The 71,590-nt window shown below is 35.0% G+C and overlaps 5 protein-coding genes across 16 annotated transcripts; 4 read left to right on the forward strand and 1 right to left on the reverse strand.

Annotated features, from left to right (window-relative positions):
• The first annotated feature begins 305 nt into the window (after positions 1-305).
• On the forward strand, positions 306-13,864 carry MCA1 (PLAC8 family protein). Of its 4 annotated transcripts, none has more exons than XM_086436196.1 (8): positions 306-856; positions 1,559-2,023; positions 6,049-6,467; positions 6,536-6,645; positions 10,631-10,702; positions 12,819-12,925; positions 13,283-13,376; positions 13,518-13,864. In XM_086436196.1, the coding sequence occupies exons 2-8, from the start codon at positions 1,613-1,615 to the stop codon at positions 13,568-13,570; spliced, it is 1,266 nt and encodes a 421-aa protein (XP_086292322.1). In that variant the 5' UTR covers positions 306-856; positions 1,559-1,612; the 3' UTR covers positions 13,571-13,864. The 4 variants fall into 4 exon arrangements, with proteins under 4 accessions (XP_086292322.1, XP_086292323.1, XP_086292320.1 ...); XM_086436197.1 differs by having other exon boundaries at positions 1,569-2,023; XM_086436194.1 differs by having other exon boundaries at positions 307-856; positions 1,508-2,023.
• A 3,896-nt stretch (positions 13,865-17,760) lies between these two features.
• HPR (hydroxypyruvate reductase) lies at positions 17,761-21,234 on the forward strand. Its single transcript, XM_086436198.1, has 13 exons — positions 17,761-17,997; positions 18,087-18,170; positions 18,258-18,398; positions 19,002-19,123; positions 19,239-19,320; positions 19,492-19,564; positions 19,647-19,738; positions 19,852-19,926; positions 20,023-20,130; positions 20,233-20,310; positions 20,603-20,647; positions 20,783-20,897; positions 20,995-21,234. Exons 1-13 carry the CDS (start codon positions 17,875-17,877, stop codon positions 21,015-21,017), a joined length of 1,161 nt encoding a protein of 386 aa, XP_086292324.1. The 5' UTR covers positions 17,761-17,874; the 3' UTR covers positions 21,018-21,234.
• Positions 21,235-25,724: 4,490 nt separating this feature from the next.
• Positions 25,725-28,546, forward strand: LOC147407563 (SKP1-like protein 1B). The gene is made up of 2 exons (XM_086436209.1): positions 25,725-26,115; positions 28,047-28,546. The coding sequence occupies exons 1-2, from the start codon at positions 25,828-25,830 to the stop codon at positions 28,218-28,220; spliced, it is 462 nt and encodes a 153-aa protein (XP_086292335.1). The 5' UTR covers positions 25,725-25,827; the 3' UTR covers positions 28,221-28,546.
• Positions 28,547-30,929: 2,383 nt separating this feature from the next.
• On the forward strand, positions 30,930-48,858 carry LOC147407564 (uncharacterized). 9 transcript variants are annotated; one of them, XM_086436204.1, is made up of 15 exons: positions 30,932-31,199; positions 32,083-32,323; positions 33,129-33,266; positions 33,400-33,481; positions 36,349-36,425; positions 37,275-37,375; positions 40,764-40,903; positions 42,078-42,181; positions 42,271-42,356; positions 43,399-43,465; positions 45,063-45,141; positions 45,274-45,365; positions 46,472-46,615; positions 48,299-48,359; positions 48,434-48,858. In XM_086436204.1, exons 2-14 carry the CDS (start codon positions 32,216-32,218, stop codon positions 48,332-48,334), a joined length of 1,254 nt encoding a protein of 417 aa, XP_086292330.1. In that variant the 5' UTR covers positions 30,932-31,199; positions 32,083-32,215; the 3' UTR covers positions 48,335-48,359; positions 48,434-48,858. The 9 variants fall into 9 exon arrangements, 8 of the variants coding, with proteins under 8 accessions (XP_086292331.1, XP_086292333.1, XP_086292332.1 ...); XM_086436203.1 differs by having other exon boundaries at positions 40,764-40,896; positions 42,071-42,181; XM_086436200.1 differs by having other exon boundaries at positions 30,933-31,199; positions 40,764-40,896; positions 42,065-42,181; positions 48,594-48,858.
• A 4,368-nt stretch (positions 48,859-53,226) lies between these two features.
• Positions 53,227-54,956, reverse strand: FD (Basic-leucine zipper (bZIP) transcription factor family protein). Its single transcript, XM_086432850.1, has 3 exons — positions 54,206-54,956; positions 54,043-54,119; positions 53,227-53,907 (listed from the first exon to the last, which is right to left on the reverse strand). The coding sequence occupies exons 1-3, from the start codon at positions 54,849-54,851 to the stop codon at positions 53,836-53,838; spliced, it is 795 nt and encodes a 264-aa protein (XP_086288976.1). The 5' UTR covers positions 54,852-54,956; the 3' UTR covers positions 53,227-53,835.
• Positions 54,957-71,590: the final 16,634 nt, after the last annotated feature.

The following is a 71,590-nucleotide window of genomic DNA, read 5'->3' on the forward strand; positions in this document are numbered from 1 at the left end:
CTTCCTCGAGATACGTTTCAGTTAAATTTAGGACTGAGGAGATGACGGACCAACAATATTTTCCTTGGGAGGATACGAAGAAGGAATCTCTCCGATCCTTCCTTTTTCTCCCCTTAACAGCTCAACTGTAAGAATAACAGCTGGTGCGATAAATGATCGACGAGATTTTCCTTAAAAGCCTACGTGTCCATTATGACTCCTGTCGTGATGGGGGGCTATTTTCGTTATTAACCAAACAAAGAAGGGTCATTTGATTTTAGTGTTATGTCCTCTTACTAATACATGCTTATCTGGCACGTTGTGTGTACTGTGTACTTGTAGCCAAGAGAAAGGACTAGGGAGGGAGAGAGAGAGAGCGCTCTGCAACACACAGCCAGAGATACACAAACAGCCAACTTGACACAAATCTCTCCCCTTAATCTCTCTTTCTCTCTCTAAGAAGCTCTTTTGCGCAAAGCAATGTCTGTGACTCACAGAAATCAAAGCTTTCTCTGTTCTTCACTGACGTTTCAAACATAAAAAATTCTCGAAGGAAAAAGCTTCTGCGGAAGAAGAGAGAAAATTGTATAAATTCCCTAAAAAAGAGAAAAATCTGCAGAAAGAGAGATCTTGATGAATCTTTCATCTTTTATTGGCTGATCTCTTATCTTCTTGTCGAGTTCGCAAGCTTTGATACCTCTCCAACGTTTTCGATGACTGTAACTGAAGTTTTTTCTGGAAAAAGGGGTTTTTGAGTATTATAGTTGGATAGACCGGTCAATCTTACAAACAACGAGGGGATTCTTGGAAGAACGGTTTGATTTCTGCGAAATGGTGGCAGATTAAGCGTTTCTTTAGTAAATATGTTGAATTTGAGGTAAATCTTCCTTACTTTTTCTTTCTTCTTGTTGAAGACTCACGCAGACCTTTCTTTTTCTTTTCTTTTTTAAATATATTTTAATAGAAAGCGAGGGAAGAAGCGTAGTGGACACATTTTTAGATTTTTTCCGATTATTTTGCTTTATTTCGCTGAAGGTGAAGTGAATGCCGGCATGTTTTCGGCTTCTCTTGCTGAAGATCTGGTATGAAAAATCCATTTCTGGAAAGATTCTTGACAAAGAACATTTGATTCAACTGGAATTTCGAGATTGGGTTGAAAACGATTTGATCTGTCTAAGTTATAGTTTTTCTGGATTATTTAGAATTTAGTTGTTAAATCCTTGGCCCCTCTTTGAAATTCAAATTCTTTTGATGAAAATAATCTGAAGATCATTATTATTATTACCATTTGGGAAATTCGAATATAAGAAGATTGATGGAGGGTTCAAGTTTCTGTAATGTTGTACGATTGAGTTTGGAGAGGTAAAGGAGGCTTATTTTCCTTTAATTTTGAAGAATTAAGACATTAGTTGTTATTTAGGTGGGATTTTATTTTATTTTATATATATATATATAAGTGGGTGGGAAAAATTCTCTTTGTTCTTGTTTGGTTGATTAAAGTTGTGAAATAATTTTGTGAAAATTTCAGTCTTGAATGCTTTGTGAGGACCATCCTGAAAAATGCCTCCATTTGGAATAGTGGATCATAGGTTTTGCTCAGATGCATAGGATATAGATTAATAGAAAGGTGAAGATGGCAACTTCGTGGGAACATTGTGGGGAGCTCGCGAATGTAGCTCAACTCACAGGTTTGGATGCAGTGCGTCTAATTGGGATGATTGTGAAGGCTGCAAGCACAGCCCGTATGCATAAGAAAAATTGCAAGCAGTTTGCACTACATCTGAAGCTGATCGGGAACTTGCTTGAGCAGCTCAAAATTTCTGAGCTGAAGAGGTATCCGGAAACTCGGGAACCATTGGAGCAGCTTGAGGATGCCTTGAGAAGGTCTTATATCCTGGTGAATAGTTGCCAAGATCGGAGCTATCTCTATCTGCTGGCCATGGGATGGAACATTGTATATCAGTTCAGGAAGGCTCAAGGAGAAATTGATCGGTACTTACGGCTCGTCCCCCTTATCACTCTTGTGGATAATTCTAGAGTCAAGGTATAGTTCCTTTTCTAGTCATCAGTTTAACTTCTATTAAATCTATGTTCGATGTAGAAATTACGGTTTCGTTCATGAATAGGGCTTTCATTATTGCTGAATCTGATTAGCTGGAACTGAAGGGTGACATTTGTATTTTACTGTTGGTGATATTATGTAATATGGGAAATTCATGTATTCGTTATTTACAAGAAATCCTGTATTTCATTGTTTTTTTTATCATTTCTCCGAAGCTATGCCATTAACCAGGAACCTGACATAGGGTGGAGAGACATGGAGGTTGAAGTAGATTAGATTATCCAGGAAATTTACAATTAAGCTTTCTTATTGTAGTGTTATGACTTAAACAGAGTAATACTGTTCCAGGTTCCCCTTTATGCCAATTTGAATAGATTTTAAACGTAAAATAATAAAAACTATGTATCATGCTAGATTAAATTTTTGGCCTTAAATGAACAACAAAAGTGGGAATGATTAGTTAGTTTATTTTCGACATACAACGTACTTGACAATGATAAAGCATGAGGAAGTGGCACATTGTAATGAAGCTTGAAGTACAGAGTTTTGAACTCCGTAATGAACCTCAAATTTTTTTTGAGGATTGTAAATAATGATGAAAATATGTAAATAAACATTAATCAGTTAGAAGTGCTGACATAAATCTATAAAACTTAAGGAGAATAAGTGGGTATAGTCCATAGGCTCAAGTCCAATGGTGCATGGAAGAAGGATGCATTACTCACAGATGATAGATGGCCTACAAAATTCTGGGATGATAACTCTAATAAATTTCATAAATAAGCTTGCCTTCAAGAAGTATATTGGGTTTCTGATGTTGTACACTTGATATCAGTTCCACCAATTGAAAAACCTCATTTGGATCTAATTCTGAGTGTGATTGACTGTATGGTGCTAGTGGGCAAGCTGGTTAGGAATGCAAATGAGTTGGCACGTGACAAGCATCGGTATGAATGGGTTTTGTGTCAGACCTGTTACCCTACATTTCAACTACCTGTGAGGAAAATGGCTATTGAGTGCAGAAAGTATTGATTGAGGGGCACATAGCCAAGGACAAGGGCAGATTGCAAAACATGGCTTGATTTTGTGGGGGGCAGTTAAGAATAGAAAGATGATGCATAGAGTACACATTCCAAGGGGAAAGAGTGTAAGACCTAGATACGTCTACCAATGCATCTAGTAGTGGCGAACCACACAAATCTATGTCTTGTGTATTTTTTTACAGTTTTCTTTTATTTCTTTGTGATTGTCATTGTTGTGGGTGCCAATTTCTTGCTACCCATTTTGATTGTCTATTCGATTTGAGTTCCAAGATGTTGGGTTTCAACTATCAAAATCCATCTAGCTTGGGCAATTGCTTGCCCATAAGACAAACAGCTCAGGCAGCTAATGGTCGCCTTGTCACTGAAAATGATGATTTTTCAATGTTGAAAAACATGCAAAAAGCAGAAAAAAACGCGTTTTATGTTTTAAACACTTTTAAAAAAAAATAAAATAAAATAAAAATAAAAATTTAAACATTTTTTTGGGGACTTGTGGTTAATTTTTGTGGCCGTGTGGTTGTTTATGATTTGGTTCTTGAATGTTTAATGTAATGTTTGATACATAATATGCATTTGGTGATTCAGGGATGTTGTTTAATGTAAAATTTGATGAGCATGTCTTGATGTTATTATTGTTAATTTTTTCAATAGTGTGTTGTTTTGCTCATAAGATATGTTGATGGTTAGATGTTTAGCATCATAACATGTATAATTATGTGTGGAAACTTGTTCTCATGCATATGTATTCAATAGTATATATTTTTTTTTTTGCTAAAAAATATATTGAGAACTTAGAATAAATGTCTAATTATGTGTGTGTGTATGCCTGTATGTAAAATGAGTTGGAAGGCTTTTCCATGAGAGGGCCAGAATGGAAGAGCAGAAATCCTGGGGAACAACTACGGGATAACGGAGTAAAACTCTTATCTGCTGAAATCTTCCGCTCTATCTATATCGTTTGGACATCTCTCTGACTAAAGGAATGCTAAAGAAGCTTGAATTTTCTCCTAATATATATACTCACCTATTCTTCATAATTTTTTTATGTATTTTTATTTTTTAACTTTTACCATTTTCTTCTCCTTTTTTCCCGTATTTTTCCGATATTTTCCCTCATTTTAAACCTGTAATCCCATTTGGGGACTATGATGACCACAAGTAGCTCAGCCAAGCTACTTGCCCATGGAACAAGTATCTTGGCTGGCCACTTGGACAATAATAGTCCAAGTACGCTACGTCCATGACTACAAGTTGCCTTGGCCAATAAGAGATTCGCGCTAAACAAGTAGCACAGATCATCCTGATACATAAAAACCAACTCATCGCCCTGCCACATGTCACAATGGTTGGAATGTTTTTATAGTTACGTTTCAAGCCACTAAGTGATAGTGGGCATGATTGGAGGGCTATTACTGATTAAGGAGTAACGTCCCGCTAACTACATAATTGTCCTCACCTCTACAAAGCAGGGAGATCCTTACCAAAGAGGGATCAATTCCTAGCTCCCAAACTCGCACACTAAAACCTGCTCTGCAACCTTTCTTCCTATTCAACAACTGACATGATTGTCAGAGAGATTTTGGCAGGCACCACACTGTTGTTGGAGCAACATCAATGGACTGGAGAAGACAAAGGAATAATAATTGAGGAAGACCAGATTTCCAAGGATCTATCTCATCAGAGACGTGTATCTCGGGGATTGTGAAAAAAAAAATGCTCTACAATTGTGATCAAATTCTCAGTTTCCTCATCATGAAATACAATAAGCATAATGGGCTAACAAGAATTCTTACATTAATATAGAATTGTGGAAATGTTAGAAGACTCTGAACTCTTACATTAATATAGGCATGTGACTTATGCTCTCTTGGCAGTTTTCTTCAGACAACTGATGTGGGACTAACATCAGAGAACAATAGTTTAGTAAAAGACATGCACATAACAAACAAACCTAAGAGAATGTTACGTTTTTTTTTTTTCCTTCTTTGACAATGAATATCACACACTTGAATGCTGAGATGAACCCTAGACACATGCTTGCATCGGTTATGCCAATTGCATCCATGTCCTTTGACGTGTAATACCATAGGCAGACACTTGGAACAATTTGGTGGATCAGGATAAGTAGAGCCTGAAACACAATCATGCACAGCAAATATTTGACGCACTGTTTCGTTCATTATGATTGTTTTATTTTATTTTTAAAATCCATGAGTAACATTGAGATTTGCCATCCCTGGCTTGCGAGTGAGGATATATTGTGAACAATGTTGTTAAATAGCATATGCGATTTCGCACATCGCATATGCTGCAAGAAAAAAAAAATTGCAGAGAAATTTGCCATCGCACAATTTGCATATGTCATCTCACACATCGCATATGCCATTGCACACAAAAATATGTCATCACATATTGGCTGATAGCATAATTTGGGGTATGCAACTATAGCATATGTGATTTTCACTTTGAAAATAGCATATGCAAATGTGCAACCGCATTTGACAACTCTGGTTATCAATTCTCATCCCAAGTGGTGGTGACTAGAATATTACTGTTTTTATGTGTAGGTTTACTCTTTTTCCTAGAGACAGTTCATATAACTGATTCAAAATGGCCGTTCATATTTTAGGTTCAACTGTTTGCTATATAGTAGCTAATATCCCCAAACATCCCCATTCCCTTTACTGTACTGTTCCTGGTTGTTTCCTTTTCTTTTTTCCTTTGTTACTGTGCTTATTTAAATTTTCAATAGCGTGCGCTAGTATTTTGTCTATTAAGTACTTGTTGTTTTATTTACTCTGTTGTTGATGCTGAATTTGGAAGAACTCTTCACATCTTCACATAAATAGGGTGAAGCAGAGAGGATGTCTTATCCACTTCACTCTATTTAATCTAACATCCATAATATGACATACTTTTTATCCTTTGTAATATGATTTTATTTTCTCTTTCTCTAATTGACAGGAAAGGCTGGAAGATATTGAAAGAGATCAACGTGAATACACCTTAGATGAAGAGGACAGAAAGGTGCAAACCGTAATTCTAAATCCAGATCCCTCAAAAAATGACACGGTAGTGTTGAAAAAGAGTCTTTCTCGTCCTTATCCACACCTGTGTTTTGATGAAGCCCTCCAAAAAGAAAATGAAAAGCTCCAAGTAGAACTACAACTATCACAAGCTAACATGGACGTTGGCCAATGTGAAGTGATCCAACGTTTGCTTGAAGTTACAGAATCTGCAGCAAATTCCCTACCAGAGAAGGGTTCACCCCTCAAAGGTTCGAAGAAGGTGGAGCTCAATTATATGGACACTGATAATGAAAAAGGACATACCTTTGATGAAAACTACCATAGGCAAAGCAATACTCGCGCACCACCTTCAAGGTTGGTTTCCATTTAGTTCCATTATAGTAAGCCTAGTGGGTTTCTGATGCCACATTAATTTTGTGCAGAAGTACTTCTTCAGTTTCATCAGGACATGATCTGCTATCAACTAGAGGATCACACCGGCATGAAGAATGGCATTCAGACTTGCTTGGCTGTTGTTCAGAACCTTCTTTGTGTATGTTCTCATATATCACCTAATATTCAGTTCCATTACATTGGAGTTATCATAAAACATGGAAGTAAAGTGTCGTTGATTCCTTCCATATTCTCTTCTAGTTGCAAGTTAGATTCACTGGTTTTGGAATTTGATTATCTATTTTCTCTGTTCATTCTTCTCACATCCAGTGCTATCAGACTCAAATTGGATTGTAAAATAATAATGAGTGGGACTCTACAGAATCAGGATTCATATTGTTGGATTGTAAGATGACAATATTTCTCTTTGCCATAATAAATAATAAAAAATAGAAATAAATATGTAATTTTTTTTTATAAGTCTAAAAAATATGTAATATGCTTAGTTTATTTATTTATTTTTAACACATAATAAACAAGCACTGAAGCAGTCTAAGAAGGAAGAAAGAAAAACAAACAATTAGGAAAACCTTGTCCTCAGTTGCACAACCTCATTGTCAAATTAAGCAAGCTTCCCTATCTAATCAATACTCTTAATTCTCAGCCTTTCTAATTGCATGGAAGGACATTAAGAAGTGGCACTTAGCCAAGTGGTAAGACTTGTGGAGATTGTTCCCAGGTCCTAGGTTCAAACCCCTTGAACCCATACTTCTTATGCTAACTATTAACAATTAACAATTAACAATATTCATGTACTAACCAATCATTTACCTATCAAAAAAAAAAAAAATGCATGGAAGGACATGCATTTATTACCATTTGTGTCAGGTATTTAGTAAAAACACTGTTATTTTTCTTTTAAGGTTTAGAACTAACAAATTACACATGAAGTTGTGGTTTTCACCTAAACTTAACTCATATTGTTATTCAAATCCTAAGGTGAATAATGAATTGCACTTGAATGCTAAGATCCACAAATAAATCATAGATTTTTATCTGGACTGAGACATAAGATTCAAATCGTTTCGGTTTAGATTTGATTCCAATCTGGGATTCAATATTAAGTCATAGGATTTTGAAACTGCTCAAGGAGGTATATCTCTTAGCGTAGCACATACATTCTGTTTGCTATAAGAATCTAAGAGAAGTGGTTTTGTTGCTCCTACAATTTGTGTGATAGCAAGAAGAATGTTACTTGAGGTGAAAATTTACAATGTGTTGATAATGCCAGACATGCTATACGAAGCTAAATATTGGGTTTTCAAGGAACAAGTAGTTTGTAGAATGTGTTAGAAAGATTTAGATGTTGTGTGATGATTGAGTGCCAAGACTTATTATTATCGGAGCCCTATCCTAAAGATTTGGGATTGGCTGAACAAATCTTGTTCCTCCATTCATTTCTGTTGAGAGGATCAAGATTCATGTTAGGAGGCTGCAAAATTTTCCTTTGGCAGCCAACTAGAAGCGACCCTCCTTTATCCTCGCTTGGACCAGAATGTATGGTAAAAGAAACACTAGAGGCGGAGTTAATGTTAAGACTAGGAAGGTATGATCTTAACTTGTGCAAGCAAAAAGAGGAGTCTGTGAATCATCTTATGATCCATTGCGGGGTGGCTAGGGAGGTATGGTCTCACTTCCTCCTTTTGTTTGGAGTGTTGGGTCGTATACCTCTTTCTGTTAGAGATGTTTTTGAGTGTTGGAACCAGTGGGGATCTTCCTTCAACAATTCTAAGAGGTGGTTATGGGGGCTAACTCTGTTCTCTATCTTTTGGGAATTTGGAAGGAACGTGATACAAGAGTTTTTGAAGAAAAAGAGCTTGATGTTAGCCATTTAAGCTTATCGACTTTGGGTTTGTTGTTCTATTGGAGTAAGGCTTTCGCTGACTTTGAGGGAGTCTATTTTATGGATTTTGTGTTTCATCGGGACAGGGCTTCTAATATTTCCAGGGGTGATTGCTTTGTTCTCTATTTCCCTTGGGCTTCTCTTTCTTTTTGTATTTCTGTTGGCTGTTATTCCTGCTGGTTATCTGAACCAGTAGTTTTATTTTAATACAATGTCCTATTACTTATAAAAAAAATCTTAACACTAGGAATAACTAAATAAAAAATGGGTATAAAGAAAAGCTCCAATTGAAGATAGGATAAAGGAAAGTTATTTGAGATGGTTTGGGAGTATACAAAGAAGACCAATACTAGCTAGTACTAGCATGAAGGATTGTTTTGGTACAGTTGGAGGCTCTTAAAGAGCAAGAGGATGCCAAAGATGATGTGGATGGACGTTGATAGACAAAGATATGAAGGCACACGCATTTGCTGAAGATTTGTTTCATGATAGAGTTGAACAGAGATGGTGAAAGCATGTATGAACGTATTCTCAATAACAAAATACTTGGCTATAGACAGAGTGGAATGGAAGATCAAGATTTGTTTAGCCAACCCCAAATCTTTGGGATAAGGAGTAGACAATGGTTATGATGAAGGATATGTAGTTGTGTCTTTCTTTTTCTTATTTTTTTTTCTGCTGAGAAGGATATGTTGGTTCTTATGGGTCTGTAATATCATGTAAAAGTAACCGGTGTTATATGTCTTAACATGGAAAGTCCTCACATGGCATTACCAGTCAAGGTGGTCAATCGATAATCAATATAGGTATGATCCTTTCCATATCTCACATAGATATAGTGTATTAGATTTTGAGGTACGAGGGGAATTGTGAACGTGAAATCCTTAGATCAAATCACAAAAGCAATAAAAGATAAAAATAAAAGAAGATAAAAAACAACAAGATCCATGTGGTTCGGCGGTGCTGTGTCCATGGATAGGATGAGAGTTCTTCACTATGTTTGAGATAGAAATAGTAACCTAGATTTCTCCCAATACTTGTCTCAAACGTCCCAACCTGAAACACTAGTTTACTTGTTGATTCCACTCTCCCTTATCCTTGTTTGTAACCTTGTTTATATATATAAACCAAGAGTCTAATGCCAAAACTCTAATCCCGTAATTTCTTTTATTTCCCCATATAATTTCCCAAAAAGCCACTTTTTAATGAGTATAGTTTATAAAGCATCCCCAAGGGTATACCAACACTTAGGCTTGTACTCAATGTATGCAATACAAGTTATATGATGATTAGGAGTCCTAGAATAATCCTGGTTTTGCTTTCACATTCTAACAAGGTTTTCTTGGTAATCAATCTCCAACTGGATTCAAGACATTTGTCTCAACAGGAATCTTTAGGAAGAGGACCTGATATGCCTGTTAATCTATATAGCATCATCATCATCATCATCATGGCCATGGCTACATGAATCTTTTTCTGCCATTCCACTCCATCTAGGACCATCTAGTCTTTCCCTTTCTCTTGTCAGAAGCTATAGTGTTTTAAATAGCTACCTTAACTTTTAAGTTGTTTTAGCATTCACATGCAGCTTATTGGTGAGCTTAAGGCATAAGGAACTTGTGCTGCCAATCTTCATGCACATGGTATTCCTAGGGTTCTAGCATAAGGGAACACAGCATGAGGCACATAAACATGTAAGCCTAGAATACCCATAAACATGCACATTGGCAACACATGATGGAAACAGTGATGGAAAAATGCCCTAAAGCAACTTCAACTCATATAAGATGGCAACTTACACGACACAAGTTGTATGGGGATTCAGTCCAGGGCAACCCATTACAGGGACATTATAAGGCACACTTGCTTGCTCATGCTAGGCTACACTCATACGCATCCTACGGCACTCGGTATATTTTGTGGTTTAGAACCTATTTGTAGACTGCTTGAGACTCTTGCTCATGATTGCTGGGTCTTCTTCCTGAGAATATGTTATATTCTGAAATTATCATATTATGTAGGTGACAGTGCATCAAGCTTCCTGTTTTGCACTTAAGGTTAGAGCTGAATATGCATCATCTGCTTGCTATGTTTCTAACTGATGATCTTAATACTATGACTGAGAATCTCATTTTTCTTCTCGGAGGAAACATGCTCCTTATGCACTTAACATTAAGCAGATACCTGACTGTAGTCATATTTGTATTTCAACATTTTATGACCGGCTTTTAACATTTTTCAGGTTTCAAGACTTTCTTCTACCCTTGTGGCACATTTTCAAAGATTGCAACTGTGGCCACTAACAGACACATGTGTAAGTAACTTTAAGTGTGGTCAGTCAATCTCTATGGTCTATTTGATTGCCTTTAACCATGAGTTACAAATATGGTTATTCGATAAGAGTGTAAGACCTTAATTGCTAAAACTGCATTTGTTTTTGCTACTATTGTCCATGTTAAACAGGGATAGAGTCTAGCCTTTTAAGAATTTCTTTTAATTTTAAGTTCTTCCTTGTTTTGTGATAATTTCGATGTGAAATGTCAATCTGCTCTAGCCTCTAAGTTTGGAGTGTCTACTGCCATAAGATGAATGCTAATGAAGCAGCAGCAGCCGTCATATAGCAACTTTAGGCAGCACTAAAAGGCGGAATGATGGTCATGTGCCTTTAAATCTGTAGATGGTTTTCAAACTTGAGAATTTCTTGGGAGGTTTTCTTTTTCTTCAATGTGTAAGAGACCTCTATGTTAATTCATTTCAAGATAAGAGGAGTTGATAGGGTCATATCCTTAATCAATGACCTCAACGAGTTCATATTAAGTTTCATGCTTGGAATTTTTGGTTGATTTCAGATGATTCAGCCATAATTTGAAATCAACTAGGCCGGCTAAACTTTTTATGACCAAATTAGCATGGAATCTTAACTTGTTTGTAAGAATCCAAAGGAGTTTATGAAGCATGGACAATGTGGAGAGAATGAACATGGTACTATGATATTAGAAAAAGAGGATTAAGATGTACATGAACTATTTTTTTTCCTACTAAAAATATAGGTCAAACTGAGTCACTGGACCAGACTTGAGCCTTACAACCTTTATGACCTGCGTTGTGCTAGTGAGAATCAAGAAAATCTCTCCATGTGGTAATCATGGTGATATTACCTAATAGTAACTCAACAATTTCATTTTATTTTTTTGCTAGGCAAGCAAGGGGTTAGTGGTCAACAGGGATGAAGGTGGGTTCTAAGTTGGCATCTACCAAAGAACATTATTGATTTTAAAACCCATTTCTTGCATGAGAGAGAACAAGCTCTCTCTTACTGAGAAGAAAGAGAAAGGGTTTTAGGGTCTCATTGTATGCCATAGCAACTCAACTTAAAAGTAGTTCTACAACAGAAAATTACTTGGTTTAACAAATGCATAAGGGAGAAAAAGCCTAGAGCGGGAAGACCTGAAAATTGAGGATGTAACATAACACATATGTGGGTTTCTTCGAAGTAAATTTTTAATAATTTTCTCTATGTTTTCCTGAGCCATACAGACCCAGGCATTTGATAAACATTTTGATCTGCTGCAAAGACATGGTGTTCTTAAACTTGATATATCATGATAGAAGAAACAATACTGTTATGTTTGTGCTTAGTATTCTGTTGGTGGTATTATATTAGCAATAGGGACCGTACACCAAGGAACGACTTTGGGTTGACTTCATCTTTGTTAGGGCTATTCACTAATAGCAAATTCGTTTTAGGGTTTCTACGATAGATTCAGTTTTTCTTTGAGGAAGTGAGATTGAGGGATTGTAACCCTGGTTTTCATGGAACTAGTGAAACGATCTTATCATCACCCGTGGACGTAGGCAATCTTACTGAAATGTTGTCGTGTTTACTCTTTATTACTGATTTACTTATTTATTTGATTGTTATCATTATTTCTCACAAACTATTTTCTAAAAATAAATTGATAGAAAGGGCAAAAATGACTATGCAATTTCTGATTGTAATTTTTGTGTGAAATGGTGGAAACTAAATTATTTATTGAGTCATGCTGGAGTGACTGCGAAATTCACTGTGTTTCACACTGTACTGACATGGAGGTGTGCATAGACAGAACCATAGATGCTTTTCACTTGTATCTTGATGAAAATCATCTATGGTTCCGTATCTGTACACACGTTCACGTCAGCAGTGTGAAACGCAATGAATTTCGCCGTTACTTCAGCATTTTCCCTTCCCCCCCGGCGGAAATTCTGTTTTAGGGAGGCTCTCTTTTCATTTGAAGACCAGAATTTTTCTTATTCATCTCAACTTGAATGACAACATTTATAGCAATGGGCATGCATGTTTTCCAACGATTACCTAAGAAGCTATGGATATGCTTGATTCTAATTGTAGTAACATACTGATAGAAGTATTTGGTGTGTTTGCTCATCAGCTTCAGCAGAAGCATGTAATGATCTGATGGCTTATTCGTTGATATTGGCCTGCTGTTGCTATACTTGCTGTGTTAGGAGAAAGCTTCGCAAGACGCTTAACATCACAGTAACTCCTCTTACCTGGCCCTTTGTTTTATTGAGGTGAAATTGCATGAGAGCCTTGTTATAAACAACTGTGTCACATGGTTGATTGGTATCCATTAAATAGGTAGACAAGGCCTAAAATCTCATCTCAAGGCAATGCTTTAGTCAGGAGAAAAACCAAGATGGTCTCGACCGAACATTCCAAAACATTTCGAGACAATTTGAAAATTCCCGGAAACATGGAGTGTTTCAGGGTTGATGTTTTTTCCGGTCTTGGCTGAAACCGGAGTGTTCCACCAAAGCATTTGGAAACAAAACAAAACTTTTACATTGGAGTTCTTCTCTGATATTGATTCCTTGATACTGCTTTATTTTGCAGGGAGGCTTGTGCGATGACTTCCTCTCACATTTGATGTGTTGCTGCTGTGCCTTAGTCCAAGAATGGCGGGAAGTGGAGTTCCGTGGGGTTTATGGTACAATATTTTCCACATTAAGCTTTAATTCGTTTTAGCTGAACCCTAAATCTCAGTTTTTGGGTCACTGAACCCAACTGTTCCACCTCACCTTGTGAAAGATTAAATAGGACAATTGTATGACGAGGATCCAACTTGCAGGTCCTGAGAAGACAAAAACAAGCCCACCAACGTCTCAGTACATGGAATCCTAAGTATTTCAGGAAAGAATAATTCATTTGGTGTGTCTAGAATTCAAATTCCTAAAAATGCCCCCGCTGCCGAGGAAACAGCTAGTTGTTCAGTTGGTGCTTTGAGGATTCAGATGGCTTAAAATGCCTGCTGTGGAGGGAACAGCTAGTTGTGTCTATTACTTGTAATTCTGATTTCATTTGTTCCATCAGTGCAGGTATGTAAATTTTGGGTTTTTATTTTATGTACTTTTTGAGGTTTCAACATATGTATCATACACTAATATTCTTAAATGGGTTAGGATTTGATTAATTTTATACTTTTGTGTGAATTATAGAACTACAGTAATCATATTGCTTCAAAGATGGATGGGATGTTTTATACTTACAAGCCTTAAAAGGGATGGATCATGGGACATATGTAAAAACAATGTAATAATAATAATAATTCAAAATATGGGTTATAGATGTTTTGGATTGATTTGATTTTTTGTGAGGATGATCTCTATGATAAGAAGATCATCCTAAAAAAAAATCAGTCCAATCTGAAACTTCTAACTCCATCAAAAGTGATTTAGAATGTGGACTGTCGATTTTTTACCAATAATTTGTAAACCACTTTTGATGGACTTACAAGTTTCAGATTGAGCTGATTTTCTGCGAGGATGATCTTCTCATCATAGAGAACATCCTCACAAAAAATCAGCTCAATCCAAAACCTCTAACCCGTATTTTAAGCAACCATTGTTTTTACATATGTCCCTTGATCTGCCCCAAGCCTTAAATTGTTATTTATCATATATACAAGTATTGGAGTGTCCGAATCAGCCCTACATCTGTCAAGAATATCTGGTGTAAGCACTTCAGAAAAACTGTATGAGGGTGGTACTAGGAGGTCCAGGACCAATAGGAGAACTAACCCCAATTGATGGCAAGTGTCGAGGTGACATACATCATTGTCATCACGATGTATGTCACCTCAATCTATACCTTGTCCCAAATATTTATCAATATCAAGAATTCAATTGTCATTCAACTTTGCGAGATATGCAAATTCATATATTTTCTTCATTCATGCTATTTTTATTTTTATTTTATATGAATGCACAGCCCATACACCAAAAATAGTTAGGTGTTGTGGTGGCATATCTCTTTGGGGTCATAACATTTTTTTTTTTTGTATTTTAGATCAGGTAATAAATGTTGGACCACCGCACATATACCTTATCCAATGAAAAATGGAACGAAAAGTCCATGTAATTTTAAATTTTGTTGGTGCAAAAGATTGGAAATAGGAGTCAATTATGTTTCCTACAATGCACCCCGTTGGAGGGCCGTTTGTCTTTTGTTTATAAGGTCGTTATCTTTTGATTCTCTTGATACTATTGGCCGAAAAACCATCGCAGGGATGGTTGAGTGGTAGACTTGGGCATCAATAGGTTTGCTCCCTAGTTGGTCTCAAGTTTGAATCCCACCAACTATATTCCTGTGGTGGCCACACACTGGCTTGGATTAAGCACCTGGGTGCAGGGCGAAGGGACTAGTCAGGATGCGAGCAAGCTGGCCCGGATACCCTTTGTTATCAAAAATAAATAAATAAATACTATTGGCCGAAAGATTTTCTGCAATCTTCTGATTCTTTTCATGCAGGTGCCCTTCAAATTGACCAAGACTAGAGAGTATGGTATGAAGTCTAAGAAGACTTCATGGTAAATTGTAATGGTTTTATATCTTTAAAAAAAATTTCACACTACTAAAATATGCTGATTGCTTGATCCCTTGTACCTGTGCAAACCAGCCGCTCATCAGACTGGACTTGTGAGATTGGTGGGCATTTTTACAGGATGCCTGAATGAATGTACATACTTATTTAGGGTCTCTATTCAAAATGGATGGGAAAAAGCGATTTTCAAGCCTATGATTATACATTTTCTCTGGTATCCAATTTCCCATTCAAATGATTTTCTATCCTCTGCGAAAAAATGATTCTCAATGAAAAGCATCTATGGTTCCTACACACTTTCGTGCTGCCAGGATGAGCGATATGAGATACAACCTTGAGGTCACTTCAGCATTATGCAATCGACTCTCATATAATATGCTTATCGAGTGAGACTAATCATGGTCACACGCACTGCTCTCAAAGAAAGTCTTACAACTGGTTGAGTCAGGGGTCAACCAGACCTTAGAGGGTGGCCTCAAGGAGTTCAATGTTTCGTGGGGCTTCGAACACTTGACCTACCCTTCTTGAAGAGCTTATCAAGACTCGGCTTTCCACTAGGCTAATCCCCTTGGTGTTACACAAACCCTTAGTATATTTATAAGATAAGAGTTATTATAAAATCTGTGCAAGGTTGATCTTAAGCCAATCTGACATTGAACTAGATTGGATCGGTATTCTGCCATGCCAGGTGATTGAATCATGAACTTTGGATCCAATCTACCATGGATAAAAGAGTCGTGCTGGAAGTGATAGACTGGAAATACTGCTTAGAATGTCAACCTGGAGTCCGACTTTGAAGAAACCCTCTTTGTTACAACACAGGTAGCATTTATAATTTATTTCATGCCCCTACATTTCCACCAAAATTTGAAATAACTCCTTAAAATACCACGTAATCCAATGAAAAGGGTTCTTCAAAATTTTAAAGCAGGCTGCCTTCTTCAAAGTTTTTTCCATCAACTTGACAGAGAGAGTCATGTTCTTTGATACGTTCACACGTGCATTTCTAACAAGAGACGAGATAACCTGCCACCCCCACTTGGCATACTGAAAATACACTCTTCACGTGGTATGTGTTAGAATTATAGACTTTATGCCTCAAGATGACACAACTGCATATCCGCATGATCTGTGCAATTGTGTATCTCGGTGAAAGAACATCTATGATGACACATGCCACATCAGTAGAGTAATTTGAATATGCCATGTGGGAGTGTCAGATTTGTTATAGGATTCATAGTTAATATTATTTGTTGGATTTTGTTACGAGGGGTGAGATTTGAACTCAAGAACTTCTTTTCTCTTGAGTGTGGTTGGTGTAAGTTTTTTCATTTTTTGTGAAATCTTAGTTAAAAAAATATTTATCTTATTTGTGATAGTTGAAAATCTAAGATTCTCTGATTTACTTTCTCTTAAGAGTAATATAAATAATTTTTTAAATCTTTAGTCCTACATTAGGTAAATATAAGACTTGTACAGACGGGTGGCGCCAGGATTTTCTTGTAATGGGGGCAAATTATCATTAGTTGTATAGATGAAGAACTTGAATGGGGGGAGGTGGGTGTGGGGGGCAAATGAGAAGAGAGGTGAGGGAGTGAGGACAAATGGGCATGTAATTAGTAGAATATAAAGGGGTGTCTCAAAGTTCTGTGGGAGCAATTACCCCCACCAACTCCGTACTAACTCCGCCTTTACTTGTACTCAATTTATAAATGTTCTCACTCTCCTATTTATTTGAGTGTGAGTGAGAAAGAGAATGAGACTTAGTATGTGTGCTGATACAAATCTTAGATTTAAGGACATCGACTTCTCCATACCTCACTCACTCAATCAAAAGATAATTTCTATTTAGGTCCAACAAGATTATGATTACTCATCTAACAATAATATCCAATTCTTTGAGGAAAATTTGAGTGTTGAATGACTATTGAATCATCGGTTGTGATGAGATTATATTTCCTAGGACTTGCGGAAACTGAATCTTTCGAAACTAATTGAATTTGATTTGTAATTTTAAACATTTGCCTTGGTGGGCTTTAGAAATCACCAATCAAATAACATTTAATGTGTAAATCAACCAAAACGTGGCGTGAACAATCATGGCCACGTGTATGCAAAAGAGACTAATTATGCGGGTTTCTTTGAAGAAATTTTATTTTTTCGTGATAAGGACAGGTAAAGGTCTCAACCTCAACAAGTTCTTATCTTCGTTATCTATTCTAGCAAACGAGAGGTCCTAACGCAATTGCCACACAACAAACACAAATTTATCATCCTTAAATATTAAAAAAATTAATAAGAAGATATCTTGTATTTCGCGAACTAGCATATTAAATAGTCTCACAGGTTCTGAAATTTTGAATCTAAATGAAAACAAGCAAAAGTTGGAAAGAAAAAAAAAACTATATTTTATAAAGAACAAAAATCCAAATCAAAATGTTTGACAATTTGACGATGATGGAAACTAGAAGGCCATTTAATATGGTAGTTCGTATGGTATGATATCGAGATTATAAGAAACGAAACAATTAAAACCGCCGTTCCAGGTAACAGCCTCTTCAGTCTTCTCCCACTAACTCAACTGCAAGCAAGCAAGTAAGCTTTCATGGCGAAACCAGTTTCAATCGAAGTGTGGAACCCAAATGGAAAATACAGAGTCATTAGCACCAAACCCATGCCTGGAACTCGGTGGATTCATCTCTTGACCGATCAAGATTGCCGAGTTGAAGTAAGTAATCTTCCTCTCTTAGTAGAAAATTTTCAACTTAAACGTGTACCACCCATTGCCATTCAATCTTCTTCTTTTTTCATGTTTAGATTTGCACCCAGAAGAAAACCATCTTATCTGTGGAGGATATTATTGCTCTAATTGGCGAAAAGTGCGATGGAGTGATTGGACAGGTTGTAATTTTGTTACTATCAACTTGAATTTCTGATTTGTAGATTTGGGTTTTGTTAATCAATAATTTTGTTTTTTTTGAGTTACAGTTGACAGAGGATTGGGGAGAGGTGTTGTTCTCTGCTCTAAGCAAAGCAGGAGGAAGAGCTTTCAGTAACATGGCTGTTGGGTACAATAATGTAGATGTTAATGCAGCCACTAAGTATGGAGTTGCTGTTGGAAACACTCCTGTAAGTTATTACATATATGTTATATGACATATGAATTTGTATGGACATGTATGTGTGCATCATGATTCATGGGGACATACATACATCAACTTTGTACTTGGTTGTGGTCATAGGAGTTCATTGAATCATCCTCAACATTAGTAACATGCACATCTATCTATCTATCTATCTATCTATACATACATAATGTATATACATGCTCATATAAGAGCAGACCACAAATAAAGAACCATATTGATACAAGGGTTAATCTCCTAACCCTGTTGGGATACATGGATTTTGGTTCCATGCTTGACCCATTAGAACCCTATTTAATTTGGACCTTAAACAATTTTTGACATTGCAAATTTGTCCATAGATTAGATTTGACTCAACTCATGCCAGATCTGATATAACCCAATTTAGATTTGGATTTAGACCGATTTCGTCCCGCTGAACCTGATTCTTCCCTATCCATAATCAGACCCTTAGGATCACTTGGTGTGCTAGGTGCTTCTTTGAACTTGTTTCAGAGATTAAATTTTTTCTAAAGTGTTAGTTTTGAATAATAATTATATTGAAAAAATAAACTGAACTTGAGATAATCTCATGTTGACTTGGTAGGGTGTACTTACGGAGACAACAGCAGAATTGGCAGCTTCACTTTCAGTAAGTGCTGCCAGAAGAATTGTTGAAGCAGATGAGTTCATGAGGGCTGGTTTATATGATGGATGGCTTCCTCATCTGTATGACAATACACCACCTTCACACCTCCACTCTTTATTCTTTTATCAAAGATAATAGAGTTCAAATACAGAACACAAGAACAAATATATAATTTGATTCCCATGTTTCTGATAGGTTTGTGGGGAATTTGCTTAAGGGGCAGACAGTAGGAGTGATTGGAGCCGGTCGTATTGGATCTGCCTATGCAAGAATGATGGTAATTCTTCCAACTTAATAACTTCTCTTATCTTTCAAAGTTGTAACTAATTTCGTCGGGTTAGAAACCTTACCTCTCTCGATTCTCTTAATTTGAACTTTCTAATATATCCCCACAACCATTCTCTTAATAGATTGTATGTTTAAATATGTTTTTGTTCTTCTTTTATAGATTGAAGGATTCAAAATGAACCTAATATACTATGATTTGTACCAAGCAACTCGACTAGAAAAGTTTGTTACAGGTTTGTCAGAGTTGAACGACTAAGTTCCTAAGCTTTTCTAACATTTCTTAATCATTAGTACTTACTTTTTCTTCCCTTGCAGCTTATGGGCAGTTCCTGAAATCCAACGGTGAACAACCTGTCACTTGGAAAAGAGCAGCAACAATGGAAGAAGTGCTCCGAGAAGCTGATTTGGTGAGATACTTTGTGCTTAATCTGTGACGTTCTCATTAGAACATTTAGTATACTTGAGTTGAATAATTTGGTTTAAAATGAATTTGGTGGTTTTGATTGATGCTTCCTTGAAGATAAGTCTTCATCCGATCTTGGATAAAACCACTTATCATTTGATCAACAAAGATAGGCTCTCCATCATGAAGAAGGTGAGGTTCTATTTAAGTTTGTAATATTGTTCTTCATGATTCAAGCATGGAAACATGAGCGTCATAGATTAAAATAGAAGATATCTTCAATTATAGGAAGCGATCCTTGTAAACTGTAGTAGGGGACCCGTGGTTGATGAAGCAGCTTTGGTAGAACATCTGAAAGAAAACCCTATGTTTCGAGTTGGTCTTGATGTTTTCGAGGTATGTGTTCCTACCTTAACTATCCATGAGTTTGAATCTCGGACAGCCAAATTTATTTCCAAGTTTTTTACTAATCTGTTCATTCATGGTCTGTTTTAACAGGATGAGCCTTACATGAAACCTGGACTTGCCGACATGAAAAACGCCATTGTTGTACCACATATTGCTTCTGCTTCTAAGGTAACAATGAGCTTATAAGAAAAATGAGGTCCACAACAATCTTTGCACATTGTTTTTTCTTGATTGGCCAACATTCAGCTCTACAAAGCTTAGCAGCATAACATTTACCTTTTCATTCAATTGGGATGCATTGATCACATACACTTCATAAGCACACCCCAATTTGATCATCCAACTCTAATTATACAGACATCCTTAATTTTTTCCACTTTAGGTTATAATAGATCCTGTACAAATGAAATCCCTCTTTCATTGATTATGAATATAATTATATTCTTTATTGTTCACATAGTGGACTCGTGAAGGAATGGCAACACTAGCTGCTCTGAATGTCCTGGTACGCTAAAAAAATTTGAATTCTATTTTTTATTTTAGTTAGGGCTGCGGCAATCTGATATTTTCTTAAGTCGGTGGTGCAACAAATAATTCGAAAAACTCAAAATACTCTTCACTTGTCCATTGAACATAACAGGGGAAGATTAAAGGATACCCAGTTTGGTCTAATCCGAACAATGTAGAACCGTTCATGAACGAGAACTCCCCACCTCCAGCCGCTTGTCCAAGTATTGTGAATGCAAAATCCTTAGGTACAACTTTCATGTCTTCAACTCAGCAACATTATCTATCTTTCAGTTTTTCTCTAATCTGCCATTAATTTTGTTGTTGCTGTTGCTGTTGTTGTAGGCCTAACTGCTTCAAAGCTTTGAGCAGGAGAGTGTGATCATAATTAGGCTTCTGATGAAAATTAGAATGTTGATGGCATGGACTCTAGGCGGTGTTGGAGTTATTGGAAGTAAAACTTATAGAAAAATATATTTTGTTGGTATCTTAGTACATAAAATCCTTATCAACATCTTTATCATCATTGAACCCTTATCCCAGAAGCTGGGGTCGGCTAAACGAATCTTGTTCCTCTCTTCTTTATTTCAGCTTGAGATCGACAATGTGTTACATAAAAGAAATATTACATAAGTGGAATTTACCTCACAAATGACACTATGCCACCAGTGGGTGCTGCAAAAGATTTTTCCATATAATTCCTCAATTAGGACCCAAGGTACTTATTCAGTTTAATTGAATTATTTTGTCATGTTTGGACACATTATCTATAATGTTATAATAAGTATTGTTCAACCAAATTCATATTAAAAAATACTTTAAATTTTAGAGAAAAAAAATCCGTGAGTGTATTCATTATTGCTTTTGAAATAGAATACCTTCGATAATACAAAATAAAATGAATTTTTATGTTTTAAAATTTATTTGACGAGTAACAAAATGTGCAATGACAAGAATTCATATGTTTGATGTGTCTTACCTTATCATCACGGCATTGCATGTGTACCTTCCCTATGTATTATGTTATTAGCTGGATTAATTGGTTATCGATCATAAATATAAAAGTATTTAAATGATCAAAAGTTAATTATTTTATACAAAACTTATAAAACCAGTGGACTCCGCTGAGATTTTCAAAATATCAAACGAATCATGTCGTATCTCAATTGAGTCAATCCTAAGGATAATTCACATTTACTTCATCAATAAGATTGCTTCGTAGACTAACATGACTCACTCGATTTAATCTCGATCTCCAACAAGTTTTAAAATCATGTTCCCAACCAAACCAAACAAGTTTTCACCTTTATATAATGTTTCACGTTTTTCTAAAATGAAAAAGGTTGTTTTCAGATTAGTGATTAAAGGACTTATGATAGCTTCTACCAATATTGCAAGATGAGACCTTTAGAACGGTTGGTGTAGCAATCAAGTTATACCACTACTACAAATTTTGACTTTCTTTGATTTCTTTTCACCTCTTTTTTGATGGACTTTTAGGTGGATAAACAACTTTTTATTTTATTTTATTGGTGATGGTGCTAGCATGACTACATGAGCACGCAATTGGGATCAAATTCTAGTTTCCAATAGGAATTCGATGATTCTTTTGTACCTTCTTTCTGGTAGTTATGGAGTGTGTCGTATTTTTAGGTTCTAGAAAGTGCTTCGTCGCTTTTATAAGCACTTTCTAGAACCTAATTGGTGTGTAATGGCCTCCATTAAATTGGGACTGAAATGTAAATAATAAAAATAAAGTTATTAATTTTAGAAGGTTTTGTTAAACAATTTAGTTCCTAAAATTATTTGGTGACTAAATTTTTTTTAAGGAATCTAGATCATGATGATTAATTTATTTTAGGTTGATAACTAAAACTTCCTCGACCAATTTCTGTTGAATTGATTGGAGGAAGCTCCTTGAGTTGGAAACATGATGCGAAACACTTTCCTTACTAACATAGTAAAATTTTAAGCCTTGTTAAGGGTAGTTTTGCTCAAATGGATTATTGCATTGGCAATCCAACACCATAGCCTTATATATATAGGTGTAGCCAATGTTATGGAGTCCACATTGTCCTATATAGTCAAAGTTTTGAATTTCATCCCCACAAAAAATCAGTCAAATATAAAATTTCTAAGTCCTTCAAAAGTGATTTACACATTTTTTGTAAGAATCAACGGTCCATAATTTCTAAAAAGTGTTGGACAATGTTAACATTTTCATAAAATATTGGATATTAGCATCCCCCATATATATATATATATATATGAATGGTGTTCGAAGGCTTTAAAGAGAGTCAAACATTGTGCTAAACATTTTTTCAATGTATGTGTTAGAAGTTTCGGAATGGACTAATTTTTTGTGAGGATGATCGAAACTTTTAACCATATCAAAAGTGGTTTACAAAAATTGGACGATTCACAATTCTTCAACTTGTAAACTAGGGTTAGAAGTTTCGGAATAGATTGATTTTTTGGGAGGATGATCTTTATGGTGAAGAAATCATCATCATAAAAAATCAGCTCATTCCGAAACTTCTAACTCCTATTTTGAAAAATGTTTCTCTCTCTTAAAGCCTCTGAACGCTTTCTTATATCTATTAAAAAAATAGTTTCTTTTAACTTAATCTAAGATATTGAAAATGGATGGTTGCCGAACTTTCATATAACTCCCAAACTTAAATTGAAATTTAATGATGAAAAATATCTTTCTTTTAAGATTTTTTTTCAAAGTTTATAGAATTTTGTCCTCTACAAGGATCGTGTTTTTGGATGCCACAAGGTGAGCCCAAAGACCCTTAGTAAGAAGGCGAAATCCTTTCTAACTTAGTAAGGCTAGTTGGACTTACATGATAGTTGGGATTTGTGAATATAGCAGATTTCTCAGAGATTAGTTTTTAGGGAGCACAATTTTCTAGGATACATTTCTCAAAATGTATTTATTGCATACCCTAAGGTACATATTGTCAAAACCCTTCTTAACAATCTTCCGTTTAATTCTTGAAAAATTCATGAATTTTTCGTCTTTTTCAATGAAAGTATAATACTCTGGATTATTGAACTATTCCGAATAATTCACGTAAAAAGTCAAGAATTTTGAGAGTTGGCGACTTCCCAACTCTTGTGTGTTGGCCTTCCAAATGCATAAAACTCCTAAACATGCATGGATTGGCAACCATCATAAGCAACTCGCTTTTATCAAACACACCCTGAGTGGGTTTTGGAATAAATGACTCGACAGACGTTCAAGTTAAGTATAATTTTTGAGATTTAAAACACGGGTTTTGTTAACATGTTCCCCAAGGGCACACATTTAGGTGCATTAAATACACATTGGAAATTGAAATTCCTACTAAAAAAATACTCTCAAATGATTTTTATTTCATAAATACCATCCAATACTTATTTTGTGTATTTAATGCACCTGAACGAGTACCCTTAAGGCACACGTTAACAAGACCCTTAAAACACATGTTTCAAGGGCATAGTGACAAAAATCTGTGATTTTTTGAAAAAGTTACGATTAAATCACGATTTTAATAATAGTCAACTAAATCATGATTTTTTCAAAAAATTGAGAAATTTTTGAAAAAATATTTGATTCTTTCAAAAAATCACGATTAATGGTGATTTAATCTTGATATTGTCAAAAAGTCCTGGATTATCTTTTGTATTTTGTAATTTTTTTTTTTTGTTGGCATTTTTAAGTACTATTTTTTCATTTAATATAAAATAAACACTTTTCTTTTACATCTTACATTTTAAACAATTATTTTGTACTTTAAAATTTATCTGATGTTTTTATGACTTCGTCGACTTTTTTCATCTTTTTTCAAAGCTTTCTCTTGCCGAAGTACTCTTGAACCCAACTTTGTCACTAAGTTCAAGGGAAAATTAACACGTCATGTGGAGGGAAAAAGCGATTGTAGCCCTCACTAAGAATTCTGAGCATACCACATGGAAGGAAAATCAACTATATATAATCAATCATCTTGAATGAGGGCACAAATTTTAACTGATTCCAAGTTTATGGCACATGTTTTCTAGAAATTATTAATGTTAAAATTGACTTAGGGATCTTAATAGATCTTGATAAAATTGCATTATGATAATTATGATTCCGCTGACTTCAACATAATTTAAATAATTATACCAAAGAATAGACTAATTACACTCACTTTTTTTTCTCGTCTCACTCACTTAAATGCTATTTTTCTGATAAATCATGAAATTACTCATCATACTCACTTAATTTTTTTTTTCTTGATAGAAAGATACCGAAAAATTTATTAAGACTCAATAGGATCCTACTAAATCTATGTAAAAAGAATCAGTAGGAACGTGTTAATCGAAATACTATAGGAATCTATTGAATCTTTTTAAGTATATTTAATAGAATCCTACCAAATCTATGTTGGAAAATTCAATATTAACCTACCAAATGAAATTTCATTTGACTTTTTTTTTTATTATCAATTTTTTTTTAACAATTATTACATTAGGAGTTGAGATTTTCACAACCATTATTACCTTTTTTACCAGTTCCAAGGGTTTGCTTATTATACCACAAAGTTCTTGTTGAAATCCTAATTGAAATTTACGATTCGATTCACGTGAATGGAAAGTTGGATCAACTGAGTTAAAAATTAGAATTAATTATACTTTTACCCCTTGTGATTTAGTATGATTCTATCTTGACCTACTAACATTTTGACAATTGCATTTAATTAGCTCCTTCTGAGAGACAAAGTTAATGTTTAGATGTTATATTACAATTTTACTCTCATTTTATTTTTATTTTTCTAATTGAACTAGTTTTGTCTATTTTCATGAATGACATTTTAAGGGAACAAAATGATCTTAATTAAAAAAAAAAAATCATGTCGGTAAAACCAGCACAAGTGCACAACTATGCGAAAGGGTGAAAATGTAATTTACCAGAAAAAACAATGGAATGGATTGGAGATTAGGAGTCCTGCGTCAAATCATGCCAATTGCCAAAGGGTGAAAATGTAATTTAGCCTAAAAATGGATTGGAGATTAGTAGGGCAACTATAAATAGGGGTCTTTAGGTACGTTTCTCTCTTATTTTTCAGTCGTGGATAGAAGTTAGGGTTTCATACCCTCTTTTTCAGATCTATTGTTATTTCTTGTTCTTATTCTTGTTTCGTGTCGATCATGTCGAAGAAAGTTACTTTGAAGAGCTCTGATGGAGAGACTTTTGAAATCGATGAGATCGTGGCACTCGAATCGCAGACCATCAAACACATGATAGAGGACGATTGTGCGGACAACGGGATCCCGTTACCCAACGTAACAAGCAAGATCTTAGCTAAGGTGATCGAGTACTGTAAGAAGCACGTTGAAACCCCCAAAACTGATGATCGAACCGTGGATGAGGAACTCAAGAACTGGGATGCTGAGTTCGTCAAGGTGGATCAGGCCACACTGTTCGATCTAATCTTGGTGAGGTTTTCATCTTTGATTTATATTCTGTGGTCATTCTTTCAGTTGGTTTAGGTTATTATTATTATTATTATTATTTGATTTTGGTTAAGTAGGATAATATTTTTTGATTTTAGGGTTTGAATATTGTTTTATTTAATTGGGGTTTGTTTGGTTGCTAATATCAATGTTTGTTTTAGTCTCTGTTAGGGTTTTAATATTGATTTATATGGTGTATGTTTTGTAATGATGTGTTTGATGCTCAAGGATTTGTAGCTATAATGGTATTAGGGTTGTCTTCGTTTTTTTTTCTCACTTTTTAATAGTTGATAGAGTTCGTGTTGGAGGGCTCAGATTGTGTTTAGTTGTTTAGTGTTGGTTAAACATATGGTGATTTCATCATGGTGGAAAGTATTTCTAGATTTACTTTATTCAATGTTTTAGAAAAGTATTATTGAGTTTTGGGTTTAAAAGTAGGATGATATAGTGTTTATTTTTTTCAGAAAAATCCTTACCTGGTAATATGTGATTTATGTTGTTTTTTGTAACACAATAAAGAGAAATTCTGTGTGGTCTTTTAAAGAATATTCTTCTGTTATTGGGAGAATAAAACTTGTCTTTTTTTCTCTTATAGCAAAGCTGGTTTTGGGTGTCTTAGACCATTGCCTTCTAGAGTATCTATTGTAGGATTGTCTAGAATGGATGTAAATCTATCTTGTACCACTAGAGTATTGATAGAGCAGAATAACTTGTTATGGTCAAATGAACGTTAGGTGTGCATCCCTTTTTAATGGAATCTTTTAGAAATCAATTGATGGTACTCCATCAGATCAGGATTTGTTCATTAAAAAAATCTTAAATTCCACTTTGCTAGAGTGTACTATTTAATGTGTTGGGTTGTTTTGGTTTGGTTTGGGTGGTTTATATGGATTGATTGTTGATAATGTAACGGTATGTTGAGTTTGTTGATTGTGAACTTTGCTACAAATTTGAATAAGCTAAGACTTACTTCCAAGGTTTACACAGGCTAGTGCACTACAGGCGCCCTAAGGAACCCATATTCCACATATTGGCGTATGTAGTGGTGCCAGGCCCTTGGGAACCAGTCTCCAATTTGGGCGTAGTTATCCACAACAAGTGACCAGTCCACAAACCATTTGAGATTTATGTTATTCTAAAGACTAATGATAAATTGACACCGCAAAACATACGCGACTGGCGTGGCAAGGTCTCAGAACCGTTGATCTATTCTGCTTGTATCCCAAAGAAAAAGATCTATGGTTCTGTGCCCTAGCCATATCAGTCGCGTACAGACTGTATATTTTGTCGTGTCGGTTTAGCAGGTCTCTATTCTAAATATACTAATATTACAATCATGAGTCCAAGTTTAACATTCATCAAGGATCAAAGTCATTCTCATTATATGAAGTTAAGATGGAAAATAATCACCATAATCCTCTCTTATTAGTATATCAAGAGCATCTTTTTGTTTTTCTTGATTAAATCTCAACGTTTGATATTTAATTGTAAAGTTCGTAAAAATCTTGATTGATTGAAAAAGGTCACAATTAAATCACGATTCAATTGGTGAAGGAAAAAATCAATATTTAATTGTTAATTTTTCAATGAGTTGTAGTGATTATGTTGGGAACATTGCATACAACACGGATATCCTACTCTGATTCCGTTCTTATCAACCTGTGTAAGCCTTGGGTGTGGTATATTTTCCACCATTATATAGTCTATGTACTACTTTTCACTGTCAGTTACTTGTGTATAACACTTGAATGCATTTTAGTGGGTTACTCCATCATGTATGCATTATGCCAAGGCAGGATTGTATTTTCAGTAATTTAATTGTGAAAATGATTGTGTACTCTAATATGGTTCTATATTTTATTTCCAATCTTCTTGGTTGGGGGGGTGGGTTTTTTTTATTCTTTCTTTTTCAGGCTGCGAACTATCTGAACATCAAGAGCTTGTTGGATCTGACATGCCAGACTGTGGCTGACATGATTAAGGGGAAGACACCGGAGGAGATTCGCAAGACGTTCAACATAAAAAATGACTTCACCCCAGAGGAAGAGGAGGAGGTCCGGAGGGAGAACCAGTGGGCCTTCGAGTGAAGGCAAGAAAGGAACTACCTTTTAATGAGGATTTGACATGTCATAGGGATATTGTCTGGGCTGGTGGATGGAGTTCGTTCATTAACACTATATATACTTCTTTCTATTATTATTAGTAGTACTTGCTTCTTTTAATGTATATATGGTTGGTTGGTTACTGGTACAAAGACACTTGGGGTTCTCTCCTACACCCTCTATCGACCAACCTCATTTTGCTACGACAATGTCTCTCTTGCTTTCTATGTTTGGTGTTTTACTGCTGTTGTTTGAACCTCTTTTCTTGTTACTAGATTTATAGTTTATGCATGTTTTATTGGATAGCTTCATACTTTGTTGAGATTTGTTTTTATGTTTGCAATATATCAACAGCTGCATGCATTCCTATAAGTTGGCATTATAGGGTGTCCCAGGAGGTTTGATCTACGCTGTACATTGAAAGTTGGACACGATGGAATCAAATTTCAGTTTTTAAGTTAGTAAGGTATCTCAATTCTTATCAAGAAAGTCAGTCACTCAGATTCTGAATTGTATTGACGTAGGAGACCAACAAAGTTATTTGTTGGAAGCACTTATTGGAGTGGTATTCCTGTTGTGAAGGTCAATTTATATGGTATTGAAAATTGTCACACGTCCATCGGCTCTTTTTAATTTTTATACCAACGTTGCTCAAAACAGCACCAACAGATAAAAGTTGAAAAAGGGAAACGAAATGCAAAACTCAACTTGAAGACCCCTTGGCAGAGGAGTAAAAAATTGGGTAACAGAAAGTAGTTTTTCTTTTTGGTGTTTTTGACAACTTGAAAATGGATGGGAAGTTTACATCATTGCAACTTCAAACTGTAGGTTTTGTTTAGCAGTGAGAGAGAGATTGGGCTCCCCCTAGAGTTTGTAGGATGGGCCCCTTATGTTAAATGCAGCTGAAGCTCTTCTTGTATTATTATTCTGATAAGTTGTTAGCTGAAGCTCTTTTCTCACCCATCCCATCCCTGTTTACGGCTCTTTGCTGGTAACCTTTACTTTTATCTCAAGCTTTTATTTATTTATTTATTATTGCTTGCAACTGAAAAAAGATAGATTTGCTATCACGTGAGGGTTTTGGAAAATTAAAATCAAGGAACTGGAGAGATCTTTTGGTAGTACCCTTACAATTCAAGAGACTATTATTCAGTATTAATTAATTAATTGGACTCCTACTCTGTTTGGTCAATAAACTCCTCTGTTTTAATGATTTCGGTAACTTGGTTGCCGGCGTGATGGGTCACTAGTATCATCACCCAAAGACTTTATGAATAAAATTTAGAGCTGATTGGAGTTTTAAAACCCCGCATAACAACAATTCAATTAAAAGTTATTCCTTTTTTATGTTGCAAAGGTCACAATAAAATAACAAAGCCCAAACATTGGATGAGTAAAATTTTACCATAAAATCAACAGGATGCACCATTATATGTGGTCGGTCTACGGTGAGGATTTCTTGGTGATTTTAGTCATTCAATCGTTTAAGTTGATCCAATTTTAATTCTTTGTTTGGATCATACATTCACATGTTTCCTGGAGAATTTGCACTTGTCATACTAATCCTTCTTTTGATGCATAAAGGACTCAATTTCTCCCTCCTTCATGCTTCCTATGCTGCTTGCTTTGGGTGACCGGCAAAGCTACTTATGTTAAACCTTAACTCTCAGCTTAACTTTTGGCACTTTCGAAAACCCATAATATTATGTCTATATATTCTTAGACACTGGTTGTGAACATAATCTCTCTTGTTTGATTACAACAATCCTTCCTGAATTTTTATGAAAATAAAAATTGAACTAGACTATCGGCATAAAGTCGTATGAAACATTTGCTTAGACGAAAAAGTTAAGACACCTCATTGGAACTAACATTATGTTCATGTCGAGTTAAGACACCTCATTGTGAGGCCATCATTACGTGTACTACAAATTTAAATCTAGACAACTTCACCAAAACACAAATGGAATTCAAACCCTATATCTTCCATAAGTCTTAAGACTTGGCCATCGAGAGGATCACTTGGTTGCTCAGCATTTTACTCTAGTTAGTGAATCACAGCTTATTGGGCATCAGCTTGAAGTCTGGTCCACCATTGCCTGATAAGTAGTTTCATCGTCAGCGCCAGCATTTGTGACTCTTGTGTTGTACTCACTTTCTTGCTCTTGTTGTTTTATGTTTTCTTTCCCTCCTTAATGTGTCTCCTGTGACAAGGGAATTAAGACTAGGCGATCCCCTCTCTCAATTGATTTATTGTTATTGTTGAGGCATTTTCAGAATTATAATGGAGTCTAAAATGAAGAATAGTATTCATGATATCAAAAATAATAGTAGCCATCCATCTAAGTAAGGATCCACCAATCAAGGATTGTGATGGGAGATGAAAAGTGCATCAATGCATGAAAATTCATGCTGCATTTTATTATCAAATAATCCATCGATCTCGAGGTCACACACCCACCTAATGAAGGGATGGAACTTAATTTCACTTTCTTCTAAGTTAAAATGTCAAAGCAGAATCTTGTAGGTGCAACAGCTATTGGTGCACACTCAAAATCGTCTCTCCCAATCTCTACCATCCCTTCTAAACCAAGCAAAACAAATAATCAAAAGAGACCCACTAACACACATTTAATGTATTATTATTATTATTATTATTAAAGACCTCTTATATCTCAACCCTATCTAATAATTTTGTTCTACTAAAGCCCAATGGTCATCATGAAGAGCTTGATATCCTTTTTCTTTCATTTGATCAGTCTAAGAAGAAGAAGAAGTCTCAAAGAAGCATCACATGTGGTGATCGAATGCAATGGTATAGAGAAGATCGATGGCGGTTCAATAACTCTGATAGGAGGGGAACCGAGCATAGGCCATGAGGGAGAATACTGTTGTGTTTGTCTGTCGAGATTAATTGAAGGAGACGACATACGCAGACTTCCTTGCTTTCATATGTTTCATAAGGTCTGTGTTGATAAGTGGTTGAATTTGTGCAGGAAAACTTGTCCTCTATGTCGGTCTAAGGTCGAAGGCGATTCCTTTCATATAAGGGAAGAGATGACTGAAGAGATGGTTATATGGTTTTCTTCTTTCCATGTTGCTGGATTCTGAGTATGAATTTAGCTAAGGAAATTCACCTTCTAGCCCTTCTATGTGCCAAAATATGGCTTATAAATAACCATAAACACACCATTATGAGATTGGATTTCTTTCTCTTCCATCTTCTCCTTCAATTTTTGTAATTGGATTTCTTTTGAGAGAGTATTAGATTATGATGCATTGATGTACAGTGTTAGTCTAGATATCAAAGAAATCCAAAATAGTTGGGTTGGGTTGGATTGGGTCCAAACCTGACTCCTACTCTACTTTGCATGTTAAATTGTATTCTTCTGGGCCATGTACGAGTCAGCCCAGCACTTGAGTCCATGAAGACTTCATATGAAAGTGAACAATGGATTATTTTTACCAAAATTCCACTTGATACAATCTTGCCCATTGAAAACTTCATGTTTGGCTCACCATTTCGTGGACCCGTAACTAAAGAGAATCTTGATTAATGATTTCTAGTCATTGATTTGTATATTTTTTTTTTATGGCTTCAGACTCTTTGTTTTAATCCACGTGTCTCTTTAATGATAAAAAAAATTCTCTATTATATTTATTTAATTTTCAAAATTCTTAATAGAAATAACATATTCCTTTTTTTTTTTTTTGTTCCCTATTAAAATAGAGACCAATTGTTGGGCTGAAAATTATTTAACAAACCCTATTACGTTTTAGCCATGGAACAAGATAAGTATATTCAACTCCCGGGAGTATCTAATCTATTCCCTTTGAAAATGATCAGACCATGTGAGATTCACACGCACGACACGACGCGCTTACTTGTCTGATATTAAAAAGGCTCCTGATTATTTGGCGCGAGTGAATCACAAACGACCAATCTTGTAGCGTTCTTTTGCTGGTTAAGCCCTAAAAAAATGGACGATTACGTGCCATTGAAGAACGAAGAAGAAGAAGAAACGAAGAATAAGAACAGAAGCACTCGACTCGCTTCTCTCGACGTTTTTCGAGGCCTCTCTGTCTTTGTAAATCTCTTTATCTCTCCGTGTGTGTTTCTCTGAGAATGCTTTTAATTGTGATTTATGATTAGTTAGTGAGAGAATGAGAGTCGGATTTGATTTTGAGAGTAAAAAAAGAAGACAGAAATTGACGTGCGAGATGAAATTGTCAACTATTAAGTTTGGATGGTTGTGAAAAAATATAATAATCTTGGATTCTCATAATAGTAAAGTAAATACTTTAGAGCAAGGATCAAAGGATCAGATTGTTAACGAGTGTTACAGAACTCGATTGGGACGACCTGAGTCAGTCTTGAGTACGCAAGAATTAGAGATATATCTTATCTGATTGATCATATTTATGTGAGTAGGATGCACATGAGTGACTCTGATGGTAGAATTTCAATCAAGATGACAAGTGTAGTTGGTTTTGTTCCAAAGAAATTGTTACCTTAGCTGAGTAGGTTTTGATGATGAAAGGGGTAATTCAAGAGAAGCATTAGCATGAAACCGTAGATCAGATCGATGATCAATCAAGGTCCATGGGGGAAGGTGATTCATAGATAACAAAACTGACTATTGAGTTTTGTCGACTTCTAATAAAATTAAATTAAGGATGGATTAATTGTGGCTTTAGTGGAAAGGTCAAAAAAACTAATTTAAGAAACACAGATGAGCGAAAAATTTGTGCTTCAGATATTGCTTGTCTAGTTCATGTATTTTTTTCTTCTTAGAAAAGATCCTCTTAATTCTATAAAACAAAATTGTCATTAGCAATAACTGTCACTTGATAATTGTTATAATGATATACCAAATTTTCTTCATCTTTCAGCTTATGATATTTGTTGATTATGCCGGCTCACTTCTTCCGTTTATTTCCCATTCCCCATGGAATGGTGTACATCTGGCGGATTTCGTGATGCCTTTCTTTCTTTTCATTTCCGGTGTTTCTCTTGCACTTGTTTACAAGGTACATACAAGATTTTATTCTTGGAAATTTATTTCTTGTTTGAGTGAGAGTGGAACTTGTTATTCTTGCAATTATTGGTGTTTCGTAAGACTTTACTTCCAAAACTGAGAGTCCCCTTATTCCTCAATTGCAGAAAGTAACCAACAGAGTACAGGCTACATGCAAGGCAGTGCTAAAGGGAGTAAAACTTTTTCTTCTTGGTGTTCTTCTTCAAGGTAATATTGTGGATATCTTCCAAATATAAACTTTTATTATTATTATTACTACATGCTCTTGTATAACTTGGTTCATAGGATTCTTGGTGCAACTCTGACTGAACTTCATCATTTTGGAAAATTACTTTCTGAAACATTAATACTTTTGACAAAGACTAGGGTGGGAATCATTTGATATGTGATGGTTAAGTTAATAGATTAGTCATTAAATAAATGCTGAATTGGTTACTTAAATCCATGATTTTAATTTTCATCAAAATCTCCAAAAAATTTGGAAAGAGTTTTTTTTGTTTTGGGTATTTCTTAAATTTTGGCCCACTTTTCTAAACCAGTTAGATTTTCTTTCAATTAATAAAGGGTAAGATTTTCTCATTTCTAGGGAGATTATAGAGAGAAAAAGAGGTAAGACTTTATTTCTAATAATAAGACACAATTTAGTAGCCTTTTCTGAGTTTCAGTCTCTGAGATATGATATATCCATCATATTTTTTAGAAAATTTACAATTTTGGTCAAATATTCGTTTTATATCTTGGTGTCAACTTTTAGGCAGAAACCAAGGTTTAAAGTGAAATTTAAAACCTTGCTTAAAACAACAATATTACCTATTTCTCACCTTATTGTTAAAAAAATCAAGTTATCAAGGATATCATAGGAATTTTAAATTAAAATATATATGAGTTTTATACTTATAATACATATATGAGTTTTAAGGTTAATTGTTTTTATAGGTTATGTTCTACACTTAAATATAAATAGTTAATGTTGGATATAATCATAAAGATCTTGACAAGAGCTTTCAAATGGATTCATTCCTTATTTCCTTTCACAGTCTGACTTAAGGACTAGAAGTACAAGCTTTTGAAAAGTCTTAGAGAAAAAGTCTGTAGAAAGAAAGATAATATAGGAAGAGTCACTATCTAGAGTGGTGTCCTGTTTTTATAGCAACATAGAGTGTCTACATGGCAAGTTTTGGTTCGAGACTAAACACATTGGGCTGCATACCATGTAGAAAATGGCTTGGTTAGGAGCCCGATGTGTTTTAAAGTCCTACCAAAACGTGCCATTTAGACACCATTCCTATTCTATAGGAACGGGACACCTTACCTGATCCTGATTCTATAGGAATTACCTCTCTCTCTGTTGCATGCGTGTGTGCTCTCCTTTAGTAAATGTGTCAGATACTTAGAGCACATGTGGTTATGAGTGGGATTTTCTGTGGATTTTTTTGGAAGAAAAAGTCTGGCCTGGATGACCTATAAAATAACTGTTTTGAAGGGGTTCTTCTCTTTATATTAGTGTACATTCAATAATTTTATCCATGGGCTTTGTTGAACATGCCCACTTTGCTTAAAAGGGCATGCTATTAAACATATATCAGCAATAGACGGTTCATATCTCAAACATTCTGTTCTTCTATATTACCTGGGCACTTCAAGGACGCAGCCAAGGTGCACAGTGTGCATGGCATTTTCACTTAAAATGAAGTGTTTGACAAGGATACATAATCCATTATGAAGTAACTTTTGGAACTTCACAAGAAATTGTCACTTCTTTGTATGTGTTTTAAAAAAAATTAAGTGATGAAAATGATCGCGTCGCTCCTAAACCAAAATAGACAACTCCTCTGGTTCATGTCACGTATATTCCATTATTTGGACTTTGCAAAATATACTCACAAAAGGGAAAAATATTCTCACAAAATAGTGATTGGATTTGTTTGGTAGGTAGATTCTGGTGTTTGGAATTTGATCACATTATTGTCTCTAAAATTAATGAAACCTATATTACTGAAATCGAGATCCATTTAGAGAAAATCTTCGTAACTAAATTACGGGAAATGAGGAAATTGTTATTATTTCTTTGGAATTGCAGTATCACAATCAAATTGATGTATTTCCATGGAATTATGCAAATGATCTAATTGACACCAGTACAGAGAGCTTGATTGTAAGCCTTAGAACTATCAATCACCATGCAATGAAAGGCAATAATGATATCCCATTGAGGCTTGCAGACTTCATCAATCACTTTATGAAGTTGCAGATAATGGAATTTGATATTTTGACATTCCTCAAGCGATGCTTATTCCCTGGCCAAGCGGTATTTATTTACTTGTTCAGAACAAACCTCCATTCCCATTTTAATCATGAGTTTTATTTGGTTTTTTATATTATATTTTGGTCAGCTTTCGTATGCAAATATGTTCTATGCATGCAGGGAACCTTAAGGATGCTTCAATATGTTGGAGCCTTTTGTAGGGATTTGTCTATTTGGCAATCACTTATTGAGTCGTGTGATCTCCATCAAAAGTGTAATCTTTTAGATAAGAGCAATTTGCACTCAAATCATCGTTAAAAACCTTGAGTTTCACCTCTTATTAAACAGGTTATGCTTTGACTGTTTTCCTTGCAGTCAGTTGCTTTGTACTGCTAATGCAGGCAGTGTTGTTAACGGCAGTATTTGGATTTAATACTAGTAATTTTTTTATTCCCTGTTTCGTTCTTCATATGGGATTGATGTTTTCATGTTATCTTGAAATTCCAGTGACATTAATTATTGCATCCTGAGATTCCAGCTATTTTTCGCCCTATTTTCGCAAAGAACTTCCTTCGTGAGGAAGTTGGCCTCTCTTTACCTTTGTTGCTTGTTTTATCATGGTTGGGTAAAGTTTTAGATTTATATCATTATTTGTTGAATCTTTGCACTCTATGTGCCAACAAAGGTTATCAAGCTTTCTGTTTTCTTTTTGTGTTGTTCATGAGTTGGAAAAAAATCTTGTTTTTTCCACTCTTATCTTTATTTATTGATTAGATGTATTCCCAGTCATTGAAGAGATAAAAAGTACACATATTTCTCTTCATTTCAGGTGGTTATTTTCATGGGTTAAATTCCTTGATATTTGGTATTGACATAGAAAGCATACGTTGGTTTGGCATTCTACAGGTATCAAACTCTATATTTTGGTGTCTACTTAATTTGTTAGTCAGATTTATTTTCTTTGTTTCTAGTATATGGTTTATATTTCGTAAAAAATGTTCTACTTTGTGTTTAGCGTCCATCGTTGTGCAAATTATTCGTTTGTTTATTAGACTTGTGCATAGCAAACCCAAATTCATAGGACCGTGTTTCTCTGTGGGTACACTTTTTCTGTTATATGTGATTGGTTTAATAGTTAAAAATAACCTGTCAAGTTTTCTTCTTTTTCTTTGATAAGCTTGGATCGAATCTGTAACCTCAACCATTTATTCATGTCTTCCTCAAACATAAAGATGCTTGAGTTTTTGATATGTGTCAGTGTCATTTTGAACTCACATGAACTTTTGATAGGGATCTAACCTTTTTGTATTTGATATGGTAAAGTTACTTTCTATTCTATTTTCTTTCTCTTGTTTATCCTCAAATATATAATTACAATCTACTTTTATGTATTCCAGAAAAGTAGGTGCTACATCTGACATAAATGCGTTGTAGATGTTTTTATAGTTGGATTATGCTATTGGATTCTGGAATTAGCATTTCTTCCAAATGGCACATGAATGGCATGAAACCATCAATCTCTATATATTTTTATCTTTGCATTTTTCTAATGTATATGGTTTAAGAGTTACAATGCACTTGTTCCTGTAAAAGTTTTATTGTTGATTGATATATGCATAATTTTCATTTTTCTTGTAAACTTCCTTTATTGGATCTTTTGTTTGTTTGTTTTTTTTTTTTTTTTTCCATTTTGTCCATAGGCTTTATAAAGTGAAATTATGAACTTACATCTTATTTTATTATCGTTGGATGCAGAGGATATCTATCGGATACATTGTTGCAGCATTATGTGAAATTTGGTTTTCATGTAGAACACGGAGGGAAGTAGCAATTTTCAAGAACTATTATTTGCATTGGTACAGTGTAATTTCTAATACTGCATTTCCTGTTTCAAAGTTCAAGGATAATGTATTTAGTTACAATATTTTCTATAAGCATTTTTTCTATCACGTATGTCGGGTTATTCCTAGCGATGATTTCACTTACCAAGCCATTTTTGTGCAATCTAGTTCTGGATTTCAGTCTTGCTAGCTAAAAGCCAATCCTTTTGACCCTTCACAATGTCCTGGTACAATCAAGCCCTGTAATGGCTCATAATCTTTAAACTTTAGTGGACAAGTGCAGGAGAATGTGTCGTCCTACATGGCTTTTGTTTAGTAGGTTGCAGCTTATAGTGTATATCTGTATCCACTATCAGGTAGGGTTTGCTATCTTTTTGATCTCTGAATTAATGCTTTAGTGTGCTTAGTTCTCCTTATATGATTGATTTGTTTTATTCAACCATCCATCTGCTTGATGTAGATGCTATTTCTTTGGCATATTATGATTTCTCATAAAAAATGGTCAAAACTAGTCCAAGAGTGCTCACTGGTCGAGTTGACTTGCTAGTCAAAAAGTGTTTCTATTTTAATAATGATATTTTGTTCGAAATGGATCCATTTTATGTATTGTTATTTGGTACTGGTATATTTTGAATATTTTTGACTCACTAAGGTAACTGCTAGTTAGAGAGTCAACTCGATCCAACGAACTATTGAGTGAGTTGAGTTTTCAAGTTTTAAAACATCGTCCAACCCATAAATGTGGCACATTTTGACTTTATTCATGAGATTACCATTAAGGGTAAGATAAATAGATTTGGTGTATAGGGGAAGAAAAATGAGGGGTTTTTAGGCATCGTCTATGAACAAACATTTAGATTGAAATTTTGCATTTTTTATATGTAATTCATAACATTTCAGTGGAATATTCCAAATTATACAAAATATACTAATACATGCCAAGTGCCACAAAAATCAAAACAAAAGGTTGAAATTGCGGAACTGTTCTAGTTAAATTTCATGTGAGTCCCTATAAAAATTGAATTTTTTTTGCCAAATGGTGAAACTTGTCACGTTTAAAACCATGCTTGGAATCAAATGAACATGTACATCTATGCCTCAGCTTTGTGTGCATGCATAATTACAAATAAACTCTTTTGTGTTCTTGTTTGTTGGAAAAATTGGGTTTTGAAATTTAGTATTCTTAAGTTTACACTAATTAGTGAGTCAAATTTTGATTACAATGAATGTTTATCGGTTCTAAACACGTACATATTGACCCAGCAAAATAGTTGAGTTAAGGTACTTTGTATAGAAATAAAAATATCAACTCAATCAAAATATGTATGTGCACCCATCTCCCCAGATTATAATTCCTTTTAGCAGATTTTTGTTTCAATTTATTCTTCATCATGATGGATAGATTATTTTTTTTTTTTTATAACCATGATGGATATATTTCGAGTAGGTCTTTTTAGCAATTATTATGTTAATTTAAAAAAGTTTGACTTTAGATTTATCAGAAGGATTTCTTGTATGAGTGTGTTGGTTTGAAGTATTAAAAGTAGCACATTTGTTAGTGTTACAACTTAGAACCATGGTAAAGCATTCCCTTAAGATCACGTGGCTCTCATAACAATTGTTAGAAATTATGATCAAGGGAATCTATGAAAAAGGTGGAGTGGAGTATTTCTATCAGTCGGGTATGTCATGAAGTCCTGAGATAATAGATGGTAAAAAGGATCTTGAACTAGGAAATGGACCCTAGAAGCTAAAAGGGATATCGTGAGCAATTGCAATAATTCGGTTCAGTGATATTCCTATTCACCCACACTCCCACCAATTGTTGGAACTGAATGCCAACACAGTAGAATAATACGAGGAGTCCACAATTGACAATAATATCAAATAAAAAGCAAAGAAAATAATCAACCATACAAGTACACAAAAACTTACATGGTTCACCGCAAAAGGCTACGTCCACAGATGCTGACGATCAAGAACTTCAATTATGTGAGTGATGAGGATCAAGGGACAGAATATCAACTAGGAATTGTAATACAATTAAGTAGATTTCTGATGTAGAGAATAACCTTCCAACTTCCCACAAGCACTACTTCAACTCCAGCAACAGGAAAAAAATACCTTAAACAAAGTTGTTGGGTAGTAAAAGAAAAAACCAACACAGAAATACCGTCCCGAGCAGGTTTTCAGTCTCAAATTTGTTTTTCACATTAGTGAGCAAAGTACAAGAGTGATCAAAACCTTGCTTTGTCCTATAAATCCAAAACAATCACCAAGTAAAATCTTCTCCAAAGCTTAGAAATATATGGCCTTCCCCAAGATGCTTTCACTACTAATGTCCAGATGCCACAAAAGCCCGAGGAGTACTTGGAGCCCTCTTCCAATACGTAAGAGTCATGCTAGAGAACCTAAAAGGAGCCTTGCAGAACACCTTGGAATGCCTCCTAATACTTGTGGGATGCTTATGTAACCAATCTCCAAATAACCTAAAAAGCCAAGCCCAACTTGTATTTGGAGTGATTTTGGTGCAGTATGTTGTTGAATAGTTGATCGGCCTCTCAATGGTTGTTCCCACCCAAATTGTCTCGTTATTTATTCTTGTAATTTGAAACAAAACCCAACAGTTAGATGATGCTGATAGTTTATTTCTCCATTTTAGAGGTTTTACATTTATTCTTTCAATAATAAAAGATGGGAAAAAGTTGAATTGAGGAACAAGATTCGTTTACCTGACTCCAAATATTTGTGATAAGGGTTTGAGACAAAACCCAACAGGTAGATGATGATAGTAGTTTATTTCTCCATTCTAGAGGTTTTACATTTATTCTTTCAGCAATAGAAGATGTGCCTTTGGAAAAAGTGGAATTGAGGAACAAGATTTGATTACCCGACTCCAAATATCTGGGATAAGGGTTTGAGACAAAAGCCCAACAGTTAGATGATGTTGATAGTCTATTTCTCTATCTTAGAGGTTTTACATTTATTCTTTCAATAATAGGTGGCGGTAAAAAGCTGAATTGAGGAACAAGATTCGTTTACCCGACTCCAAATCTTTGGGATAAGGGTTTGAGGATGATGATGAGAGGTTTTACACTTAAGGGAAGTAATCGACGTGATCTTTTCCAATTTTTTCTCTTTCTACTTCAAGTTTCACAATTAAGGCGATCTTATTGCTTAGATTCAACTCCAAAATTCTTTGTCACTAAAATTTCTTTGCTTTCTTCTTCTTATCATAGGCATTTCTTTGCTTTCGTATTGAATTGATGCTCATAAACATGATGTTCGGAATTCTACATTTTTTGTTGTTATGTCAACAAAGTCGGTTTTGTTTCTCATATTTATCAAAAGAAGTTCTATCATTTTTCTTATAGGTTTCCTTATGTTGCATTCTTCTTTGTAGGTGTATTATTTCTGCACTATGCATTATACATTCAGGACTTTTGTATGGGTTATGTGTTCCGGATTGGCAATTCAAAGTGTCAAATTCAACCTATTCTCAGTCTTCCTTGAATGATAGCAATATAGTTTACACAGTGAGAAGTTGCTCTTCTTTCTCTCCTTTATATATTTTATTTCATTTTTTTGAACTTCTATTTTATTTTGCTTCGTTTCATTTTTTTATTTTTAATTAGCAGCCTCTTTCTTTTCATCTAATATCTCTTACACTTTTCATTCTTACCAGACTATGACCCATTACAAGAAATGATAATCAAAATCAATAAGCCATACCACAAGTTATATTTAGTAGAATTGGCTTGTTTTGTGAGCTTATCTAGGTCAGGGGGTCCAAGTTTTTGAACTTTTGCAGTTGCCAAGTAAATTTGGTGATTTTTCATTAAATAAAAGTTAAAATCATTTATAGGTGTTAAGCTTCTCCACTTAGACTGTATTGAATATTTTGGAGACATATCGAACCCATCCTTAATAAAATCATGCTTCTGCAGTTCAGTGATTATTATGATTTGCACCATCTGTCATTTTCTTTTTACCCCCGTTTGTCCTCCTCTCCCCAAACTTTTTTACATGTTAGGGGAGGAAAAAAAAGTAATACTTTGGGCTCTGCTCTAACTCCATTTGCGATAAAGAATTGTTCCATAATTAATATGAACCCAACGATATGCCAAAGGCACATAGGTATTAGTGATGCGGAAAGTTAAGCCCATCTCTCTTTGGGGTTGTAACACACAACCACGCTCCAAAGTTGACATCTATGCTGGCCCACTCAACCACGGTCCAAAATCGACTTCTATACTGGCCCTCTCTATGGCAGTTTTCACTCCGGTACCCTTCTTTTGGGGCCCCAAGAAGCCCTTTCTTTGTGTTGGCTTTCACTCTGATACCCTTCTCAGCCCCCAGGTAGCCCTCTCCCCAAATTGCTCCTCCTACTAGTGCCTTTGATGCCCATTTTATGGCAGCTTTCACTTTGGTGTGCTTCTTTTTGGGCCCCCAGGTCTCTCCTTCCAAGTTTTGAACTTGAGACATGGTGTTGGCTTTGATACCAAATGAAATGGACCCAACCGATACACCAAAAGCGTCTAGGTGTTAGTGGTGCAGAAAGTTAAGCCCATATCTCTTTTATGGTTGCAACAAATATTATCTGCTCTGAAACATACGTTAACAATTACCATTTTTTTGGTAAAACGGTTTTATTTCCTTTATGTCCACGATCCGTGAGAGAGATTCAAGTTTATCTGATTATAGGTGAAGTGTGCAGTAAGAGGTGATATTGGACCTGCATGTAATTCTGCTGGAATGATTGATCGCTATGTTCTTGGTATTAATCATCTATATAAGAAGCCTGTTTACAGAAATTTGAAGGTATATCTAATTTGAAGAACATAATTATTTTTCACTCGTGACATTATGCATATCCACTAATGCCTAAGAAACCGCATTCTATTCCATAGGAATGCAGTAGTTCTAAGAATGACCAAGTTGCAAAGAGTTTGCCTTCATGGTGCTATTCACCTTTTGATCCTGAAGGCATTTTAAGGTGAATTACTCAACCATTTGGATTTTTCACAGGTTTTTTCTCTCTCCATTCTAGCTATCTGTTTGGTTTAATTGAAGGCTTCAATCATTCTCTTTCCTCCTTCTGCGTTTATTTATTTGATGCTTGTTTAGCTAGTTTTACTACTTATCAAAAAAAGAAAAGTTTTACTACTTTTCTGGATCGATTAATGCTGGTTGCGTCCTTAGTCTAAAGATAATTCCACACCATTTTATTTTCAATGATACAAACTTTCCCTATGGAGCTTGGCTTGGTCTTAAAGATGGAATGAGCAAACTTAATTATGATCAAACAGAAGAAAAAGCTTTCAGGAAAACCTCATAACATAAATGTGTTAAAAGACTCAATGGCAGGAGCAAGCTGATCTCAATGGAGGAGAAGGAGGAAGGACTCTTTTCTCTAATTATTTGGGGACTTGATTGTCCAGTTTCCTCAGAGTACAGACACCACTTCTATTATAGAAAAGCCAAAAGTCTCTCTTCCAGTAAAATTCCCATAATGCTCTTTTTTGTTAAACCTAACACCCCTTAGCAATTCACATTAGATGTTCCATCAAAGAACAATGGTAAATGTCCTAAATAAGGTACATAACAAACTGGGGTGGTAGCTGAACATAGCACTCCTGCAAACGAGGTTTGTGTGGATTTCCAAAAAAAAAAAAAAAAGAAGCAATAAGATAAGCACAGGCAGTGAATGGAAAGAACGAGCCTGTAACTAACAAGCTGAAAAGACTTCGCAAGATATTAATTAGGTGAATCTAACTGATTTGTTTTTTGCTCAATGAAGTTAAACATTCTACATAATGATAATAATTTGTTAAGCCCTAAAACTAGGTTTGGATGATTACTTATTTGGTTACCTTAATTTTAACCATGCATCTGTTTACAACGCACTTGTATTTCTTATAGGGAATCTGTGGTTATGTTAGATTAGATACAATTCAATAGTTATATACTTAAATTATTGAATGACCCATCCTTAGAATTGTCATTCATAATATTTTACTAGTGGCACTTGTTTCCAGCTCCTTAACAGCTGCAGTGTCCTGCATCATTGGACTTCAATTTGGTCACGTTCTTGTACAATTTGAGGTGAGGCATTTACTTGAAATTGAGAATTTTTCTCTTTTTCTTCTTTTCTTGGCTTTATCTTCTGAATGATGTGTTGGGGGGTGGGGGGATGTTGGTATTTTACGAGCGCAGGTTCTGTAGGACTTGCAGTCAGGGGACGATAGCAATTTGTATATTACAAGACTAGTGTATCCATCCGTGAATTCATTTCCTATTTAAAATTTAGGATTTAATTTGGATTGTCAGAAATAATCAGCCAAAGCACTTCCTTAGGTATGTTGGTTCTTTAAGGAAGGGCTGGGTGGAGCTGGTGGCAGGGCTTGCTTAATCGGAACAGAATTTCCAACCATCATGTATGCCCCATACATAATATAGGATGATTTGCCTGATTATAAATCAGGAAGGACATAAGATTTTTCTTAATACCGAGACCACTATTGCACAATTTCATTGTCTATATAAACAAATGAACAACAACTCAACCATAGCAGAACAGTCACCATTCACTTACTGTACCTAGTGGACCACAACTTTCTAATGAATATACACAAAACACATGCACTAGCAGAAACTAATTTCAATCTTAAAAAATATTCTTGAAAATAACTAATTTCAACCTTAAAAAATAATCTTGAAAATATATGAGCCATGGTCCTTCAAAGAAAATGATGGTTTATACTACTAACGTTAATACAAGAACTAGCAATCTGATGTTGGAAGGTTAAATGCAGAAAGAGATCTAACATCAGCCATGTGTGAGTCAGAGAATCAAATCGCTGGGGATTTGATTGAATTGTAAGAGGATATGCATAACTACTCCATAACACGCTGACTAGATTTCATACAAATGTTGACAAATAAACACAGTTTTCTATAAATAATGGGAAATGCACTATCTGGGCAATTCTAAATTTGTAAGGAGAGGATGTTTTTCTAAAAGAAAATCAAAATCATATGTCATCATAACAAGTTTCCATCTCTCACAAACAGCATCAATTTTGATTCTTTCAATGTGTATGCATAAACAATCATTTCTTGTTATCCGCATCAGGTGATGTTGGGTAACAAATATAAGCACCCACTATTTATCTTTCATTTTTATAGAGTTTAAGGATTAGAAAAACAAGACATAAATAGAGTGAGTCGAGACATTTTGTGTCACTTGAAAATTTTCCCTTTTTTTTTTTCTTCAAATAGTTGGTTTTGATAGAAGACTTGAATTGTGAATCATACTCAAATTGTAAGATTTAAACAAAATGGTGGGATATTATCTATAAAAGGATTCATGACTCGAGTAGCATGCTTTCTACGTAACAATGACGTGGACGCATGTATCAATATTCCTCTCAAATACAAGGGGGGTCTGACATGGTACCAACATGAAGCCCAAAAGACAGACATATGTGTACATTTCTCTCTTTATTTTCATCGATGTATATTGCCTTTATGCACATTTATATATGCTTTGCTGCTTTGGAATGTCTAAAGCCCTAATGTCATGTTATCATATCTTTCGCTTATACATTATATACCGTTATATCGGTTGTTTATCAAGTCTGAAAAGCTCCTAATGTTTTTGCAACTGTTTTTTTTTTTGAAAAATTCTTATATATTTTAGGATCATAAAGGTCGGCTTTTTCATTGGATACTGTTTTCAGCTACAATGTTTGGCCTTGGGTTGGTCCTTAACTATGTAGGTATGCACTTCAACAGCCAAGCAATTTAATCATGCTATAGTAACCAAGCCATGAATTGGATTGTTCCGACTTGACAGAGATATTAACATTCCACTAACCTGTTGTTTTATTTAATTCTTTGTTACTTCTCAGGAATCCCCCTAAACAAATCTCTATACACCATTAGTTACATGCTGCTAACATCGGCTTCTTCAGGCTTCATTTTCTGTGCTTTATATGTCCTGGTGAGCTCCAAACATTAATTTCATTATTTGAAGGCTGAATATTGTAGACAAAAGTTCCACCATGCAATGTTGAAGTTTAATTAAATTGAAAGTCAATGGTTGAGGTCATAGTTCCGAAGACTTGCTCAAACTGGACGACAGTTTATTTCGACTTCCACTGGCTCATGTGGAAGCAATGAAAGGTTTCAAATCTATTTTGAATTTGAACTTTCTTACATGCATTTGGGGCTGCCGCTGGTCTTAGGTCCTTTCAGCAAGCCTTGCATTCTTCTGCATAGGCTTTGGCTTGTCAAGGCCTTTCATTCCTTGACTAGTTTTGTGGATATGTTCCTCCCTTTTGTGTATGCAAAGATTGCATTTATGTTGCTGATCGGATTCTGTTTCCAACATCCATTACTGTATAGTTTTGAACTTTTCTTTTTGTAAAATAGCATATGGCCCATTCAAAACACGTTTGTTGTTATTATTGAACCTCCATTAGGTGATTTCTCTTATTGTTAATGTCTAGTGTGCATATTTTAGATTTAAACTGTCTCATCTCTCTAAAGTTTTAATGAGAAGTCATAGGAATCTTGGTATTATGGGTAAGGTTAGGCACATAAGCATCATACTTATTGGATCTTACTAATTTTAAAGCAAAAAATTAAAAAAAAATGATCTCTAAATATGCTCATTCCCCATTATGACTTTAGGAACCTTCATAAGCTATATACTAAATTAACAAAAGCACAAAATAAAATTCTTTCCTACAATTCTGGACCTAATATGCATAATTTTGCCTACAAGTTTTTAGTCTAAAACCTAGATTACTGGCTCTAGTTCCATGCTATGAAAGAACTGCATAGCTGGTATGCCTTATGATGGGAAATATGAATATCTGTTGCTTTAAAATATTTTTCTTTGAGACGTAGGCTTTCTTTGTGGCAGTTCAGATCTGCTTCTTCATGTAATTCAACTATATATCAGGATGATCATTTGCAATACTACTGATGTAATAGGTATAGATTTATCAAAAAAAATTAAATTGTTATTTCAAGATAGTACTAGCATGACTGGTGAATTCATTGTTATCCATATGTTTCTCTCTTTTCTGCTTTCCATTTTAGGTAGATGTCCGCAGTTACAGGCTTTTGACATCTGTGTTGGAGTGGATGGGAAAACATTCTCTGAGTATCTTTGTTATAGTAACTTCTAACTTGGCTGTTATTGCAATACAAGGATTCTACAGGACATCTCCAGAGAATAACATAGTAAGCCTTTTAAAAAATATTTGTTAGATGATGCATTAAATAGTTGGATACTTGTAATTCTAAGTAGGGGTTGTAATTTTGAATAGTGATACAGAATGCAGGTTATGTGGTCTTTGATGATGAGACTTCTATGAATTATTGCTTATATTGCTAGGTTACTTCTAATCGATAGTTTCACATGAAAAGGAAAGTAGAACAGTAATTTCTCACCAAAAAAATTTAGAAATATACTTGAGAACAGAAACTTATTAGGGTTTCACTTGAGAAACTTCAGCCACAAATAATATTAAGGAAAGATCAATCACATACCAAATTGTCTTGATGCAAAGAAAAAGGTTTGAAATTTTTAGGCAAAACATTGTAGATGGACACATTCACAGATATTTGTGAGATTTTCAAGGTCTAGTGAATTTCCATGTCTTTTCCATGTCTTTTTGCCAAAAATAGGATATTGCCAATTTATCATGTTATCTAAAATTTGAAATATCTTCATCATCAAAGCTCTATCCCAAAAATTTGGGTCGGCTGAGCGAGTCTTGTTCCTCCATGCAATTATGTATAAATCCATGTCCTTCATTAATTTGCGTTTAAATCCTCTCTCGCTGCACCAATCCACACTTTTTTGTCTTCCTTTCTTTCTTTTAGAAGCTTCAACTTTCGTGTTCCTTCTAATTAGATCTTTAATTGGCCTTCATTGCACATGACCAAACCATCTCAATCGATTTCCCCTTACCTTTTTCACTAAGTGGAGCTACTCTTACATTTTCGTGAATGGATTGGTTTCTAATTTTGGCATCACATAATTTTTCCTCTCATCCATTGCCGCATTCTTATCTTTGTTATGCTTAATCGGTACACATGTTTCTTGATTGCCTAACATTAACTTACATAAGCATAGCTGGTCTTATTACCATTTTATAACTTTTTTTCCTTTCAGTTTGATTGGGATGCTTCATTTTAAACACACAGCTCTGATTTTGGATGGGGCTAGTAAAAGTAGACGCCCAGAAAAATTAGTTATGACACCTATAAAGAGGAAAGCCCAATAAAAATTGGTGAGGAAATAGCCGTAGAACGGAAGAGCTGGTTAAAGTGGAGATGTGAAGGTGCCAAAACCCAGCCTTCACCTAACAAAAAAAGGAAAAAAAAAACGAACAAGTAGAGGTGATTTTGAGGTGCTATGTGATTGATGTGTCCCAATTACACTAAAAGGAAAATTTTGTAAGACAATAGTAAGACCGGATATGCTTTATGGAGCTGAATGTTAGGCAGTCACAAATTACATGTGCATAGATTGAGCCCTAGCAGAGATGAGGATGTTGAGATGGATGAGTTGAAAAACTAGGACAGATAAAATTAGAAATGAAAGTTTTTGGGAAAATGTTGGGAGTAGCTCCACTGGGTGATAAACTAAGAGAAAATTGATTGAAATGGTGTGATCACATATGATGAAGGCCAATTACAGCCCCGGCTAGAAGGAATGTCCAAGTTGAAAGTCTAAAAGATGGAGAAGAACACACAAAAAGAACGTGGTTTGAACTTTGAAGTGTTGAGAGTGAATATGAAAACACTAGAATTGGCATAAGACCTTAGTCAAGAATCACAATGTGTCATTATTCTATCTCAGAAAGTTCCAAAATGTTTATCCCTTATTTTTGTTGTTGTATTTTTCTTGTTCAACAGATTCAGTGGATCGTAACACGTTTTGTACATGAATGATTTGTATGATTGGCCTTAATCAAAGGTAACACTTATTTCATGATCTCTGTTTTCTTCTTTTTTTCTTTCATTTTTCTGACTAAAGGTTATGCTTTGCAGAACTGACACATTTAGTGTTATAGAACTTACAATCATCCCTCAATGGGGATAGGTTGACTCCATTTTTTACAAAAGCAACACAAATCGTTACCACACATCTCAAAAAGCAGATGTCAAGATAAATGCTGATATTACACCAAAAAATGTGGCTTTTTTGTAGTGCCAAGCCAACTGCTAAGATGTACGTGCAGGATTGAGTTAAAAATGGTACTCCAACATATCCCAGCTTTTATCAAATTTTAAAACTATTACACAAACTACAATTCTTTATTCAATAAAGATTACATCTGTACTTGTGTTGTCCATGACATCTTCAATGCTTAACCAAACAGATAACTTCTAGGATGAAGAGAAATGATGCTTATAGAGCTATAAATACCATGAAAGGATGTGCAGTGGTTTGATATAAGCCTTAATGATGACAATGTGTTCCCTTGTAGTAATTTTTCCACTTGATTACAATGACAATTGGGTCTCTTTGTGGTAATTTTTCGCCTAGATTAAAATGACAATATGTTCTTAATGAGTGAAACTGTGGCCACCATCCCATACACTGAATTCTCAAGACTGACCATTTCACCATCCCACTGGCAGGGGCGGAGCTAGTAAGGAGCTGGTGGGGGCAATTTCCCCCGCAGAACTTTTGAGACACCCCTATATTTTCAACTAATTGCATGCCCCATTTGTCCCCACTCCCTCACCTCTCTCCCCATTTGCCCCCACACCCTCATCTCCCTCCAATTCCTCCACCCGCCCCCCCATCCCTCTTTCAATTTTTTGTTGATGACATTGCCTTTTGACCGGGCCTTCTCATATACTAATTGGAAATGACCTAGATATCCTTTCTTCAACTTCTAACCAAAAACCTCTGAATTTCTCTCTAAAACCAGTCATCTTCAAGTTCTTCAACTATACAACTAACCATAGTTTGTCCCCACTACAAGAAAATACTGGCCTGCCCCTGCTCACTGGGATCAATTTTGGCTTCTTAGACCAGGTTTTCCTTGTCTATTACTTATTTTACTCTTGTTTGAGAAATATTAACTTCCTTCGTTGCTGAAATCTAATTCTGGCTACCAACTTCATAAGGAGACGCCCCAAAAAAAAATAAAAAATAATGAGAACTATATTTGAGAACAAATAATTGGAAAGAAACTAGACGCGTTGATTTCTGAATAAGTGGAAGTTGTGGGATGCTGCAATGCTCTGATCACACAAAACAGTTGAGATCAATGTAAAAGAATCAGAGTACATTAAAATTGAAGATTTGAGTGCAGTGTGGACGGGAAACAGTACAATGGCTTAACTAGGTGGTGATGTTTATTGCTTGAAAAATGGACAGTGCCACAATGTCCTCTATGACTGCAAATGACTCAGCAGTTTTTGTTGGCTAATAATTATGTACAACATTGTGCAGACGATTGCACATCATGTATTTTGTTTGTATTGTTTTCCTATTATTTGACAATTTTCTACAATGGCCGCCCTTTGGATCAGAAATGAAAGCCAATGTTTTAAAAACAAAACTGATAATTGGATGGGATTTTTTTCAAATTAGTCCAATTTGGTTAGATCAACTTACTTATATTGTAAAAGAATAGAAAAATGTGTATTTTTTTTTTATGTTGAGCTACCTTCATTTATAATTGATAAGAAGATAATATTCAACAAAATCAACCAGACCGATTTTATTACAAAACCCAATTAAACCTGTTGGACGGACCAGTGGTTCGATGGAAGTTTAGCTGCTGTTGGCTAAACCACAATCTTTAACAGGTCGGGTCAAGTGACTCATGTAAAAGCACATGATCTAATCATGTAAATATGAAATCCAACATTCGAGATTTATGTATCTTGATAATATTATCTTATCCCGATAAATTTTGATCATTGGAATTTGTATTTAGATGACCAGGATCATGTGTTGTAAACCACTGGTTCATGTGTCAAATTTTCATGAATCATGGAAACCTCAACCAGCCAGCCCAATGTTTATTGATCAGATTTCAAGCTGAGTTTTAAACCCATATTTAGTGGGTTTCGATCCAGAAATCTTGTGCTAAATTTAGGCTGTCAGCTTTGATGCGTCATGATTACTGTAATTTAATAATAGGCGTTGATGGTTGACCACTTGCCATTCGTTGTTTTTTAAACATACGGCGGCTTCTCTAATTAATTCATTCAGCAATTTTCACCAATAGTCTGGTCCTTGTTCTTATGGTGTGTTTTTAGTATTTTTGCTCTTCCTAAAAGGATAATCTCTTTCATTATCATGTTTATTTATAGTATTTTGGAGTGATATTATAACAGTCCTACTTTTTATTACAACTTGATTTACTTATATCTTTTACAACACATCAATGTTAAGTATTGTGTTGGGGTGCAGATATCCATTCTACTTATCAACCACATCATTTTCATTCCTTCGAAATAAAATTTCTGTTTCAGCTTTTCAAAGAGTAGGCAACCACTCCCTTACTCTTCTTCACTTTTGTTGTGTTGCTGTTGTGGAACCCTTTTTCCATATTCCTATCCCTTTTTCCCTTTTTTTTTTTTTTTTTTGGTAACCGAGGGAGTATCCCATCAACACTCTCAAGTAAGCGTGACAGACTAATCTCCCTTGGGGACCCCGCATGACCAACCCCATATGAGATTTAAGGGGACTAACCCAAACCCATTTAAGTGCCACACAAGGTGGTGGGAAGGGGATTCGAAGACAAGGCCTGGGGAGCACACCCAGTCTTACCATCAAGTCCAACCCCGGTTGTTTTTTTTTTTTACTGATACCTCTCTTTTAAATATATATATTTTAGAATCTTTATTTTCTATTTTATCTGTTTAGACAAAATGGTGTGGAGGGACAGAATTCATATAAAACCAATTCATAATCTTTGAAATCAGAGAGTATGTTGTTTTTGTTGTCCAAAGCATTATTTTTATATCTATTTAGTGAATTTAAAAATATTAAGTATTATAAGTTTCAAGATATTGTTTGCTATTGCTAAATCCATTTTACTTAAATCAACAGATTTAAACCATTAAAAAAAAAAAAAAAATTGCGATTGGGGTTGGCTTACCTCAGTAAATAAAGGATAGACAAGGTCCACTAATGACCCTATCTTACTGCTTGTCATATTTCTTACGTTACTAATGCTGGGTGTTGTGTCCCGTCAAGTTATATGTCAACCCCTCTACGAGTACTTGTCCATGTTAATCTACTCCATAGTATACAACTATTCGTTTTAAATCTCAGATTCTCATATAGTGATCTGTAATGAGATTAAACGATACAAAAAGTTTTTGAATAAGAAAGAAGAAAATGAAATATGATCAATCTCAGCCATAGCATCTCTTTTACGAATAGACATCGAGTTAGCATCCCTTTTTCAAAGAGCACTTTTGCAAAACCATGAACAAAAAGAAAACAAAGAATCTCAACCACAATACCAAAATGACATTAGTAGATTCCGACAAATTTTCACAACTATGTTATGGTTGTTTGTAATTAGGGCTCTTATGGTGTGATCTTCAAGGTATTAGGGCCCTTTGATCTCAAAACTCAATGGGTTGCAATTGGGTGGGATGACCAACAAAGTTACAATTGATCCCCTTTTGATAGTCTAGAAGGTAAGGTCAAATCATCATATTATTGGTAGACGACTTTTTTTTTTGTTTTTTGGATGGCCCATTGGCCTCCGCATTTTTGATAATTTATTTTGGATGGATTTTATAATTTAAAGAAAAGGTCAATTATTAAAGAATCTTAGTTGAGTTAGAATTTTATATAGATCGAATTGGATTTTAACAAAAAACTTCCATGAATAGAAATCTTACTAAAAGACGAACTCAAGGTGATCAAACTAGATGAGTTAAGAAGGGAACATTCCCATTATAATAAATTATTAATCTTTCAACATAAATTATATAATTTTGTCTTTTAGAGTTGATCTTTCATCAATCACAACAAACCCTACCTATTCCAGTGATAGAGAGGGAGACCTTACTATTAAATTCAAAAAGTTTGAAATGCAGCAATTTATTCTACAGATTTTCCTTAGTATTGGCTTAATGGCACAAAGATTATTGATCTTTGAATAGGATAAAATCTCACAATCATATCACGAATTTTCCACAAAGTGTTGGTTTAGCATTTGTCATGTTTAGATTGATGAACATGCATGTCCAATGCACAAGGTAAATGTTTCAATGGAGAGAAATCGACACTATCTTCATGAGATATATATATATATATGGGAAACGTTCAGCACCCTACACTTTATCCTATGTGTTTTGTCCTCACCAAAAATCATCATTTTCCAAAACTTCCAATCCTATCAGAAATGATTTACAAAAAATGGACGGTCCACAATTTTTCAACTTGTAAACATAAGACTAGAAATTTCGGAATAAATTGATTTTTGTTGAGGAGGATTTTATAACTAAAAAAAATTGGTGTGCCAATAAAATCTCTAATTTAATCCATGATTGAGGGCCCACCCCCAATGAACAATACATTCTCATACTTGGAACCTTAGCAAATTAGGTGTCCCTACCCGCTTTCAATCTTTATCCTCTATTCCCTCATCAAACAAGTATTCCATTCGCTGTTCCACTCCATCCAGACAAAAGACCTCACTTCTCGTACGATGTTATCATGTAAAAAGTGAACACAGGGCGTATGTTAACACGTGGACAAGGTTGCGTATGATAGCATTTGGCCTGTCTCCCTTTTCTAAAAAGCAAGAACACTTAATATTTGTTTTAATTCTTAAACAAACGATTTGAAACCAATCTTACTAAACAATTATAGTTAATAAAAAGCCTTTGATCTTAATTTAACCTACTCTGAAGAAAAAAAAAGTGCTGAAATCATGAAGACTACATAAAACGACTTTAAGCATAGCTGTTCCTCAGTGGGGGTGTCTCAAGCTTGTTTAATCAAATAACAAAGTTGCCAACATTTTAAATCATATAAGTGGGGACCCAATAAAAGATAAAACTACAAAACCAGAGAAAGAAAAGAAAAAGAGAAAAAAAAAGCTATCGGGTGGGGGGCAGAGTAAATAGGCTGTATTGAGAACAAGATAAGGAGATGATGGACAATGCGTCCCATCTTAATACTGTAGAAGTTCCTCATACTTGGCCCCCCTCACATCCATCCATTGAAGAAGGCAAAATAGGAAAATAAGCAAAATACAGAGAATATAATATAATAAGGAAAAAAAAAAAGACGCAGCAAACTTCCTGGCTGCTTGGGTTTCCTTTCTTTCATTCTTCTCCAATAGATATTTCTCACAAAACAACAAAAGACCTCTCTCTCTCTCTCTCTCTCTCTCTGTTCCTAAAATAGTTGTGATTTTGCTAAAGAAAAGAGACATAAAAAAGAGGTGGCAATATAGTTCTCAAAATGGAGCTGTTGATGTTCTAAGAAGGGTGTGCTTTTTGGGTAGTTGAGCAGAAGCTGCCAAGTATATCTGCTCACATAAACATTAAACACACATGATAAAGCCAATCAGTACATCTCTTAAATTTTCAACCTATCAAACAAGTAAAACTAAAGTGATGGGTAATAGGTTCTTTTTATTGACTCAATTTTATTATAAATTTACCTGTGTCTGCTGTTTTTGAAGCCTGGCATTCTCTTCCCTCAACTGATCAACCTCAAGCTGCAACTCATTTGTATAAGCCTGTAATAAGAACCAAACAGCAATTCAAATGATCAGAACAAAATTATGAGAGAGAAGAGAAGAAAGAGAATGAAAGTGATACATTCCTGCTTTCTAGCTCTAGAACGGGCAGCTGACTCTCTATTCTTGATCATCCTCTTATGTCGTCGCTCACCACAAGTGTCTTCAGGTTCAGAAACCCTTTTCTTGCAAAAATTAGAGAGACCAGCAGTAGAACCAAAAGCATCAAAAGGAGAACTTAATCTTAAGTTTGGATTAAGTGGGTCAGTATTGTTATCCAAGTAATGGAACTCGGGACCTGAATTCAAGCACAAAACAGTTGCTGGAGGTGGTGCCGGTGGACCAAACAGTCTGACATCTCGGGTGGAAGTGGTGGTGGAAGATGATCCACCAGTATACTTTGGTGGGTGGTCTTTACTAAAGGGTCTTGCAAGGAATTCTTGAAGGTTCGTACCTCTAAAGGAGTTATGTTTGTTGTTGGTTTTGGGAGGGAGGAGTCCTCCACGGACTTCGTCTCTGGTAGGGTGCTCGTTAAGGGAAGTTAGGTTGATGTCTTTCCAAACTTCTTCCATGGTTTTTTTTCTAGGGTTTGGAATGAGAGAAGAGATTGTTGAGAAAGATGAGTAAGATTGAGTTGAAGATGAAGAGGACTTTGATGAGGATGATGAAGAGACCTTTTTAGTACTACTGTTGGTACTGTTGGTGATCTCCTCGCTAACAGACGACCACATAGTGATGGTGAGAACGATGGAAAGAGAGAATAAGCGGTCAGCCCTTAGAAAAATAAGAAAACATATGTGGGGTTCATGGATTTTATAATTTATAGTGTCTGTCGCATGTGTTGATTTTGACGTGCAGTAAGGTTTAAGAAGAAAGTTTATACATATATATATTTATTTTGGGGTACAACCAAACATGTGCCAAACATTTATCGGAGGCGTTCAGCGCCCTCTCTTTTATCAGTCATTTTAACAAAAGAAGCTCGACCGTTGGATATATAGCGATTGGATGGTCACGATTGCATCTACGTTTAAGTTATATATTTATGGGTTTTTTACAGTGCCATCCCTCGGTTTTACAATATTTAGTGCCACCTCCCTGACACAATTAAAAAACAGAGAGTTCTCCTTCACTCTCTCCTTCTCTCTCGCTCGAGCGCCACCTCTTTGAAACCCTCTCTCTCTCTCTCTCTCGTTCCGCTGAAACCCTCGAATCTTACTCTCTCTCTCTCTCTCTTGTTGAAACCCTCGAGCACGAACGGCTGCTATATACTCGCTCTTCTCTCTCTCGCTCTTGCTGCAACTCCATCGACGAAGGAAACGGAGGATATGACAACGGAATATCCGACTGAGGTACCGGAGGATATGACAACGGTGGTGGTTGGAGTTCAGTTCATAATAGCAGCTGTGATGGAGATTTTGAAGATCGATCAAGTTTTGAAATTATTGGAATTTTCTTGAGTGGTTGGAGATCTAGGATTTCTGCAGATCCATAGTTTCCTTTCAAGGTTTTAATGGAGGAAGTTGTTGGACTTAGTGCTTCTGTTGTTGGATTTGCAGCTGGACTGGTTGGGATTTCGATTTCAAATGAATTGATTAAGATGAGGAAGAAGATGGACCTATTGATCGGGTTTTAATTGAAGCAGGGAGGTAGCACTAATTTATTCTATTTCAAGGGATGGCGCTGTAAATAAGCGCATTCTTTATAACTTAAACTGTTCGGTTGAACTTTAAATCTCGTCCGTTCAATTACCTTATATCCAATGACTGAAAAGTGTTTGTTAAAATGGCTGACGAAACTGATGCCTCCGAACGGGACCCAACATTTATATATGGGAAATGTTCAGCACCCTAAGTTTTACCACACACTTTAACAAATATTTTTTGTCCTACATGGGTTAGAAGTTTTGGAATGAGCTGATTTTTGGTGAGGATGATCTCTATGATTAGAAGATCATCCTCCCCAAAAATCAGCCCATTCCGAAATGTTTAGCCCCATGTTTACACGTTGAAAAATCGTGGACCGTCCATTTTTTGTAAATCAATTTTGATGGGGTTAGAAGTTTTGGAATGAGCTGATTTTTGGTGAGGATGATCTCCTCACCATAGAGATCATCCTCACCAAAAATCAGCTCATTCCAAAACTTCTAACCCATGTAAGACAAAACGCGTTTGTTAAAGTGTGTGGTAAAACTTAGGGTGCCGAACGGGACCCTTTATATATATATGGGAAATGTTCAGCACCCTAAGTTTTACCACACACTTTAACAAACGTTTTTTGTCCTACATGGGTTAGAAGTTTTGGAATGGGCTGATTTTTGGTGAGGATGATCTCTATGATTAGAAGATCATCCTCCCCAAAAATCAGCTCATTCCGAAATGTTAGCCCCATGTTTACACGTTGAAAAATCGTGGACCGTCCATTTTTTATAAATCATTTTTGACGGGGTTAGAAGTTTTGGAATGAGCTGATTTTTGGTGAGTATGATCTCCTCACCATAGAGATCATCCTCACCAAAAATCAGCCCATTCCAAAACTTTTAACCCATGTAAGACGAAACACGTTTGTTAAAGTGTGTGGTAAAGCTAGGGTGCTGAACGGGACCCTATATATATATATATTATATATATATATAGGGTCCCGTTCAGCACCCTAAGCTTTACCACACATTTTAACAAACGCATTTTGTCTTACATGGGTTAGAAGTTTTGGAATGGGCTGATTTTTGGTGAGGATGATCTCTATGGTGAGGAGATCATCCTCACCAAAAATCAGCTCATTCCAAAACTTCTAACCTCATCAAAAATGGTTTACAAAAAATGGACGGTCCACGATTTTTCAACGTGTAAACATGGGGCTAAACATTTCAGAATGGGCTGATTTTTGGGGAGGATGATCTTCTAATCATAGAGATCATCCTCACCAAAAATCAGCCCATTCCAAAACTTCTAACCCATGTAGGACAAAAAACGTTTGTTAAAGTGTGTGGTAAAACTTAGGGTGCTGAACATTTCCCATATATATATATATATATCGGACGATTCAAGGCCATATGAGAAAACATATGAAAAAACTTTCGTTTTTCAAAATAAGAGTTAGAGGTTTTGGATTGAGCTGATTTTTTGCAAGGATGGTCACTATGATGAAAAGATCATCCTCACAAAAAATCAGCTCGATCAGAAACTTCTAAATCCATCAAAAGTGATTTACAAATTAGTAATAAAAATTGGTAAAAAATCGACGGTCCACATTCTAAATCACTTTTTATGGGGTTAGAAGTTTCAGATTGGGCTGATTTTTTTTTTGGATGATCTTCCCATCATAGAGATCATCCTCACAAAAAATCAGCTCAATCCAAAATTTCTAACCCATATTTTAAAATTTTATTAAAAACGAAAGTTTTTACATATGTTTTCTCATATGGCCCTTGAATCTGACCCACATATATATATAGAGGGTCGGGGTCTTACGACCCCTATTACGACTCACATTGCGACACACCATTTTGTCTTATATGGACAAAAATATTTGGAATGGACTGATTTTTTGTGAGGATGATCTCTATGGTGAGGATATCATCATTGCCAAAAATCAGCTCATTATGAAATTTCTAGACCATCCAATTTTTGTAAATCAATTTTGATGGGGTTATAAGTTTTGGAATTTGATGATTTTTTGCCAGGATGATCCCCTCATCACAGAGATCATCCTCACAAAAAATTAGCCCATTCCAAACACTTTTGCCCATATAAGACAAAACGGTGTGTCGCAATGTGAGTTGTAATAGGGGTCGTAATAACGTTGTTCATATATATATATAATATATATGGAAATGTTCAACACCCTAAGCTTTACCCTACACTTTAACAAACGTGTTTTGTCCTACATGGGTTAGAAGTTTTGGAATTGACTGATTTTTGGTGAGGATGATCTCTGTGATTAGAAGATCATCCTCACCAAAAATCAGTCCATTCCGAAATTTTTAGCCCTATGTTTACAAGTTGAAAAATCGTGGACCGTCCATTTTTTGTAAACCATTTTTGATGGGATTAGAAGTTTTGGAATGAGCTGATTTTTGATGAGGATGATCTCCTCACCATAGAGATCATCCTCACCAAAAATCAGCCCATTCCAAAACTTTTAACCCATATAGGACAAAACACGTTTGTTAAAGTGTAGGGTAAAGCTTTGGGTGGGGAACGGGACCCATATATATATGGGTCCCGTTCAGCGCCTTCTATTTTATCAGTCGTTTTAACAAAAGAAACTCAACCGTCGGATATAGATGAATTGGACGGTCAAGATTGCATCTGCGTTAAGTTATAGACTTATGGGATTTTTACAGCGCCATCCCTCAGTTTTACATTATTTAGTGCCACCTCCCTGGCACAATTACAACTCGAGTGAAAAAGAACAGAGAGTTCGTCTGTTCTCTCTAAACCCTCTCTCTCTCTCTCACTTCGCTGAAACCCTCCATCCATTATGTGGAAGTTCGGTAACCATCCATTTTCAAAACCTTGGATCTAGTTCGAAAGAATTGTTTTTTGGAAAGGGTTTCAGAAAAAAGAAAAACTAGATAGAATTATATAACCATTAAAGCCTTCATCACAAGCTTGAATAAGAAAGAAAAGCTAAACATACATCTGTTAGAAGGAAAACCCATTACAGATTTAAACCAAAAAACCCCAACATTATTGAATAAGAAAGAAAAGCTAAACATACATCTGTTAGAAGGAAAACCCATTACAGATTTAAAACAAAAAACCTCAACATCGAGACTCAGATTGGATTATATGGCCATCATTAAAGCTACCAAAAACAAAAAAAAAACAAAAAAAAAAAAAAGGAAATTCATCAAAAAATCATACCCTCTTTCGGAAAATAACCCATTTGGCATCTTCCCATTCTTGATGAACCCTCAATTGGGAGATTGGATACCTAAGTTCATCTCCTGTGCTCTCGAAATACACAGAGTACTTCGACCCAAATTTTGCCATAATCCTCCCAACCCACCAACCATCGTTGTCGTAAGCATCGACACTATCATGCAAAGAGAACCCAGAAACAGGAATTTCAGGAGGAGAAGACCTCACATGGACACCATTAACGATCTCTCTTAATAATATTGACTTGTCAAATAAGAACTCTATGTTCTTTTTCACTCTCAGTTGTAATTGTGACAGGGAGGTGGCACTAATAATCTCAAAAATGAGGGATGGCATTGTAAAAATAGCATAAATCTATAAGTTAAACGTATATACTGATTAATTCAATCTCGACCGTCCAATTTCTCTAAATCCAACGATGGAGCTTCTTTTGTTAAAACAACTGTTAGAATAGATGGCTCCGAACGGGACCCTATATATATATATATATATATATGGGTAGCGTTCAATGGCCAACTTTTTGACAAACTTTTTGGCAAAACATTTTTCAAAACATGAGTTAGAAGTTTTGGAATGGGCTGATTTTTTGTGTGGATGATTTCTACGGTGAGGAGATCATCCTTACAAAAAATCAGCCCATTCCAAAACTTCTAACCCATGTTTACAAGCTGAAAAATCGTGGACCGTCCATTTTTTGTAAATTATTTTTGATGGGGTTAGAAGTTTTGGAATGGGCTGATTTTTGGTGAGGATGATCTACTCACCGTAGAGATCATCCTCACCAAAAATCAGCCCATTCCAAAACCTCTAACCCATGTTTTGAAAAATGTTTTGCCAAAAAGTTTGCTAAAAAGTTTGCCCTTGACCGCTACCCATATATATATATATAATATATATATATATATATGGGTAGCGTTCAATGGCCAACTTTTTGACAAACTTTTTGGCAAAACATTTTTCAAAACATGAGTTAGAAGTTTTGGAATGGGCTGATTTTTTGTGTGGATGATCTCTACGGTGAGGAGATCATCCTTACAAAAAATCAGCCCATTCCAAAACTTCTAACCCATGTTTACAAGCTGAAAAATCGTGGACCGTCCATTTTTTGTAAATTGTTTTTGATGGGGTTAGAAGTTTTGGAATGGGCTGATTTTTGGTGAGGATGATCTACTCACCGTAGAGATCATCCTCACCAAAAATCAGCCCATTCCAAAACCTCTAACCCATGTTTTGAAAAATGTTTTGCCAAAAAGTTTGCTAAAAAGTTTGCCATTGACCGCTACCCATATATATATATACAAGGGCAAACTTTTTAGCAAACTTTTTGGCAAAACATTTTTCAAAACATGGGTTAGAGGTTTTGGAATGGGCTGATTTTTGGTGAGGATGATCTCTACGGTGAGTAGATCATCCTTACCAAAAATCAGCCCATTCCAAAACTTCTAACCCATGTTTACCAGTTGAAAAATCGTGGACCGTCCATTTTTTGTAAACTATTTTTGATGGGGTTAGAAGTTTTGGAATGGGCTGATTTTTGGTGAGGATGATCTCCTCACCGTAGAGATCATCCTCACCAAAAATCAGCCCATTCCAAAATCTCTAACCCATGTTTTGAAAAATGTTTTGCCAAAAAGTTTGCTACAAAGTTTGCCCTTGAATGCTACCCTATATATATATATGGGGGGCGTTCAATGGCCAACTTTTTGGCAAAACATTTTTCAAAACATGAGTTAGAGGTTTTGGAATGGGCTGATTTTTGGTGAGGATGATCTCTACGGTGTAGAGATCATCCTCACCAAAAACCAGCCAATTCCAAAACTTCTAACCCCATCAAAAATAGTTTACAAAAAATGGACGGTCCACGATTTTTCAGCTGGTAAACATGGGTTAGAAGTTTTGGAATGAGCTGATTTTTGGTGAGGATGATCTCCTCACCGTAGAGATCATCCTCACCAAAAATCAGCCCATTCCAAAACCTCTAACCTATGTTTTGAAAAATGTTTTGCCAAAAAGTTTGCCCTTGAACGCTACCCTATATATATATATATGGGACGGTTCAGCCGCCCTAAAGTTTGCCAAGTTTGGTGTCAAACATTTTTTAAAATATGGGTTAGAAGCTTTGGAATGAGCTGATTTTGTGTGATGATGATCTTTATGACGAGGAGATCATCCTCACCAAAAATCAGCCTATATTCTTCAACTTGTAAACTAGGGTTACCGTAGAAATCATCCTCACAAAAAAATCAGCATATTCCAAAACTTCCAACCCCATCAAAAGTGATTTACAAAAAATGTTTGGCACCAAACTTGACAAACTTTAGGGCTGCCGAATCATTCCCACATATATATAGGGGGTAGTTCGACGGACGTCTCCAAAACCGGATAAGAAATTAATGTTTCTCAGACGTTGGATGGACGGAAATCAACGGGGTAGATTCGTTCGAAAGTCAGTTCAATTGTTAAAAATGGAGTTTCTGAAAATTGCAAACAACTCTCTTGATTTTTACAACTTATTAAACTTACCCCTCATTCTCTCTTTTTTGTCTCGACAGAATGACTGAGACTTCAGTTCTGTTTTCATCTCCATCGAAATACCTCGACTGCGGACTGCTCTCTCACTCACTCTCTCTCTCGTTTGATCGATCGAGATCGAGTCTCGACAGAAAACCAAACCCCCATTCGTCCTGACAGAACTCCCTCACATTAAATCGATTATTTTCGTCTTTGTCTTGAGTGGAGTGAAAGTGATGTCGAGTTTCACTTTTGTGTGTGAAGGCGTGCCGTGTGGGTTGTGTGTGTGCATGTGTCTGTGTGTGAGAGAGAGAGAGAGAGAGAGAGATTTGCTGATCTTCCAACGGCCTTTGTTTACTTCCAAACACAAAAATTTATACTTACAAAAAATATGGAATTCCCGTGACCCAGAAACACCTTCCAGCTCATTTGAGAAAAGAAAAAGAAAAAGAAAAAAAAGGTCAACAGCTTCTCCAATGTACATCATTCATAATCGTGAAGAAGGGCCCAACTGAAAAGCTTCCATCAATTACCGGGAAAGCACATAATCATCATCTTCACTGCAAGCCGATCTCTTTGGCTTGCTTTTATTCAAAGATTACTCAAATGAAATATTGATCTTCCTCCAAGGTCATCACTAAGTGAAATAAATCACAATAATTTCATATCTCTAATGTTTGCAGTCAATGGACACCACAAACCTTTGGACACTCCTCTTTCGGTGCCATATATATTTAGTTTATCTACTCATGGAAGTCCTCGTAAGGTGAAAATCCACTTGAGGAGTCGCTTTCATATAATGGGGTCTCCCTCGGAGATGACGAAAGCATCTCTCTCTGTTGAGAAGCTGCACCTGAAACAGAACAAAAAAAAAATATGAAGAAGAGAGAGAGAGAGTGAGAGAGCAGTCCGCAGTCGAGGTATTTCGATGGAGACGAAAACAGAACTGAAGTCTTAGTCGTTCTGTCAAGACGAAAAGAGAGAACGAGGGGTTAGTTTAATAAGTTGTAAAAATCGAGGGAGTTGTTTGCAATTTTTAAAATTTCCATTTTTAACAATTGAACTGACGTTCGAACGAATCTGCGCCGTTGATTTCCGTCCATCCAACATCCGAGAAACATCAGTTTCTTATCCGATTTTGGAGACGTCCGTCGAACCGCCCCTATATATATATAGGGAAATGTTCAGCAACAAACATTTTGGCAAAACATTTTTCAAAACATGGGTTAGAGGTTTTGGAATGGGCTGATTTTTGGTGAAGATAATCTCTACGGTGAGGAGATCATCATCACCAAAAATCAGCCCATTCCAAAACCTCTAACCCATGTTTTGAAAATTGTTTTGCCAAAATGTTTGTTGCTGAACAAGACCCCCCCCCCCCCCCATATATATATAAATGGGAAATGTTCAACACCAAACATTTTGGCAAAACATTTTTCAAAACGTGGGTTAGAAGTTTTGGAATTGGCTGATTTTTGATGAGGATGATCTCTACAGTGAGGAGATCATCATCACCAAAAATTAGCCCATTCTAAAACTTCTAACCCCATCAAAAATGATTTACAAAAAATGGATGGTTCACGATTTTTGAGGGTAGAAGTTTTGGAATGGGCTGATTTTTGGTGAGGATGCCTCACCATAGAGATCATCATCACCAAAAATCAGCCCATTCCAAAACTTCTAACCCATGTAAGACAAAACATGTTTGTTAAAGTGTAGGGTAAAGCTTAGGGTGGGGAGCGGGACCCTATATATATAATGTTAAATAGAGCCAAATATTGTGTCAAACATTGTGCTAATGTATGCATTAGCAGTTTTGGCAAGGATTCATCATTATCAAAAATCAGTCCGTTATGAAATTTCTAACCCCATCAAAAGTGGATTATAAAAAATGGATGGTTCACCATTCTTTAACTTGTAAACTAGAGTTAAAAGTTTCGGAATGAGCTCATTTTTTTTATGATGAAAACCTCTTCATTATAAAAATCTCCCTCACAAAAAATCATCCCATTCCAAAACTTCTAACCCATGTAGGACAAAACACGTAGGGTAAAGTGTAGGGTAAAGCGTAAGGTGCTGAACATTTCCCATATATATATATATATATTGATATTTTTCCCCTTATAAATGGATTTTTCTTATTTGGGTAATTTAGGAGTTATCCTATGGTTTAGGATGAATGTTTTTGTGTTTTTAACTGATGACACTCCAACCCCTTATGAGAATCTCTCTTGGGAGATTTAACAGAAATGACACTCCATCGATACTAAAATCCCTTCATTTCTTTCTTTTATTTTCTTTTTGGATTTTCTAATAAATAAGTTCAGTGCTAAGTATCATTTTAAGGTGTCAACTTTCTATGTTGGTTAATATTTGTTAGGTAAAGTTTGCAAGTGTTGATACCCCAACCTAAGTTTAAAACTTATCTTCTATTATTAATTACTAATTATTAACTAATAAAAAGTACTTATCGCCTCTAAAAAAAAAGGTTTATATTTTGATTCATTCAACTAATGGATATAAAGGTAAAAAAAAAAAAATCAATTTGTTCATACATCATATTACTGTTTTGAAAAATATTAAATCACTTATAAGATCATTTTTATAAGGGAAAATTACTTAAAGACCTCGCACGAAAGGGTTTTTTTCTAAAAAGTCCCTAAATTTTGCGCAGTAGCTTGATAGGACATTTACTAAAAAAAAATTATTTCTTAATGGTTTCTCATTAATAGTAAATTCATTGTTTTTATTTATTTATTGTCGAGTTCACCACTTTTTATTATTGTTAAACTCGACACTTTTTTATTTATTGTCAAATTCATATTTTTTTACTGTCACACTTACCACTATTTATTGTCAAGTTCACCACTTTTTATTTACTGTTGAACTTAACATTGGAAAAACCCACCCATTTTCAATTTTTGAGTTTTTTCGATTAAAATACATGGAAGATCGACTAAAAACTTGAGATAACTACTTATTTAGATGATTTAAACCCAAAAGAACCATTCTTGATCGATTTTCATCCAAAAAATTAAGGAAAAAAAAGTGAAAAAAAAACCTAGATTTTTTTACATGCATCTTCAAAAAGTTTGAAAAAAAAAAATCCTTGAAAATGGTTTCTTCTTCTTTCTTAAATCCTTTATGATGAAATTGAGTCTTCAAAACTCGATTGAGATGTGAAAAATCTAAATTTTTAGATGAAAACGATGAATTTAAGCAGTTAGGACATTCAATTGTGAGAAATGTGGGAGATGAGGTCAAGGGATTGTTTAGAAAAAGAAAAGTTTACTTAATGGATTATTAAGAAACTGTCCAAAACTTATGGACTATTAAAAAAAAGTCCTTCTGCCAAGGTCCTTTAAGTAATTTTCCTTTTTAATAATTATTTTAAAAAACATCATTGGTTCAATAAGTTTAATACATAAATCAAAGGTATTTTCTGTAAGTCAATCATTATAAGACCATATTCAAGGGGTATGTTGAAACTACCCAATTTATTTTTGGAAGTGATATATATTTAGGAGGTTTTGACTTTTGAATTTAATTGGTAGTTGGGAGGGAGAGTGGGAGACAAGAGGAGGTGTTTTGTCGAATTGGGGTTACGTATTTTGTTTCATTTTCTATTCTATAGAAACACACAACACAATAATAGCAGTGTTATAGTGCATGCCATATGTACAGTACACAAGAGCTTACGCAAATACAGGATTTCTAAAGCACGCACCCTCATGGGCTGTGGATGCGAGCCAAATTAATGTATCCATCTCTTCCTCCCACACACATTTCTTTCATTATTTTTGCGAGACAAACGCATTACTTATATAAGTCCTTTTTATTTCGTGAGAAAAAGCATTACTAGTAAAAGTGCTTATCCCTCTCTCACACTCACAGACAAATTTCTTTCATCATTTGTGCGACAAAACCCATTACTTATAAAAGTGTTTTATATTTTGGCAACAAATGCATTACTTGTAAAAAATACTTTTTAAGTAAGTAGTGCTGAAACCAAAGTCCAACCGGAATTTCCAATAGGGGGAAAAAGAGCTTATTTTTCAGCAAAAACAAAAAATGATACTAACCTCTTTTTATTTGTTGAACAAGCATACTGAATAAAGAATTTACAAAGATCAAAGGGGCGTACCCTCAATTACATGACTCTAAAAAGAAGGAATTGAGTAACACATAAACAGCTCAATCAACGTTCTAGCACTTTTAACAGTTAGAGACATCACCACGTTTAAAACATCACTTCTCCTTTGGATGTGAAAGTCAGTGGTAGTCCATTTCCAAATCTTTGATGGTGAGGATTTTTTATTTTTAGTTATTTATTATTATTATTATTATTTTTTGCCTTTTTAAATATGATGCAAGTCATGCGCTACATCGCTGAGGTGTTATGTTTTTCAACATGGACCCTCTTAATCGTTTAAGGAAATTTAAAGGTGTAAACGGGACAATATCCCTAGAGATTCTTAAGGAAAATGGAAAATACAAGCATCATAACACATTTGAGGGTCTCCATCAAAATAACAACTAAAGATTACGATAAAGTGGAATCCCTAGCTAGAAAATATATAATGATCTCTAGGTGGCCAACACTAGTCTCTAGGAAATATACAGAAAGCTGCTATTAGCACCCTCATCCTTTATTTCTTATACTCCAATTAAAAATAAAGAAAATAAGTATATGGTTGAGAATAAGTAAAAGTTGGGATGCTAATAGAAACTATGTTTCATTTTTTTATTAGATTTTTATTTTTTATTTTTATTTTAAGATTTTATAGGAGCCTAATCATAATTGTAAACAACTACTGAAATTATTTGTATTTACTACATTAACTCCTTGCTTAAGTACATGAGTGATACAATGACCTTCTTACCTACTCTCACCTCTATTAATAAAATTTATGCATGTTCCATCCCTATTTTGGGACTTAATTTGTTTCAACTCTTGTGCTCTAAAAGCATTTTTAGATTATTCTTAGTGGTAAATTTCTACCCTATCCTAAGTTGTTTAAGGCTTGAGGAGAGTTAATCCCATGACCTGTATTCAAATCCCGTTGTGGCCATCTTTACCGTCATTAGCCACGAACCCCTTCCTTGCCTAGCAAAAAATAAAATAAAATTTCAACTCCATCATTGATTTGTTAAGGAACATGGGGTGGCAAAGTACAATTAAGACCAACCCATACAACCATCAATGCAATTCTTACATTTATCAAAATTTGTAGGCATACATCTTTCTACCATTTAAAGATTTTTCTGAAAATTTTGAAGGTAAATCACAGCTCAACCCTTGATAATCATGATTAGCAAGACACATTAAGTAGTAAATTACCATCAATACTCTATTCATAAAGTTCATTTCTATAGTATTTTTGCGAATAATCCCCAGTTAGAATATGGACCATCATATCTCAAAGTAATCCAAAAAATTCATAATTAGAAGGGAATCTCAATGTTTTGATCATCAAATCTCAAACCTGGAAGTTCTGCCCAAATTCTGCCTCATCTCCCTGTCTCTTTAATTTTTTTAATTCCTTCAAGCTTTTGAAGACTAAGAAAGTCAAGAATCCAAGTCTCAAGAAGAATCATGCCAAGTAAGGAATTAGTGCAATTTAGACATATTTTCCTGGACTCTTCTTCTTCTAAACCCTTTTTTTTTTCAATAGTCTATAAGCCTTGTGGCAAAATAACCCCCTTCTTATGTTCTAACCCCTTTCTTCTAACCTTTTTCCTGTGTTTTGTTTTGTAAATTAAGGGATTTTCCCCTTGTACAGTTTCCTTTATTAATATACAACTTACTCATTTAGCAAAAAAACCCTTGCTCAATTTGAAACAATAAGTAAAATCATATTTTGGGAATGTCTCGAAAAAAGGACCCGAAAGTGGATTAGAAGAAGACAACTGTAGATATAAAACTCAATTTCATGCATTTGCACATGAATAATTTAAGATAAGCATATTAAGGGCACTCCTTAGAGTTAAGCTCTTTGTCATTGCCTAAATCTAAATCTCATCCTTATAAAAATTTGCTTCTTGTCGGTATAGTGCAGCTTGCTTGTGCCAAAATAAAGGGGAATCTCTATTACGAGACTTCTCTCCTTATTACTTTAGCAAATTCTAATTCTAATAAAAAATTGACATTTTGGGGTGATTCGAACCAATTAACTATCCATTTAACATTTGGTTTCTTGAAGAATAATTAATTAAGCATTTAATATTCTTCATGTAAATACATGAAGTTCAAAAGATGATTGACTCATCTACAATGAGTTTAGGAGTCACCACCATTCAAAGAGTTCACATGTAAACGGACACCATAAAATGAGTTTTGAAATTATTTTTTTGACTTATAATAACTCACAATCAATGGAAAAAAGAGAGGTTTACTTAAAAAATTAAGTAAGGATGTTCGGTTGAGGGATAAAGAAGGTGTTAGGCACCTTGTCCCACCCATCAAGTGATGGTTACCAAAAGTGATGTAGAAAACTATGTTTTTAGTATTTTTAAAGTTAGAGGAAATATCAAAAATTATGAGAAAAATTGACTATAACTTTTATTTATAAAATGGAGAGATAAAGACAAATAATGAAGCTAAACTTGGAAAGTTGTATTTGCTAGATATTTTGTGGGCTTGGGACTTGAGTGGAAATCCACTTGGATTTCACTTTTTTGAGCTCTCAAACACCATTTCATACTTATGTACTCACTTTGGAGTCATTTTTGTTGGTTTAGTCCATAGGTAGTGTCCATGAGTTGGACATAACCTTGGTGGACGTAAGATGTTATACACGATAATATTGTCCACTTTGACACTATTTTTGTTGGTTTAGAAAGTTAAGTGTAGGTATAAGTATATGAAGATCCTCACATTTGACTCTTAGCCATTTTAGAAATCAAAGATTATGGTGTGTGCAGATACTGTATGCATGGATGTTTTGAAATGAACTTATTACAATGGACTCATAAGGAGAAGATTAACTCTAAAGAGGGATTACCCTCTTACTCTTAAGTCATGAAATACAAGAAAATAAGTTAAACTAAGAATTATAAACTTGCTTGGAATTGAAATGAAATAAACGTAACTATACTTTAAATGAAAATACTTACTATAGAGTTTATTATGGACTTATAAGGAGAGATTACTTCACATGAAGAATTACTTCTTACCTCCCAAGCCATTGGATTAAGGAAAATAAATGTTACATTGCTCAAAATTTAAATGTGTATAAAATTAAAAAAGGGAGATGAAAGAAGATGGGAACCAAAGGAAAATTAACTACAAAATAGAAATATAATGTCACATCCTTCCCTGGTGCTCTCTTCTTTTTCCTTTTCTCCTTTCTCTTATTTTTTATTTCTAGGAAATTTAGAAAATCAATTGGACATAATTTTGGGGTGTTGGAAGGCTTCAAGAAACAAAATTGACAGAGTATTGAATTGGTTAAGCTCTTTTTCAATGCTTTGGATGGGATCCTATTTATAGACTTTTTGGGGACCCTTGGGGTTAAATTTGTCTAAATTCCTAAAGTTTTTAATATTCTCAAATAAATCTCAAAGGACCTTAATTTCCTTTCATCATCTTGTCTTTGATTATCTTTTACACACTTATGAGTCTTACCAATCATAATGATCAAGGGATAAGATTGTAAAAGCCTACATGATTCTAAGAATTCTATGAGAGGACTAAAGTTATTCAAGACCCTTGAGTTTAGGTCAACTTGTAGAAAACTAGGCCAAGTGCATGTAATTTGGTGCTTATTTTTTATATTTTTGGTCACTTACATTGAAAGAGTCTACAACAATTTGAGGGTAGCGAGGTTTTTGCACACAAGTTTTAGAGAATTATCTTGGTTGGATAAAAGTGTTAAGACCTCTTGAATTCGATCAATTTACAAAGAATTGTAATCGTGAGCAAGGTTAGAGGCACTAGAGTAAATCACCTTAATTAGGTCTTAATAATATAAGGTTTGGGAGGTAATTCAACTCATGTGGGAACGACACTTGACTTGGGGTCAAAATTAGAAGAAAGAGAGAAAATTAAAAAGTCAATGCTTAAGAATGGTAGGGGGCTTAATGCAAGGGTATTAAATGGAAGATGAGGGAATTTCTTGGAGAGTAATTCATTTCCCTTAAAGAAAATCTTGGTAGCACATGCAATCTAATAAATTCAATTGAATGGGCCTTGGGTAGGGTTGCTAGAATGCAACTTTTGCACCTAATTCAATAACTTACCCAATGTCCAAGTAGAAAATGCACATGGGCATGGGTGACTCACGGCCTTGAGGAGAATTCCTCTACGTTGTGGGTTACCTATGGCCTAATGTATTTTTCGTTTTAAACACTGATTTTGGGAGAGTTGGGCTCCACTAAAGTTGGCCCCACTGGAATGACTGAAGACTTTGAGTTGGGTTTCTCTTGTAGGACTTCGAGAATTTCAGGGTTGGTTCAAAGAAATTGGAAAGTTTACACTTCGTTTTTAAAATTCATTGATAGACTTCTCTAGTCTCTAAAATTTGCATAGGCAAGAAAACAATGCATCCTAGAGAACAGTAAAGTTTTCTAGTGAGTCTATCTAGAGAATCTCTAGGAAAATCTTTCCATTTTAATTGTCAATAGAACATTTTAGGTTAGTATTTTCTTCAGGAATGATTTTTGGGAAAATTAATTAAGGAATCAGGATTTCCTTATTGAATACCCCTAAATTTTTAGTGGTATCTTAATTAGAAATCTAATTAGTAATTTTTTCAACTTAAGATTTTCAATAGTTACTGTAATTCATTATAGTGATTTGTGACGTTGAATGATCAACGAATAGCGATATTAAATTTTTTTAAAATTTTAACATAACTTTCGATCTATTCCAACAATTTGTGATGACAAATAAATAAAAAACAACATACTCATAATTTTCAAGAGTTAGATAGAACCTCAAATTGCCAACAATTATATATGAATTTTAAGTGTTTCATGAAGATCTATCCAAGGACGAGCTTGATACTTCATGTTTCAACTATCCAGTTCGACGATTAGGATTATCATGATAAGCATCGAGTTTGAACATTAAACATAAAGTATTGTGCTTGATGCTTATTTTTAAACCCTAACTAACTATCAACTATCAACATTTCATATTTTAAAGGCTTGAGTTCATATAGTACAAATTTTTATTCAACACGCAAAAACGCATAATAATATGGCAAAACATGCATATGAATAAAAACTTGTGCTTAAGATTTTAAATTATATATATTGTTCTTCATTTATCTTCCATATATGTATATTGGATGACAAGTGAGTTAAAAAAATTGATATTTTGGATACTTCTAAACTTTTAGAGAGATTTACCCAACAAACCTAACTGTTGCATTTTATTATACCTTAATTTATGAATTTTTTTACCCACCATACCTCACTTGATCAAGTTTGTTACCAAGCAAAACCTAGAGTGGGGATCCACGTTACAAAATTCTAATTTATGGGGTTAATTTGTTACTTAACATAACTTAGAGTGGATTCTAACTAGATCAATGTATGGCATCCAAAAGCACAATTTGATACCACACAGTTATAGAGGACAAAATTCTAAGAATTTAGAGAAAAAAAAAAGTTAATTTTCATTACTAAATTTATTTTTAAATTTTGGTTTTAGGTAGCCATCCATTTTCAACACCAACGATCAAGCTTAGAAAGATTTTTTATTTACTTTTTTTTTTCTTTTGGATTTGAGTTTTGCCACGAAATCTACAAGTGTGTGTCATTGGATTGCTAATTTAATAATCCATGTGGTCCAATAACCCTTAGTAAGTTTTGAAATCTTACTAAGTTAGTCATGGTAGTACGATTCATAAAGTAAAGTTTTTTTTTAAGTAACTGATAAAATAAGGGAGTTTTTGTAATAAAATTGTAACAAATAGGTCCATCCGCTAAATCTCCCAAAATTTTATTGACGTCAAGGCATTAGAATTAAGGGTGCAACTTGGTTTAGGGCCATATAAGAACCAAAACCAACCGAATTGTCATATAACCAAACCAATCAAAACTGAGCAAAAGTCGATTTGGTTCGG

This window comes from Akebia trifoliata, chromosome 3 (genome assembly GCF_017979445.1).
Source record: "Akebia trifoliata isolate Shusen 1 chromosome 3, ASM1797944v1, whole genome shotgun sequence".
Taxonomy (NCBI): Eukaryota; Viridiplantae; Streptophyta; class Magnoliopsida; order Ranunculales; family Lardizabalaceae; genus Akebia; species Akebia trifoliata.

Excerpts from the sequence above, each read along its gene's own strand:
- MCA1 (XM_086436196.1), top strand. The coding sequence starts at position 1,613 with ATGGCAACTTCGTGGGAACATTGTGGGGAGCTCGCGAATGTAGCTCAA. Across the intron at positions 6,468-6,535 it reads ACTCGCGCACCACCTTCAAG|AAGTACTTCTTCAGTTTCAT; the intron begins GTTGGTTTCCAT and ends AATTTTGTGCAG. Across the intron at positions 6,646-10,630 it reads TTGTTCAGAACCTTCTTTGT|GTTTCAAGACTTTCTTCTAC; the intron begins GTATGTTCTCAT and ends AACATTTTTCAG.
- HPR (XM_086436198.1), top strand. The coding sequence starts at position 17,875 with ATGGCGAAACCAGTTTCAATCGAAGTGTGGAACCCAAATGGAAAATAC. Across the intron at positions 19,321-19,491 it reads CTGCCTATGCAAGAATGATG|ATTGAAGGATTCAAAATGAA; the intron begins GTAATTCTTCCA and ends CTTCTTTTATAG. Across the intron at positions 19,739-19,851 it reads TGCTCCGAGAAGCTGATTTG|ATAAGTCTTCATCCGATCTT; the intron begins GTGAGATACTTT and ends GCTTCCTTGAAG.
- LOC147407563 (XM_086436209.1), top strand. The coding sequence starts at position 25,828 with ATGTCGAAGAAAGTTACTTTGAAGAGCTCTGATGGAGAGACTTTTGAA. Across the intron at positions 26,116-28,046 it reads CACTGTTCGATCTAATCTTG|GCTGCGAACTATCTGAACAT; the intron begins GTGAGGTTTTCA and ends TTTCTTTTTCAG.
- LOC147407564 (XM_086436200.1), top strand. The coding sequence starts at position 32,216 with ATGGACGATTACGTGCCATTGAAGAACGAAGAAGAAGAAGAAACGAAG. Across the intron at positions 33,267-33,399 it reads CTCTTGCACTTGTTTACAAG|AAAGTAACCAACAGAGTACA; the intron begins GTACATACAAGA and ends CCTCAATTGCAG. Across the intron at positions 33,482-36,348 it reads TCTTGGTGTTCTTCTTCAAG|GTGGTTATTTTCATGGGTTA; the intron begins GTAATATTGTGG and ends TCTTCATTTCAG.
- FD (XM_086432850.1), bottom strand. The coding sequence starts at position 54,851 with ATGTGGTCGTCTGTTAGCGAGGAGATCACCAACAGTACCAACAGTAGT. Across the intron at positions 54,120-54,205 it reads TTCTAGAGCTAGAAAGCAGG|CTTATACAAATGAGTTGCAG; the intron begins AATGTATCACTT and ends TCTTATTACAGG. Across the intron at positions 53,908-54,042 it reads TTCAAAAACAGCAGACACAG|ATATACTTGGCAGCTTCTGC; the intron begins GTAAATTTATAA and ends TTATGTGAGCAG.